The sequence below is a fragment of the Anabrus simplex genome, chromosome 2 (genome assembly GCF_040414725.1).
Source record: "Anabrus simplex isolate iqAnaSimp1 chromosome 2, ASM4041472v1, whole genome shotgun sequence".
NCBI classification, from domain to species: Eukaryota; Metazoa; Arthropoda; class Insecta; order Orthoptera; family Tettigoniidae; genus Anabrus; species Anabrus simplex.
Window position 1 is genome coordinate 846,671,931 of NC_090266.1, and position 72,089 is coordinate 846,744,019.

At 41.6% G+C, this 72,089-nt stretch overlaps 1 protein-coding gene across 1 annotated transcript; it reads right to left on the reverse strand.

Moving 5' to 3' along the window:
• Window positions 1–768: 768 nt before the first annotated feature.
• Window positions 769–45,742, reverse strand: LOC136863134 (uncharacterized). The gene is made up of 8 exons (XM_067139478.2): window positions 45,702–45,742; window positions 22,092–22,210; window positions 17,574–17,753; window positions 16,377–17,460; window positions 14,202–14,404; window positions 11,128–11,313; window positions 5,844–5,985; window positions 769–1,574 (listed from the first exon to the last, which is right to left on the reverse strand). The coding sequence occupies exons 1-8, from the start codon at window positions 45,715–45,717 to the stop codon at window positions 1,432–1,434; spliced, it is 2,073 nt and encodes a 690-aa protein (XP_066995579.2). The 5' UTR covers window positions 45,718–45,742; the 3' UTR covers window positions 769–1,431.
• Between the last annotated feature and the right edge of the window lie 26,347 nt (window positions 45,743–72,089).

The window sequence follows — 72,089 nt, forward strand, 5'->3', positions numbered from 1 at the left end:
GAATTCTGAGAATCAAGAGCTCCTGTCATGTACCGACTATTTCATTGACTTCTTATTCCTTCAGTTGACACTCCCCGGCGATATGAATATGTAATACTACATCAGTACAAGGGCCTCAAAGTTATGGACAAAATGCAAGCGATGTTGAACATATTAACTTATTCTTCGAGCTCAGTGTCCCAATCGGCTCGTCGTCATCCTTCTGTTCCCAAAAGAGTGGGTGCGATTCTGGCTGAGGTCATAGCATGTGAGAGGATTTAAATGCATGTTGCTGGATTCCGTCGCCTTAAACAAAGGCTGCATGACAAAATCACGACACCCTGGCGTCTCTTAAACTCTATAGCTGTTAACTAGAGGTTAAAGCAAATAGCAATATTATTATTAAAGACGTGTAACATTTAAAATGGATTAGGCTTCTGAAAGCAGAAGGTATGGTCTTGAGGAGGATATTTTGCTGACAAGGAATGGGAGAGTATGAAAAACGATTCGAAGGACGTCGGACTGTGGGATTCGAACACACTAGTTTCCATGGTTCATGGTTAGTTGCCTTCCCGGGTAGTGCTGTAACTATATGAGAAATCCAAGATCTATTATTCAAAGAGAATAATTGAACTTATAAACCGTTGACTACAGCTATGATGTTGTCATTTTAAGGGTCCATACACCGAGGTCATCACTGCAGGATTACAGCGTTTAGATGTCGCCCTCTGAGAAGATTAATGAGGTAATATAGTATAAAAAAGAATAACAGCATTTTAAAAGGTACAGAATTTTATTTTAAATAAATAATTGAACAATCAGTGAACAGTCTAAAAAATATACAAGATTCACTTCGACTCCTTTCATTAACTCGCGAGTTCCGGTGGTCTCGTGTTTTACGTTGAAAGAAGACGTAGACAATTATCTGATACGAGAACTACAAGTAACCATCGTGGAGCGTTTCTCATTCCCTCAGTTCCCCGACACAACTATAAAACAGTCACCTGCATGTCGCAATGTTACATAATTGCCTCTCCATTAAATAGGCAGGCCTTACGATGACAGATCTTCAGGATCTGGCATGAAGTGGAGATAATTAAACTATCCTATTTCCCAATGAAAGTACGTGCAACATATGCCTTGAAATAAAAATAACCGTTCCCTCTGCCCTTGTGCTTTATAGCTACAAATACGGATAAAATGAATTGTTCCAAAAGCCTGGCTGCATCCGAATTCTCTTTTACGTAACATTGCACCAAATGCAAGATGTTAAGGTTTTGGAAACTGAGAATGAAAAACCATTACTCATTCTTCGAAATTGCAGTTCTTACCTCGTTAACTGCCCAGAAATTTGAAGATAAAAGTTTATAGGCTCATACTGAACGGCAGTGGAAGTTTTCTTGTATTGAAGGATTACTTCAAATTACAGCGTAGCGAGGATGGTCAATTTAACTAAAGCGTGGCCATTTGTGTTGGGTCCATAATCTTCCCTGCTGCTACTATTAGATTATCCATGGTATCTCTCACGAAGTAGAGGAATGGTTGGTCAGCTACGAACTTCTTTTCGTCTTCACTTCTTGCCTCAAGCGATGAACCTGCACACACAGTGAACATAATTTGACATGACTGGGTAAATATAATTTAAGATCACAAAGTTCAGACTAATGCCCTAATCAGTGCACTTAATTCACAGAAATAGTTTATTTGTAAAATGCGATATACAACGGAATCTAACAACAACAACAACAACAACAACAACAACAACAACAACAACAAAAACAACAATAATAATAACAACAACCCCATATCAGTATTACATTATTCCAACAGCGGCATACCCATGAATGCTACCTCTACCTCGGAAATGATCTTCACGGGAAATATGTTTCCCGAATGGCTATAATATCAGTATTATTATCCAATAGAGGTTGTCACAATTTGCCTTTCTATTGCTTTCGATGTTTAGTTAGAGAAGTCGAACGGTTGGTCCAGTGTGTCTTCACTAGTTCTTTTTCTTTACGATATGGTTGACATGCCATTGTACGTAATTCATCAGGTGATCCTCTGGATAGACTGGCTGCCTGGGTCACTTCTGCCCATTTAACAACATCCGGGAGGCACATGTACAGGACAGCAGGCAGGCCATAACCCAAACAAAGCGATGCGCATAGCCACTGCCGTGAGTGATGGTGGGGAGACGGGATTAAGGTGACAGCCACGTGCGATCTGCGATTATAGTGCTGCCGGGAACTTAAAACACGCATCGTCCTTGCGCCTGCGAAATCCATTATGTGAAAAAGAAATCAGGTTAGTACTTTGGACGGTAAGGTTCTGTCATTTAAGGTTCGCTCTTGTTGTTGTGCTGCGGGTCAGTATTTCTTTCACAACATTAATACATAGCGGTTTTCGCAGACAGTATAGACTAAGTTTGGGGAGTCAGTTCAGCCCGTAACAAGCTGTCGAGCTGGTAACTTCTATCATAGTGTGTCAGCACTCTGTAAGTCCGGTTCCATGGCTAAATGGTTAGCATGCTGGCCTTTGGCCAGAGGGGTCCCGGGTTCGATTCCAGATAGGTTCGGGTTTAACCACCATGGTTTAATTTCGCTGGCACGGGGGCTGGGTGTCTGTGTCGTCTTCATCATCATTCCACCGTCATCACGACGCGTAGGACACCGCCCGATCTGCACCTGGCGAGCCAAATATGTCCTCGGACACTCCCGGCACTAAAAGCCAATAGCCGTTTCCATTTTTTGTACTCTCTAAAGTGAACACATAATTCCCCTCGTCTTGTTATGCCTCCTCGAGGAATTTTAATTATTTATGGAGTAGAATATTTAATATTAACATTCTATTATCAAACATGCGAACATAATGGCAATGTCCCAAGTTTTAATATTATTGATTGTTAATTCTGTGTTCTTTACGTGCTGACGAGTTTCCTCTGTGATATATTTTTGGGTCGCCTTTTATTTCGACTCACTGAATGTTTTAACACGCTGTATATATTATATATATTTACCTTTGACTAATTTCGTAATTATTACTAAATATTTTTCTTTACTTTTATGTTTATGTATTTTGTTGTATTTATGTTTTATTTCTACAATACTGTTATTTGGTGTGTGTCTGCTGGATATGATTATTGCGTGTTTTAAGTTCGATTAAGTTCCCCTGTACATAGAAGAAATGCAATAACACCAAACATATGTTCGCGAAGCGGGGGTTAAAAGGCCGAGAATGTTGTTTTATTTTCTCTCACCCTCTCTGTCAACACCTTGGTGTACCCCACTCTTCTTCTTCCCTGCTAGCTTAGCTCGCTTCACGCACATTTGTATACCACGAATTGCTGACTGCACTCTAAGAACTCTTTTTTACTGTCCCCTTTTCTCACCTGTTGCCATATAGCTTAGAAATGAAATGGCGTATGGCTTTTAGTGGCGGGAGTGTCCGAGGACATGTTCGGCTCGCCAGATGCAGGTCTTTTGATTTGACACCCGTAGGCGACCTGCGCGTCCTGATGAGGATGAAATGATGATGAAGACGGCACATACACCCATCCCCTGTGTCAGCGAAATTAACCAATGATGGTTAAAATTCCAGACCCTGCCGGGAATCGAACCCGGGACCTCTATGATCAAAGGCCAGCACGTTAACCATTTAGCCATGGAGCCGGACTATACAGCTTAGAGGATGCTACGGACGCGAATAATCCTGAGCTATCTGTGCATTGGGATCTGCCCACTCTTAACGCTAACAGTCTGAGGTCACACCACCCACGCTTTGTGATGCCACTGGCATGATTGCGACAGGTTTCACAAAGAGTGAAAATGCTGGTGGAAAGCAGCAACAGAGATGCTCTTCTCAGGTACTAAACTTGTAAGAGGATTCCAGTAGCAACGCCGGAACTGGATTGCCCTGAATAGAATAGGCCATAGCAAATACTGTATAAATGGAACAAGCTACCGACTCCCATGTGGGGTTATATGAATGATGTTAATCCACGAAATATCACTGTAATATTTGTCATAAATGGAAGATAGTAATTGATTTTACTCAAATAAAGTCTCAATTCGGAGGTTGGTTTAAAAATACCGTCGTTACTAGCGAGAAATACGTATTTACGGGCTGTAAAAGGGACTCCATTATGTTGCATTCCGCTGCTCGCGCCGTCTTTTGTTTCTTTCTTGAGGTCCAAGGCTGGCACCGATAAATGGGACTGCTATGTCTGTGAATTCTCATTTTTCCCATATGTCCAGCGCGGGTATTTTGTTGAAAGAAAAATAGCATGATCCCTGGACCAATACATATATATTTTTAAAAGGAAAATAGCGTGATCCCTGGACCAATAAATCGTTTAATGAATCAGTTAGGGCACATGAAGTGACAGCCCTTCAAATTACATCGAATGAGGTAAATCAATAAAACTACACCAAAGATCTTCAGTGAGCAAAGACATCACACACGACAGTGTTAGACAAACAAAACACTTACGGAAGCGCTGCGACGTAGCAGAAATAGTAGTTGTAAGGCAGTAAAGTATGTATTCTCTAAAATAAAATATTTCGGAATATTTCTTAATCAACCTCCAATTTGAGACTTATTTGAGTAAAAGCAATTTTTATCTTCCATTTGTGAAAAATATTGCAGTGATATATCGTGGATCAACATCATTCAGATAACCCCATGTACAAATGTGGAGATCTACGTGCGACCATTCATTACATTGTCAATGAATGTACTATCCGGGCATAACAAGATAGTCAAGAGTATTTTCTTATCGCGACTCCAGAAACATCACATTTAATATCTATACTGTTGCAAAAGCTGTCATTTATACTCCAAGTCATTCCAAGGATAATGAGCATGGCAGTTGGTGATTTGTCTGTACTGTAACTTACAGTGACCTCTGTGTAATGCCGCTGGCATGGTAAAATACGACGTGTCGATGTCCTGATGCTATTTGATAACAGACATACTGATGGACGCCATGTCGATGACATATGTGAGAGGTAAACTGGTTGAAAATATGCTGGATTAGATACACTTATACATTTGGGTTTATGAAGTTAAAATATTCCCTAGATGTCAAGTGCTTGACCAGCAACAAGGTAAGATGGATCATCAACTTTCGTTCTAAGTTATTTTACGCTCTATTCCACAGATTTAAACTGGAACGTCAAAGATATACTTTGCTGTGAGTTGTTCTCATACAAGCAGACGATCAGTTACTGTACGACACGAGGGTTCCAGGTCACAAGACCCCTGTTCAGCATAGCAGGCGAGGCCAACTGGGTGAGGTACTGGTCCTCCTTCTCAGTTGTATCCCCGACCAAATCCCCGACCTGCTCGTGAGGCGGTAGAGGTGGGATCCCTAGCTGAGTCTGAGGGAAGAACCAAGCCTACGCGGTAAAATGGATTAAATAAAAAAAATACAATCAACATATTATATGCGAAGCTGTGCAATGAACTGCGATGGCTACCAGTCTTAGGGAATGTCCATGCTCATGAGCGCTCTCAAATAAACAATATTTTAGTGCTGATTTTTTACCTTCGAAGTATATAGATATGCGTTTATGTCAACCTAGAATTTTAAACATCGAATGAAACGCAGACTACTTAGGAAATGGACACATGTTCGATAAGATACCATTTTACAACACTCCATAACCTCACAACTGATCAGGTTTAACTCTAACATGGTCTTGACAACGAAGATAAACAATCCAGAGGTGCATGAAAAATATTGTTCTTTACTGCAACACTAGCGATAGGTACCTGGCGAGTTCTTCTTCAATGTAGAAGTAAATGCATACCTTTGTAAACCTGTAAAGTAGAAAGAGTTGAATAGCTGTGAATATACTCACTGGTAATATCTTGTGTCTTTATGCTGGTTTCGTCCACTCGCACTGTAACGAGTTGAACCAGGTCTTGAACGTACAGTCCTGTATCTCGGGTGATGCCAGACAGCTCGGCGTCCTTTGAACTAAACACATCACTTACGCCAAACTGAAAAGTAAATGACAAAATCTTCATCATCAAATAATAATAATAATAATAATAATAATAATAATAATAATAATAATAATAATAATAATAATAATAATAATAATAATAATAATAATAATGCCGTGTAGGCTCCGAAGAGGCCTGGTGGAGGCTTTTCGAACTAACGCCGTATAGGCGACCTGCGCGTCTATGAGGATTAGGCCCTACCTGTGATGAATTTAAACGATGAAGACGGTACACACACCCAGGCCCCGAGCCATCGAAATTAACCAATGAGGGTTAAAATCTTCGACCCGTTCGAGAATCAAACCCGGGACCCTCTGTACCAAAGGCCAGCACGCTGACCCTTTAGCCATGCAACCAATAATAATAATAATCTGAGTCGAAGGCCCGAGATGCTGGCCATTTAGCTAAGTAGCTTCGTTATAGGCAAGAGCAGGAAGCTGATCGAAATTGCAGGAATTTAGTGTATAAATCCATCTCCTGAATTTTGCACACACAAACGTACTTGATAGCCAAAACTGAATGATTCGATTCTAGAATACGGCTGTTGTTTCTCCCCAGATTCAAAGCAAAGAAGTTCTACGTGAAATCATTCCTAGCATACCGCTACAGACATACAATGTTAGACGTGTTGACCCTTGTCGTATGACATATTGAAGACTACCATTAATTTGCCAAATGTTATGGTTTAATTTACCGCCCCATCGTCTACGTGTAGCTTATCTGCCTCTCACCCGGAAGCCCCAGGTTCTATCTGGACCTGAGGGCTGGTTCGAAGTCCACTCAACCTAAGTGATTACGAGTGAGGAGCTATCTGACGGTGAGAAGGCGACCCCGGTTCTAAAAGCTAATCATATCTGCCAAGAGGATTATTTGAGACCATGCGTTACCTCGTGATCTGCAGGCCTTCGGGCTGAGCAGTTGTCGCTTGGCAGGCCAAGGGCCGTTTAATTTTGTTTGTTTTGTGGCTTAATTGATTTGTTCAGCTCCTTGGCTGAATAATAAGTGTACAGACCTTCGGATCAGACTCTCGGCCTGGTCACAGATTTTAACTCAGTGTTGTTAATTTCTATGGTTCGACGAGTGGATTTTTGTGTTCGTCTTACTACACTTTTCTTCATCTACATACAACACATTAAACTACAAACAACCACACGAACAGACAATAGAGATTACATCCATCCCCAGAGGGCTTGCGTCAGGAAGGGCATCCCGTCGTAAAACGGAGCCACATTCCCATCTCGTGTCTACCAAATAAATTAGGAACAGAAATCCATGAAGAAGAAGGAGGTTGATTTGATTTGATTTGATTTGATTTGATTTGATTTGATTTGATTTGATTTGATTTGATTTGATTTGATTTGATTTGTCCATTTACATGCCTAACATAGACTATGAAGTTCCACAACTAGTTACAAATTCAGGATAGTCGAGGCGCTTAGTTAATTCACAGAGGCTTGCAGACTGAATGCTGAAAGGCGAAACAGTCTTTAATGACGATGTATAATTTCATTTCATTTAAGTTCACTTGTGAGGCGCACGTTGGGCGTCGTCTGCACAGCATACACGCTACCATTTTCATTTATAAATCTAAGCATTAACTATATGAATATTTCAGAATAAATAAGTAATAAGTGAACTGTTTATCAAAAGTAAAATATCTTCATCACATCATCATCAAATTCTTGTCGCTGCAGCCATAGGTTTCTGTCCGGAGCTAATCTTTTCAGCTCGGAGTAGGGTCTACATTTCGTTCCGTAGCATAAGTTGCTAAGAAAGCTTTCTCGAGGTCGTTCTCTTCCTCTCTTCTCAGCTACAATTCCCTCAGAGAGTCTCTGTGACTTACAATGTCACCAGTGCACTTTATTCTTCTTCTCCCTATTTCACTAATGAGGCTTCTTCATTCCCCTACTTCTTGCAGTACTTCATTTTTGCTTTCCTTTTCTCTCCAGCTTATGCGATTAATTATCCCCTGTATCCACATTTCTACTGCTTCTAGTCTACATTATTTTGTTTGATCAATGTCCAGCTTCCACTGCCACACAGAAGCATACTACAAACAAACGTTTCTGAGGTCTTCCGTGTTTCTATACTTATATGTTTGTTGGTCAGTAAATCCGTTTCTTAGCTATAATTATATTTCACGATTGAAAAAACCCTAAGGAGCATAAATATTATAATAATATTTATTTTAACTTCTGATATGCGGCTGCTCTCTTACGTGATCAGTTATTCCAAGGTAGCAAAACTGGTTTACTCGCTTAATTTTTTCTTTGCATATTCTGATATCTGATGCGTCTGTTTGACTGGGTATACATATGTCATAGTTTTAGTTTTCTTAGTATTAATTTTGGTTCCATTTGAGTATGTGTTTATCAAGTTAAGCATTTTTAATTGCTTTTGCTGTTTTTGCCATTATAGCAATGTCGTCGGCAAACTATACAGCGTACCTGCTTTCCATTAATTTCATTACTGTTACTCCTTCCTCTGTGAACATGATAGTTAACAGGCAAGTGGAGAGCAGACACCCCTGTCTGACTCATTTCGTCATTTTCTCTGCTTTCATTGATTTCAGTCCAGGTGTTGTGCAGTTTATGTACATTTAGTATAAGGCGCCTGCCTCTCCAGTTAGTACCTATCTTTTTCATTGTTCGGAAAAGCTGTTGGCAGCCTACATGGTGAAAAGCTTTTTACAAATCGATGAAGGACACATACGATTGTCTGTTAATTTCAAGTCTTCTTTCCAAAACTAGTGCCAGACTTGCTTTCCTGGTACTCTTACCCTAGCTAAATCCAAAATGATCATCAACATAACATTCTATTTTTTCTTTCAATCTGTTCTTGATGATGCTAAACAGTAATTTTGAAGAATGTGGTAGAAGAGGGGGAGTTACGTAATCAGAATAATCGGTAGCATTAGTTTTTTTAAAGGTGCAACAGTTCTGCTTTGGATCAAGTCAGGAGGAATTATGGGTTTCCCGTCCACATACCCCTTCATTTTCTACTAGGACCTTTCCATTCTTGTCCTTGGCAATTGTTTTCTTGGTTTTGGCAGACTTGATTGGTCCTATATTATGCTTTATCCAACCTCCCACCATTTTCAGGGACATTTAAAAGAAACCAAGATGGGACTTGTGGATGATCTGTATATAGTAGGCCATGTTTCACATACATGGATCTAATGAAAGGTTTTCAAGTGCAGAAACATATACGGGTCAGCAATGTCTGGTAGTGAATGAGAGGACGACAAAAGTAATGCATGTATCTAAAAGATGTAATATCGAGGAGAGTTTCATGAGTACAGAGACGTTTGAAAAGGTGGAAAATGTTTTGTATGAGGGCTCGGTGATTACCAGCAAAACAGACGAAGCTTCTGCCAGTAGAGTATATCTTTCTGATGATGATGATGTTTGTTGTCTTAAGGGGCCTAACATCGAAGGTCATCGGCCCAGTATATCTTTCAGTGAGTTATTTGCTGAAAGTTAAAAATTGGACTTAATTGACAAAAAAATGAAATGGCGTATGACTTTTAGTGCCGGGAGTGTCCGAGGATATGTTCGGCTCGCCAGGTGCAGGTCTTTTTGATTTGACTCCCGTAGGCGACCTGCGCGTCCTGATGAGGATGAAATGATGATGAAGACGACACGTACACCCAGCCCCTGTGCCAGCGAAATTAACCAATGACGGTTAAAATTCCCAACCCTGCCGGGAATCGAACCCGGGACCCCTGTGACCAGAGGCCAGCACGCTAACCATTTAGCCATAGAGACGGACTTAATTGACAAAATTGAGGATCTATAAAACTCACATACGACCAGTGGTGATATATGAACGTGATACCTGGGTTTTGAACAAGGAATCGTGCAACAAGTTATATGTTTTCGAAAGAAAAATTTTAAGTAGGATGCTTGGTTCAATTTAGGTGGATGGTGTTTGGAGACAAAGAACGAATAAGAAATTGAGTGTATTGTTTCGGAGTGAAAACTTTCAGTATATGCCAGATTAATGGAGATGAAGAAGATTGCACATACCAAAAGAATGGACACTAATCGAATGGTCAAATGAGTGTATGAATATATATATATATATCGCTCATGGTTTGCAATATTGGCACAGACCAAAAAAATCAAGTTATGAGATGAATGAGTACAAAATTTCCTTTAGTAGTGCAATACAGAAATCATACGATTACTCTACAGAAAACCGAGCTCGATAGCTGCAGTCGCTTAAGTGCGGCCAGTGTCCAGTAATCGGGAGATAGTGGGTTCGAATCCCACTGTCGGCAGCCCTGAAGATGGTTTTCCGTGGTTTCCCATTTTCACACCAGGCAAATGCTGGGGCTGTACCTTAATTAAGGCCACGGCCGCTTCCTTCCCATTCCTAGGCCTTTCCGGTCCCATCGTCGCCATAAGACCTGTCTGTGTCGGTGCGACGTAAAGCAAAATAGCAAAAAATCTACAGAAAAAAGAGCAAGCGATCCTAAATGGCTCGATAGGAGTTCATTTAATAAAATGTTACTTAAAAATTGCTCTTGTATTCTCCTTGCCGAAGCCATGACCCAGATGTTTCGAGGTGTGTCACTAAAGCTGCAATGTTCTTTTGTAGGCAATGCTGGACTATCTTAGGAGTTTGCGGCGTATAATAATGAAACAAATTTACCGACAATGCTAGATTCTGCAATAACTCCAATTTCGTATTTTTTGAGTTGTACCACAATTGCATCCCATGAGCTGTTTTTTTACAATTGGCTTTAAGTCGCACCGACACAGATATGTCTTATGGCGATGATGGGATAGGAAAGGGGTAGGAGTGGGAAGGAAGCGGCCGTGGCCTTAATTGCCTGATGTGAAAATGGGAAACCACTGAAAACCATCTTCAGGGCTGCCGGCAGTGGCGTTTGAACCCACTATCTGCCGGATTCAAGCTCACAGCTGCGCGGCCCTAACCGCACAGCCACCTCGCCCCGTCAGCCCATGAGCGATATAGGGATATAAGGCATAGGGGACGACCAAAGACAAGATGGAAGGGCAATGGAATGGAAGGGATGAAAAGGTTAGAAATGCGAAAATATGGAAAAGAAGTCCTTGTTCTTTAGTATTAGTAAATGTGAAAAGTTTCTAAAGTAGAAATTAGCCATACCTTGCTGAAAGCCTTAATGGGTTTCGTGATGGTCTCGACGTTAAAGCACGGCAGCAGGACTTCCACTTCCCTTTGCATCATATTTTTGTGCAAGTTCTTCAGTGAGTAGCCAGTGAGGGAAGCTACCAAGTCGCTGAGACCTTCCCGTGAGTTGGGCAACAGCACCAGCAGCGAGTAGCGCTCTCCCTGTAACAGATTCCGCAGATGTACTCACAATCAGAGTACAGCTCATTCCTTATCTCGTCTATCTGTCTGAGTAAGGAAAGTACATACACGCGTAATAAAACACACAACTTTCAAGAATACACTTTATGAAAATGTATGAGTTCGCATTAGTCGAAAAAACCCACGTACAGGACAGCCGGTGGAACACAATCCAAACCAAGCGATGGGAGAGAGAGGGTAAGGTGCTATGGTGGGTGCTCACCATCAGACTGAGAGGATTGCAAGTCTGGTTAGTAATAATATTGAAGCTGAACACACTGACTGGTGTTTCTTAAAGGCATACATTGATAGGAGTAGGAGAAAGCCAATGTGCGTCCACAGTGCTATCCTATTTGGACCCGCCACCATGGTTTCTTAAAGGCATACATTGGTAGGAGAAAGCCAATGTGCGTCCACAGTTCTGTCCCGTTTGGACCGGCCACCCTGGTTTCTTAAAGGCATACATTGGTAGGAGAAAGCCAATGTGCGTCCACAGTTCTGTCCCGTTTGGACCGGCCACCCTGGTTTCTTAAAGGCATACATTGGTAGGAGAAAGCCAATGTGCGTCCACAGTTCTGTCCCGTTTGGACCCGCCACCCTGGTTTCTTAAAGGCATACATTGGTAGGAGAAAGCCAATGTGCGTCCACAGTTCTGTCCCGTTTGGACCCGCCACCCTGGTTTCTTAAAGGCATACATTGGTAGGAGAAAGCCAATGTGCGTCCACAGTTCTGTCCCGTTTGGACCGGCCACCCTGGTTTCTTAAAGGCATACATTGGTAGGAGAAAGCCAATGTGCGTCCACAGTTCTGTCCCGTTTGGACCGGCCACCCTGGTTTCTTAAAGGCATACATTGGTAGGAGAAAGCCAATGTGCGTCCACAGTTCTGTCCCGTTTGGACCCGCCACCCTGGTTTCTTAAAGGCATACATTGGTAGGAGAAAGCCAATGTGCGTCCACAGTTCTGTCCCGTTTGGACCGGCCACCCTGGTAATGTGAGAGACAGTAAAGTTTGATTAGCGTATAAGAACTCTTCTTTACTGCCCGCTCTACCTGACGGTCAGTACATGGACATACGAGTTTTGTGGTGGTAGAGAAAAAGCCCCTTTCCTACAGTGCGTGTATTTGTGTTATGTCTCGTCTGCTGAACACTAACTGAGGTAACAGCAAGAACCTAAAGTACAGAAATTAGTTTTGCACGCTTTTACATTCTCACGATTAATGTGATTTATAAATTATACGTATACAACCCAGAATTAAAATGTTACGTTTGGAGAAAGACAAATGCTATAGTAATACTCTCGTCTTGGTTTGTAATAATCCATAGAAAAGTCACTTTTTGAGTTTCGAGTTGTAATGAATGAAAGTAGCATATTTCATACTTAAAACTCGCCACGCATTCTTGTATTCACTCTAAGGGAATATTTAGATCAATATAAACACAAAACAAAAAGGAAAACATGCGTTGAGTTATTTGCCCAAAGAGTTTCGCTAATTTTACATTTCCCCCGCTACTAGTATGCAGGTATGATCACAGTAATATAGCATGCTTACCAGCGATTAATGCGCAAGTAAAACAAAGAGATTGTCTTCAATATTAATAAGTACCGTACCAGCTATTCTACCCTACCCTTTGTTAGGAATAACTATACGATTTTTAATATTAGCTTTCATCAAGGAAATAGTGTATCTTATATGTAAAATGCACTGCATTTTTCAAACTTTCCTTTCAAAGGAATATTCTTCCCACACACAGAAAAAAGAAATGTGTTATGAGTCCTGTGTACAATTGAGTTGCAATAAAAGTTTGAATGGCACGCGCTAATTTAAAAATATCTCAAAGTCTTAGTTATTTTCATTGTAATAGTGAACGACAATATTTTCATAGTAATGTGCATAATAAGAATGATGGTAGCTGTTTGTCTATACTAAAAGCATACATTCAGAATACTTATAAATAACAGAAGACGATACAGGAGATGACTTTAAGAATACAAGGTTGTTTAGAAACTATTATTTTCTAGTGTTAACTGGCTAAAATTCAAATTAATTTTAACTTGTGAGGCAGGCAATATGTTAACTAAAATGCGAAGGTAATGGAGGAAATGAAAACATTGAATACAAATACTCACGTGAAATTAAAGAAACATAAGAAATGAAATCACTCATATAAGGTAGTGACTTGAAAGGAAGGTACTAAAAGATTAATTATGCACATTACTATGAAAATATTGTCGTCGACTATTACAATGAAAATAACTAGGACTTTGCGATATTTTAAAATTAGTGGGTGCTATTCAAGTAGGCAGAATTGCTCATGTGGACTCCCTTTGAGGCTAGCCCAGTGCGGAAGGGCTCGCTTGTCTGAAATACGGGTAGCTTACGTACCAAGCGTGAGTGTACTTGTACGTCACAGTTGGGCGAGAGAGCGAACACACTCCGCACGGGCCATAAGCAGTGATGTTCGATTGTGACTACAACGCTCTCCTCGCACCATTCAACAAAATGCTGAATTTTATTATTATTCATTATAATAAAATAACTACATCAGCACTGTTAATAAGAAATGGCTTTGATAGTTTATAATGAAAATGTTGAATGGAGTGCAGTATAGAAAAGACGCTATAATCGCACGGAAAAAATAATACTCGTAAGTTGATTTGATCTATAAATCTGATACTGTTAAGTTCGATAAGTTTTGGAGTAATGACTATATGAACAGATTTTTAAGGATAAGCACGAGTCAGATATTACAAGCAACTCTTAAGCTAAGAAAATGGAAATGCGGAGCTTACATTAAACTGAAAGTATCAAACCATATCTGTATTTACTTGTCATGCAAGTCATCAGAAGCACTACTTATTGGTTACTTACTTCATAGGGCAGCTCGATGGCTCTGGCGTCCAGTTCTGGGATGTCGCCAACATTGAACTTGCCCAGCGCACGCATCATAGATACCGCTTTCTTCTTAGAGGAGGACTGGTAGAATGTTTCAATGGAACTCTTCTTTTCGAAAGGAACAGCCCAGCTTCCTCTAAAGTACATCCCATTAAAGACGATCATCTGCGAAGTTGTTCCTGGAATATTAATAATAATAATAATAATAATAATAATAATAATAATAATAATAGTTTAACGTCCGTTTTAAATGCTACCGGCCTTAACAGGCGCTGAGATATCGGACTGTTGCCCAGAAGCAGTTCATTTACGCGTTGATACCCAGTGGTATGGAGTAGTTGCATTTAAACAGTCTTTAATGCCATCGAACTCAGCCAAGATCAGAACCCACAGTCTTTGGAACAGAAGGCCAAAGACTAGTCTACTTGTCGAGTTTTTTTTTTTGTGGGTAGGGGGTCAAAAATCTTGGCACTTCATGTTAATATCGCTGGCATGCTAACGATCTCTGGTGGCGCATTCATTGTCACCCATCAACGTTAAATTACCTGAACATAGGAAACGTGCCGTAGAATTCTGACTACACAGCAGCATCGTTGCAATATCGAAATTGGTAAGTAGGCAGATAATGCATGTGTCTTTTCCATATGACACCACTCTAGAAGATCTGCAACCCAGTAGCTAGGGTCATACGGTGATTGTTATTATCCTATATTGATATGGCGTATGTACAGTCAACGGAAGTAATACTATTCTAAAAATAGGTAATATAATAATATGAATAACCGTGCGAGTTGCCCCTGCGGTTTGGGGCGCGCAGCTGTAAGCTTGCATCCGGGGATAGAGGGTTCGAATCCTACTGTAGGCAGGCCTGAAGATGGTTTTCCAGGCAAATGTTGGAGCTGTACCTCAATTAAAGCCACGGCCGCTTCCTTCCCACTCATAGGCCTTTCCTATCCCACCGTCGCCATAAGACCTATGTGCGTCGGTGCGGCGTAAAACAGATTGTAAAAAACCGCTATTGTTTGACCCTGCAATGTCACCGGACATGAATTGCATTGAACATGCGTGGCACATACTGATGCTGCTATTGCTCACCCTCGCACCCTCCTATGACCTGACAAGGGGTCATCGAAGTCACCGCCGAAGAGTGGGATCCCTTCCCTCAAGATGGCCTGAGCAACTTGTCCTTGTTTAACAGGCCTAAGTTGTTTCTCTATTTCTGCTGTAATTCTTTTTTAAGATATTAATAAGTTACATTCCTAGGCCTTTCCTGTCCCATCGTCGCCATAAGACCTATCTGTGTCGGTGCGACGTAAAGCAAATAGCAAAAAATTAATAAGTTATTCGTCATATTCTTGAAAACGTAGTCTATTTTATAATAACCTGTCCCATAATCCCTAAACAGCTGCGCATCATGGCGAACAAAGACAGCTCCGTACAGGCCATGAAGGCCATTGGAGGGGTGGAAGGTGAAGGCTTCCACTATCCGTAAACTCGGCACTTGATTGGGTAGAGTGGTTAGCTCTACGCCCGGCCGCCTTTGCTCCCAGGGATTAACCTGGTATTCATTTTGGTGTAGGCTGAATGAACCTCAGGGCCATGTGCACTTCCGGAAGTGGAAATCTCGTTTCTTAAATTTTCGACTTTCTGGCGGGAATTCGAAACCACGTCCTTCCGGGCGAACCAAGCACGCCTTTACCGCCTCGGCCAGACAGACCATCAGGGCGAACAAGCATAGTGTAAACGTTTTTGGTGTGTAAATTATCTTTTAACATAAAGCAATGTGGAACCTTTATTGACCTTTATAGACCTGACTGATTTGCTTTTACAAGTTGCTTTACGTCGCACCAACACAGATAGGTCTTAAGCGACTATGGAATAAGAAAGGCTTACGAGTGGGAAGGAAGCCGTCGTAGCCTTAATTAAGGTATAGCCCCAGTATTTGCCTGGTGTGAAAAAGGGAAACCACGGAAAACCATCTTCAGGGCTGCCGACAGTGGGGTTCGAACTCACTATCTCCCGGATGCAAGCTCGCAACTGCGCGCCCCTGACCGCACGGCCAACTCATCCGGTGATGATTAAATAGTAAAGATATCATAGATGTCAAAGATGTGAATTGAAGTGTTGTTGGGAAATGTTTACAATACGTACCATTAGAAGCTTTGCTGACCAGATTGTGACCAGACAGTCCAGAGGTGATGTCTTGAGGTTTTAAAAGTGCTCGCCTCTGACCGTACTTGGTTTCTTCAGCAACCATACTTTCATGTTTTTCTCCAACCTTCTTGATTTTCTCTTCGCTCATAGGTTTATCTTGATTCATGGGCCTACTTTCTTTTTCCGCCATTTCTGCACCCATGGGTTTATTCTCCATTGGTTTATTCTGCATCATTTGCATATCTTCTGTTTGTTCGTTATTTTCTGTTAGTGAGCCTTCTTTCATCGTTTCCTCTTCTTCTGTGCGTTTGTCATCCTTATGACAATCTTCTTTCATCGGAGAATCTTCTTTCATCGGAGAATCTTCTTTCATGGGAGAATCTTCTTTTATCGGAGAATCTTCTTTCATCTGCGATTCCTCTTTCATCATTGATTCTTCTTTAATTTGAAATTCTTCTTTCATTGATGACTCTTCCTTCATAGGAGATCCTCCTTTCATTGGTGATTCCTCTTTCATTGTTGATTCCTCTTTCATTGTTGATTCCTCTTTCATTGGAGATTCCTCTTTCATCGGAGATTCTTCTGTCTTTACCATGTCTTCCTTCATCGATGAACTCTCAGATCCCGGTTTCTCCTCCATCATTGGTTTTTCTCCTTTCTGTGCTTCCATTGTAGACTCTGTTCGAGTAGAATCTTCTTGAACTGCCATTTCGATCAATGCTTCCTCTTTCATACCACCCAGAGACATCGCCTCCTCCAATATTGAACCTTGCTGCAAAGTTTTCGTGTTATCTTCTATTTTATCTTGGTTTGGTTTGGCGATGTCTTCCTCTTTCATTGGATCTTTCACATTTTCATTGCCACCTTTCTGCTTCTGAGGCATCTTATCGTTATCTTTCATGGGTTCAACCATGGAATCGTGGCTGAGCTGAAAGTCCATGTCACCTCCAGGCCTGTCCACAGTCTTTACTTCAGTCAAGTAATGCTCTCTAAGAATGTCTTGAAATTGTTGCTCAACAGAATTATTTTTGTAAACATAAAACCAATTGCGAAGCTCGGGTTTGTTAAGCATGTTCTTTTCCTGAAATGACAAAGATATCAAACATGGAATTAGAGTCAGAAGTTTGTCAGAATCTTCAATAATATATAATGGTAATTGTAGTAATGCTTCCTAGTATTAATTGTAGTAATTACCCTGAGGCGCTCCAGTACAGTTTGGTAGGCCCGCCGAATTTCATCTCGATCTTTGGGTAAGTGCAGAGCTGTCTCCAGCTGCTTGCGTGTCTCACCAGCCGCTCCTTCGGCTAGAATAGCTAACAATGTAGAGTAGCCCAGAGGGGAGAAGGCCAGATTCGATTCGGAATCCACGTAACCCTGTAAAAATCAATAAAATCACTTCAGACCTACATAGTAATGCAGAAACGTGATTTCAGAATACTGTTATCAAAATTATGAAGGACAATAAAAACAACTTCTTTAAGCCGACTAGATGACAAATAACCAAAAATCGGTCTTTTAGAGGAGTGGGCTTCTTAGAGGGAATATGAAACTATTTACTGCTACTACTACTACTACTACTACCGAGCGAGTTGCCCATGCATTTAGGGGCGTACAGCTGTGAGCTTAAATTCGGGAAACTCTGAGTTCGAACCCCACTGCCTGCAGCCCTGAAGATGGTTTTCCGCGGTTTCCCATTTTCACACCGGACAAATTCTGGGTCTGTACCTTAATTAAAGCCATGGACGCTTGCTTCCCACTCCTAGTTCTTTCCTATCCCATCGTCACCATAAGACTATCTGTATCGGTGCGACGTAAAACAACTTGTAAAATAAATTACTGCTACTACTTCTTCTACATTATACTTCGCAATATTTGGTAAAATGCTTGCAAGACGACATTGTGCTGGAGATGAAATCTGTCCAACCATCCGTTTCACGGAGATGTTGAATATTGCGATTTTATGTGGATAAGATATTGATGAGTATCACTTGCGCCTTTAATTATCTTGTTTTGACTCATTTTGAATATCCTGATTATATTTCAAAAACATATTGACTGTGTAGCATAGTTAATTAAGACGCTCACCTTCCATACTCAAGTTTTCGTGATCGAATCTTTGAACAGAATGACCTGTGTCGGTAGACTTACTGGCATCTTAAATAAGATTTTTATGGGTAAAATTTCGGCAATCCGGCATCTAGTGATCTATATGAATTGAATGGACGTAAACGCATGATTATTATTATTATTATTATTATTATTATTATTATTATTATTATTATTATTATTATTATTATTATTATTATTATTATTATTATTATTTGTATAACCAGAGACACGGTTTTACGGCGAGGGTCGTATAGCTGTAAGTCTGCATTTGATGGACTCCACGCCACAGACAATCCAATGAATTTGGGAAGGCCAAGGCATGTGGACAAAGTATAAATCCCCATGACTGTTTGTTATTCTTTACGATTTTCCTCTTTCCTTTTTGTGGGAGGAAGACAGGTTTATCTTCCAAATATTAACGTTCTCTCGTGTTACTTCCTCTGTACAATGGCCCAGGTAAGGCCTAAAACGAGCCTGCAGGCTATTGGGCATAAACACTTTCCCACTTCTTTTGTACGTCATTATAAAGACAGCCATAAGACGGCAACCACGTCGCCTGTAACGGCACTGAAGTTATTAAAGGAGGGAGTGGGATTCGAACTAGCGTCGTTCTAGATGAAAGACACACGCTCCAGACGCCTGAGCTACGGAGACACGTTAGACAAACATTAGCATATGTGCCCGCTCCCACACAAATACTAACCCATTGTATAACACGTATTATACGTTATTCGTGTTATTTTGAAGTATGTACACCAACACTGCCCGTAGAGGAAGTGTTGATTCACCCCGCAAACTTCCACATCACGGCTGTAACGCCTCGTGTAACATACCCTATGGGACTTCTGCAACTATAAGAGATGGGCCATTTGTCTACTAATTTCTAGTATTGTAAACGGTTCTTATTTTTATATACTTTAGCCGCATATAAAAGTAACATACGAAGCATCAATTAGCTTAATCAAGCAACATAAATAATATCGATCGTATGCAGCAGTCCCCACGTAATTCAAACTTTATGGTGCTCTTCTGTAAAGTACATAGTTTATAGTTTTTATAGTATAAGTACTCCTATTACCATTCTTGATGGATGTAGTATTTTTTATCTTTATTTTGACACAGGCCAGGGATAATGTAGCTTCCACCGAAGTCTCAGTCTCATTTGCGGCTGTGACAGTATGAAGCTCCTGAGGTATGAGTGGTGCCAAGCAATGACATTCGAAGCACGACCAGTGGGTCTGGATGTTAAAAAACGAGTTACTCGTAGGATCATCCGTGCTGCAGGAGTACTTTCTGCCCCAGTGAGAAAAGTAATGGCAAACTACCTCACCCCCTACCATGCTACAGCCATTGGTGGTGATATTTGAGAATCCAACCAGCCTTCGTGTGAGCATGGACAGTTAGTGTCGGGCGTGCCCTTCGTAGGGTTGCTGTTGTTGCTCTTTTATTAGCTAACTAGCAGTTACCCGCGGCTTCGCTCGCGTGGATTTCGTCAATTGATGAAAGTAATCGTTCCTCGGTACTGTACTAAAACATTATCTGAAAATCCCTAAAGTATAAAAACTCACCGAAAATATTATATTTACCCCAGATACTCTTTGTAAACCACCTTTGTGGTATTGCCTTTTGGGACTAAGATGTCCATGCGAAAAAGAACTGTACATGTGAGAAACAGTCTTCTCTCAAGTCGAAAAATATATTTCTTTATTTTTAAATGAGATTCCAAATACCAATTATCACGTCTGTAACATCTTCAGTTTTTGAGATGTAAATATCCTCATAGAAAGTAACTCAACTCTTTTTTTCACTTCTTTTCACCCCCGTGAAGTTCCTTTTCCGAAAAAAAGGCATGTTCCTGTATTTTTAAAGGACTTTCCAAATACCAAATTTCTTCTCTGTAACATGTTAAGTTTTTAACATATACTGTACGTAAACCGGTACTCATTTTTAAAAATTCACCCGCTTTTTAAATTATTTTCCCCTTAAGTGGATTTTCCGAAATAAAAACTACGTGTTTCTTTATTTTTAAAGGAGATTCCAAATACCAGTTATCACGTCTGTAACATCTTAAGTTTTTCAGACATAAGTATCCTTATAAACAGAATCAACTCCTTCTTTACTTATTTTCACCCCCACCCCTTAAGTTAATTTACCGAAAGCAAAAGAATACGTGTTTCTTTACTTTGATAGAAGATTCCAAATACAAATTTTCATATCTCTAACATCTTCAGCTTTTAAGATATAAGTACCCTCATAAAAATAATTCAAATCCTTTATTAAACCCCTCCCTCTACGTTAAGTTGACCCTCCCCCAAAAAATGCGTGTTTATTTATTTTTAAAGGAGACTCCAAATACCAATTTTCACATCTGTAACTTTGTGTTTGTGATGTAAGTATCCCCATAAAAAGAACTCAACTTTTTCACTTTCTTTCACCCTCCCCCCCTTAAGGGAATTTTCCGAAAACAAAAATGCGTGTTTCTTTATTTATAAAGGAGCTTCCAAATACTAACTATCCGACTGTCATATCTTCATTTTTGAGATTTTTGTATCCTCATAAGAAGAATTCAACCCCTTTTTCACCTCCCCCTTCCCCGCCTCCAAGTTGATTTTTCCCTAAAGTGCGCATTTCTTTATATTTAAAGGAGATTAAAAATACCAATTTTCACGTCTGTAACATCTTCAGTTTTTGAGATATCGTTATCCTAATAAAAGAATTCAATCCCCTTTTCATTCCCTTTTTACCCCCTCTTAAGTAATTTTTATGGAAACAAAATAAAACTTGTTTCTTGATATTTAAAGGAGATTAAAATACCAACGTTTACGTCTGTAACATGTTAAGTTTTGAGATATACTGTAGATATGCTCATTAAAAAATGCACCCCCTTTTTCAGTTCCCCTTAAGTGGATTTTCCAAAGACATTATCTATGTTTCTTTACTTTTACAGGAGATTCCAAATACTAATTTTCACATCTGTAATGTGTTACGTTTCTGACATATACTGTAGATATAGTCTTTCTTAAATTCACCACTATTGTCACTCCTGTTCACCCCATTAATTGTTTTTTCCAAAAACAAAAAATACGTATTTCTTTATTTTAAAAGGAGATTACAAATACCAATTTTCATGTCTGTAACATCTTTATTTTTGAGATGTAAATATTCTCATAAGAGGTATTGAACCCCTTTTCCACCGTTTTTTACCCCTCTGAATGTGATTTTTCGAAAACAAAATATACTTGTTTCTTTATTTATAAAGGAGATTCCAAATACCTATTTTTACCCCTGTAAACTTTAAAGTTTTGGGATATAGATATACTCATTCAAACAATTTACCCACCTTTTCACCCCCTTAGCGAGGGAATATCCAAACATCCTACTATAGTGATTACCCACACTCTAACATAAATGTATTCTCAAAATTTAATTTCCTTATGTCAGGCAGTTTTGGCTCGGCGATGATGTATCAGTCAGTCAGTCAGTCAGTCAGTCGTTCGGTCGGTCGGTCGGTCAGGACATGTTATTTTATATATACAGTGTGATAAGGTATTATACAGTCAAACAATTTTTTAGGAACGATGTTTGGTTAGCTTGTTGACTCACCTGCAGGATGGCAATAGCAAGATCATTCGTGCCCTCTCCCACGAAGTTGGTGACGGATCGCTCGTGATGTGGATGGGCTATGATGGAAGTGGTTATCGTCAGCAGAAAGACGAAGAGACCTGTTGAGAATCCAGTCACATTTATCATATATCACTTGCAACACGTCTGGTATTATTATTATTATTATTATTATTATTATTATTATTATTATTATTATTATTATTATTATTATTTCTTAATCTGTTTACCCTCCAGAGTTGGTTCTTTCCTCGGACTCACCGAGAGATCCTACCTCTACAGCCTTAAGGGCAGTGTCCTGGTGCGTGAGAATTTGGGTCGGGGAGAATAAAGCTGGGGAGGAGGACCAGTGCTTCACCCTGGTGACCTCACCTGCTATGCTGAACAGGGGCCTTGTGGGGGATAGGAAGATAGGGTAGATAAGGAAGAGGGAAGGAAGCGGCCGTGGCCTTTATTTAGACACCATCCCGGCATTTGCCTGGAGGAGTTCACCTCGGGTTCTCCTCGAGGATTACAGAAGTGGAACTCGAACCCCCCACCTCTACTCATTTGACCCCCCGAGGCTGAGGGGACCCCGTTCCAGTCCTCATACCACTTTTCAAATTTCATGGCAGAGCCGGAAATCGAACCCCGGCCTCCTGCGGTGGCAGCTAATTACACTGACCACTACACCACACAGGCGGATATTATTATTATTATTATTATTATTATTATTATTATTATTATTATTATTATTATTATTATTATTATTATTATTATTACAGATACACAACACTTCATGAGCCAATGTTAGAACTTTCAGTTTGCAGACTGGTTCGATAAAGTACTCACACCACCTTTATTATAAAATAACCACAGTAGCTATCATGCTGCTTTTGACAGGTCGGCCATGTAGGTTACTTGCAACTCAAATAAGATAATGACGTGAATATTCTCATCGGAGTACACCCAGGCTAATTCCAGCAAAAATAAGATTACGTCAGTATTTTGTCGGAATAGGCCATATACACAGTCATGCCAAAAGTCATAGGATAACAATATTTAAAGGTAATAGTTGGTGGGGTCACCGTGTTATGACGTCTTGGATGTGCCCAGACCTGTATCGGGTGTGATCGGATATCTCGTGTGTGGCTGTAAACACCGTCTGTGATTGTCGTAGCAAGGCGACGTGAATTATCGTCTTTCGAACGGGGCATGATAGGGGCGCAAGATGGATGGAACATTACATTGGCGGAATTGTAGGAACATTCCTCGATCGAAGGTATCACGTGCGTATGGGAATACCTCATGGAAGGCATTACCACCCTCACAGTGCAGTGACCGATCCACGGATGCTTAATGATTGCGATTAGCAGCGTCTGGCTAGAATTGTCCGTGGTAACAGACAAGCCACACTGGTTCTAATCACATCCACATTCAATGTAGGAGGTACTAGACGCATATCCAGCAGGTCAGTGCGGCGTTCTTTGACGCCAGTGGGATACGGGAGCAGAGCACCTACCAGAGTGCCCTTGTTAACACCATGACGTCCGGCTCCATGGATAAATGGTTAGCATGCTGGTCTTTGGTCCAGGTGGTCCCGGGTTCGATTCCCGGCGGGATCGAGGATTATAACTTTCGTAAGTTACTTCCTATGCCTCGGGTGCTGGGTGCTTGTGCCGTCTTCAATATTATAGTTCATCTTAGATTAGAGTCCCATTCTTACAGATACGCAGGTCGCCTATAATACGGCGTCTACTGGAAAGACCTGCACCAGGTCTGTCCGGAGGCCACGCGTCATTATAACACTGAAATACATATCTTTATCTCCACCATAGTACACACCATCGGTTAGGTGATAAAGATAACAAGCCACTAATTCCCCCTATGTCTAAATTTACAATCTATTAAATCTACTCTGTAACATCCCACACATGCGCGGATATCCAGCACCACATGTTAGATGCTACCTTAACTACAATCTACACTAACATCTAACTAGGTATTTTACTGCCTAAAACTAACCTAAAAGAACTGGCTGGTCGTGGTATCTCCCCTGGTAAGGAAATCTGCCCGTCCAACCCGAGACACCACTCCCAGTCCCGCCTCGTGTGGTCAGATATCGGACCCCACAGGCAACTAACTGACAATGTGTTTTCCTTCCATTCTTTGCGTGACAGATCACATGAGGCGGAAGCCAGTCCATCATGTGACCCGTCACATTCTTATCTTCTATCCAGCCTGTTGTATACGAGTCACCTTTCTTTCACATTGCCAGCACCCCATTATGTTATAACACCACGATACCGGGCACAGCGTCTCACAGGGGCGCGTGACGTTGCTTATTGGATCCTGGAGAACTGGCGACATGTAGCTTGGTTCGATGGGTCACTGTTCCAGTTGTTTCGAGCGGATGGTAAGTTTCGGATTTGGCGCAGGCCCCATGAAGCTCTGGACCCCAGTTGTCAACAAGGCACCATACAAGGCTGATGGTAGCTCCATACTAATGTGGGGTATGTTCACGTGGTTTGGGATGGATTGGCTGATCCACCCGAACAGGTCAGTGACTAGTAACTGCTACGTTGAACTGCTTGGTGGCCACTTGCAGCCCTTCATGGACTTTGCGTACCCCAACAACAATGATACATTCCAACAGGATAATGCACCGTGTCATCGGACCCAAGTTGCCAGAATTGGTTTTGGAGATTTCAAGGACTGCTGTAGCCACCTCGTTCACCTGATATGAACCCTGACAAGCATTCATGGGACGTGCTGGTGAGGTCCATTCACACCCAAGACCCTGCACCTATAAATAGTAGGAAGCTGTGGGTAGCTATCCAAACGGCATGGGTCAGAATCTCTCCACAGATATGTCTTCCACTTATGTAATCGTTGTCACCACGAGTTGCTGCACTTGGCTGAGCTAGAGGAGGGCCTACACGATACTAGATCCCTATCCCATGACTGTTGACATGTCAGTGTATTAACGAAGTATATAATGTTGCTGTTAAAGGCATTGGTATCATATCAAATGTTCGATCAAATGAAAAGCGACACAGATTCTCACAGACAATACATTCAAGTATCGGGACCGGTAACCTTTATACTACGATTAATAAAAAGCACGAGACACAGACGATCAGAACTTGCCATTCCTCTTCTACTTGTTACAGAGAATTATTCGGTCAGATAAATATTAACAACGGTAGGACAGAGGAAATATTTTCGTTATTATTCGTCGTATGATCAATTTGTACTGCACATAAGATCGGATTTTTTTATTTTCTACTCCTTTTCTTGACTAGTAACGATACGATCAGTATTAATTGAGATATTTGAGAGTTAAAATTTAGACCTTCCCTAAACTACTACAGTATTTCACCCAGCGTAAAAGGTTATTTATAGCCTACAGTAGATTGTAGTACCCTTTTTGCCCTGACATTAAATACCGATTTTCTTTAAACTGTGTCCGGCTATTTTCTCGTGATGCGCGTACATACATACATACATACAGTATGTGTCTCTGTTATTCGTACAGGCTTCAATTTCTTATCAAGTCTCGTATATTCACGTTGACGATTGAAATAGTGAAATAAAACGTACATTACGGGTAAAAACATGGTTTGTCAATGACAATTCGTTAGTGAAAACCATACTTATTTACATACAGGCAAGAAGATTCGATATTAATGTGCCAGCATCGACAAACGGGTGTACCAGTTGTATTCGTACACATGGACATGATGATGCCCACCGTTTGGTTGCGATGTACGGAATAGTCTCAGTGACGGCATACGACTGGTCAAGTGCGATAGTCTCCTTCCTAGTGTATCTGTGGTGGACATGGGTAGGTGTGCAGATTTAAGTACAGAGCTCAAAAACATTATACTTAAACTGACAGTTAAAGGACTTTCATTACGAAAGATTGAACAGCTGGTCAATAGAACACATTCTGCGGTGCAATATGTGGTTGATACATTTAAATACAAAGGCAGTATTAAGAACACGCCAAGGAAACCCAAGAGAAAGTGTTTAACTGAAAGGAAAGAACGGCTTGTTGTTCGGCTTATTAAGTCAGAATCCAAATTATGTGCACCAGTATTGAGGCAACTAATCGAGGAACGAACTGGAAAGAAGATCAGCAACTCCACCATCCGTCGGATCCTGTATCGGCATGGGTACAATGGAAAAATCCCTCGGAAAAGGCCATGTGTAAGTATAAAAAACAGACGGCTCATACTGACATTCGCTAAGGAGCATATAAATAAGGAGAAAGAATTCTGGAATGATGTTATCTGGTCTGATGAGACAAAAATAAACCTTTCTTGGGTCAGATAGCATGCACAGAATATGGAGAAAAATTGGTACGGACAATGATGTAGCGAATACATTCCCAACTGTAAAATACGGTGGTGAGTCTGTAATGCTTTGGGGCTGTATGTCAGCCAGAGGTATGCGTAACATATATTTCATCGACGGAATAATGAACAAGGAGGGCTATAATGCAATCCCATGGGCAAACGTGAAGCAGAGAGCCGAAAATATGGGGATGCCGCTTGTTTATATATTCCAGCATAATAATGAACCAAAACACACGGCTGATATTAATAAGACGTGGTTGATCTGGAACATTCCTCAGTAGCTTATAACACCTTCCCAGTCCCCGGATTAAAATCCCATCGAACATCTTTGGGCTACGTTGAAGAGGAATCTCCGTAGGCAACGTTTGCGTACGAAGTAGGAACTTATAAGTGTTGTTCTTCAGGAATGGCAGAAAATCAGCCCCGACATGCGCAAGAAATTAATCTATTCTATGCGGCGACGATGCCAGGCAATTAAAAAGTCGTGAGGACATTCCACTAGATACTAACATGTTACAGGAACCCTTTATTTTTTGTTTATTTCAAGTGTTCAGTTTGCTTGTACGAATAGGAATGATACAAAATTATGGGCGCGCTTTTGTTTATTAGAAGCTGTATGTTTGGATAACATGATTGTAGACACAGTAGATATACGTTTTCTGAAGGCTTTGTTGAATGTATGTTGAGTGAATAAAATCCTTTTCAGTTTATTATTTTCTTGCAGTGCGTTGAAGTACTAAAGCAAACAGCCCGTACGAATAGAATAGGTACATACTGTACATACATACATACATACATACATACATACATACATACATACCTGACAGAAATTTTAAAATATAATTTCTTTCCTCTTCTGGATATTGCTGACTTATAACTACCATTTTGTTAAACATTTTGACCGAAGTACGGACATAACTAACTCTTATTTCTATTTATATAGACTAACTGTTGTATCCGCCGTTGACGAGTCAGTATTTATAGAATTGTACAAAACGTATCTTTAAAATCACTTCGTAGAATGAGGATATTTCTCCAATGTTAACACAACAACATCCGGAACCAGGTAATATTATTGTGGAATTGCCCTGAAGCTCTCAGGAGAGGTTGGCGGCAGTTAACGCACTGCGAACATTGGCAGTATTGTCATCTAGCGGAGATGCGTGGCAGCAAAAGGGACAGAGCACATATTCCCCCTTAACTGTAGCCATACAGTTGTACATACAACACATCACACTACCAACCACCAGAGCACTAAAGGTTAGCATCTGACCATTAAACAGGACCAAGTCCATATGTGCGACACATTTGGCACCCACAAGCTCACTAGTGTGTTCGGATAAAAGCGGCAGAAGAATAATAATTAATAGCGTAATGTTACATAAATAAGTTTTAGGGAATTACAGCATTGCAGACTATCATTCTCGTGTAATTCAATGTTTCGAAACGTGTCTAATGTTAGGGTTGAGATTTGGGGAGATGTTCCGGGACTTACAGTAATGTATTGTCCCAGCAGATCTTTCCCGCAGAGCGCGGAAATCCTTGAGAGAAAATCTCAGTCACTAAAACATCTTACGAAGATTGTTATTTATTTATTTTTATCTTTTCAACATGAAAAATATCAGAAACGGTTTTCTGTAGGTATAATCAGTAATGGAGCCTCCGTGGCAAATGCGGCAGCGCGCCGGCCTCACACCGCTGGGTTCCGTGGTTCAAATACCGGTCGCTCCATGTGAAATATGTGCTGGAGAAAGAGGAGACGGGACAGGTTTCTCTCCGGGTACTCCGGTCTTTTCTGCGACCTTTCATTTCAGCAGCACTCTCCAGTAGCATTTCATTTCGTCTGTCAGTCGTTAATCGTTGCCCCATACGAGTACGACAGGTTTCGGCAGCCGGCCGCTAGGTGGGGCTTCATTCATTCCATTCCTGACTCGGTCATAATCAGTAACGGCTCGTCCTGCAGAAAATGTATGTATTTCTTCCTACAACTTTTGTTAAATGCGCTTTAAAAAATAATAAATCGTTAAGGACATGCATACAGTAGACACATACAGTAGGAGTACCTGGTAACACTCTTCCCTACCCTTCACCCACCCCCACCCTTCTATTTAGGAATATTGTCTTATATTGTAGCCTAGTTTTCTTTCCAGTATAATTTCTACTCAAATACTTTAATGTCAATCTGTACATCTCGTCTGATGTAAAGACGAAGTATTAGCCCAAAAATTCGATACGTTCATATAGAGAAGCAGTTACATATAGTTTCATTTCTATATAATAAATCAACGAGGGCACTGGCTAAGTGGTATGGGTCACGTAACTGTCAGCTTGTTTTCGGAAAATAATGGGTTCGAACCCCAATGTTTGTGGCCCTGGAGATGATTTTCCGTGGTTTCCCATCTTACACCTCAAGTAAGGCCATGGTCGCTTCTTTCCTATTCCTAACCCTTTCCTGTCCCATAGTCACCAAAAAATCTGCCTGTGCTCTTTAACAAATAGAAAACCTATAGAGTACATATAGGCCTGTATAACGAAACCGGAACTATTGCACTTTATGTTTTAGGCAGCCTATCAGACATTAACCAGGGACTTACTTTAAAACTGCGGGCTGCCTAATAGAGGTGGCCGGGCATTGATCTAACCCCTATATCCCATTTAGTGCCGAGGTTACAAATAGTGGAAGCCTTTACCATCCTTCCATTACTTCAACGGCCTTCAAGGCCCGTAACGGAAAATACTTTGCTTTTATACTTTGCTAATCCTGTCCTCCGCTAGAGCAAGATACGTTGTACCAACCTACTGAACCTCTTCTCTTAATTAGAAGCCAGCCTTAGGACACAGTCGATTAGTCGTTGGCCTTCTTTTCGCAGGATAGCGAGCTCTACCCCGATTGAAATTTGTGGCATTAAGTGTGTTTACATCGGACAGTACCGTATCCATTGGCTTCTGACACGTTAAAATATCCCTGTGGTACAAAATTCCTACAACTCGGGGTCTGTAAAGGCCATCAGCAGTTAGAATGGGCGTTAAACATATACTTGTTTTCTTCTTTCGATGATTATTATTAATAATTATCACTTGCTACTAGTGTTATTTTTCTCCCACAACCCCCTTTAAGTGTGCCCCAGTCAACCTGTCTAATTTTCATCACTGCTATAATACCGCGCTTTCAATGCTGTAATGTTCTGCTTTATCGATCACGTTAGGTTGTTTGAAAGTAATGGCCAGATTAATAATTATTACTCTAGTTATTCATAATACTACTGGTAGTTTAAAGGGACCATGCATTAGTCTTTACCCGGGATGAAAAGTGTAATAGACCGAGCAAGTGGTCGTGTGATTAGGATCGCGCAGCCGTGCGCTTGCATTCGGGTGATAGTGGGTTGGAACACCACTGTCGGCAGCCCTGAAGATGGTTTTCCGAGGTTTCCCATGTTCACACCAGGCAAATGCTGGGGCTATATCTTAAAATTAAGGCCACAGCTGCTTCCTTCCCATTCTTATCCCTTCCCTATCCCATCGTCGCCATAAGACTTATCTGTGTCGATGCGACGTAGAGCACATTGCAAAAGAGACACATAAGTTGAACTAAAATCAATATATCTTAATTCTTCTGTACACAATCGAATTGAAAAATAATCATAACTTTTAATGCGAAATATTTGAACATGCCGACCAATTTCACTCAGCACGTTGAAGTGAGGCGTCCAGTCCTCCAGAACTCGATGAACACATGTGTTTGGATTGCACAATTGGTCGTCCATGACATGTTTTTTTCCATCGTCTCCCACAGTAGTTCCAATTCTAGATGTGATTTCGAGACGGTAGAGTCGAGGAAAGTATTTCAACTTTTCCGCATCGTGTGCATGTTACTGACAGACAAGCGACACAGACGTGATCTTCTATCAAAAGTTAGATACTCGCCCTGCTACACAAAGAGAACAACATAAACTGTAGAATGGCGACTTCAGGATTGAGGAACTAATGTTTATATTAAATTTTCCGTACATTTCACGTCAAGTCGGACAAAAATGTGCAAAAATGAACTTGGGTCTCTTAAGAATTTCAAAAATTTTAACAAATATATTTTTATTTCGTGCGACTATTTCTAGCCGAGTGCAACCCTTGTAAGGCAGACCCTCCGATGAGGGTAGGTGGCATCTGCCATGTGTAGGTAACTGCGTGTTATTGTGGTGGAGGATAGTGATATGTGTGGTGTGCGAGTTACAGGGATGTTGGAAACAGCACAAACAGCCCGCCCCTGAGCCATTGCAATTAACCAATGAAGGTTAAAATCCCTAACCCGGCCGGGAATCGAACCCGGGACCCTCTGAACCGAAGGCCAGTACGCTGACCATTCAGCCAACGAATCGGACAAAACAAATATAGAAAAGCTTCAAAATCAAGATTATGTAAAACTGTAATAGCACTCACTGAAAAAAGTCATGAAAATTGTCGTATAATATAATTTTTCGTAATTTCCGAGACATATTTTAGTTATCGTTAGAGATGGGAAATTGAATTAGATTTTATTTTCACACACATAATGATGGCTTTTTGATGATATGTAAATCACGTGGATTGTTCACAATATTATTGATACAATCATTAAAATGTTAATTTTATTTTTATTCCAAGATTTAAAAAAATATGTAAAATACAGCAGTTCCAGCAGTTGAATAAATCTGAGTTGTCAAACTTAAGGGGCCGTGAATGATATACGAATATAAAGAATAAAGGAAATGCAATTGAGAGATTGCGCTAGTTGTAGGTCTGATGGTCATGAAAATGTTTGAAAATGTTTGAATTCTCTCGGAAGCAATAGTTTTTATTATGTTACTATAATTAATATGGTATGATTGAGCTCCCACAAGAAGCACGTAGCTACTCAGCGGCAACGCAGCGCGTGTTTAATTGAACTGTGTAGAGATTGCAATCTCTTGTTGACTCCTGTCAACCGGGCGAGTTGGCCGCGCGGTTAAGGGCGCGCAGCTTTGAGCTTGCATCCGGGAGATAGTGGGTTCGAAACCCACTATCGGCAGCCCTGAATATGGTTTTCCGTGGTTTCCCATTTTCACTCCAGCCAAATGCTGGGGCTGTACCTTAATTAAGGCCATGGCCGCTTCCTTCCCACTTCTATCCCATCGTCGCCAGTCTTCTACTTAGAAGAATAAACCGTTGACTATGCGAATAATATATTATTTTCAACTGTTGAACAGCGGGAGTTGATACTGAGCAGAAATGAGAATCTCGAAATGTTTTATTTTTCTAAGGCAATTCGAAATTTTTAAAAATGCTCATTTTTTTCCTGTCCGGTTGCACATGGAATGCCCATATGTGTAAAGTACAGTTCATAGCATTTCTTATTGTGTGACAGCAGGAAACGAAACAGGCACGAGCATTTATTTCTTATTAATAAATGTGTGCTGTCAGATTACAAAGAGCACATTCCCACGAAAACCTTAAACCATGTATTTATACTGACGATTAGAATTTTTTTTTTTTTTTTTTTTGCTTTACTAATGAACACGTGATAGCCAATTAACTTTTGTTTAAAAACAGTTTAAAAACAGAAAGCAAATATAATTTTCTGCTTTAAGTTAGCAAATGACGGTAATCACCGTCGAAGTAAATAGTCTTATCATGAGGAGTTCTTTAAAAAGAAAACCTAGGTGTCGTACGTAAGTAAGATAATGAAAGATAGATTTTTCTTCATTTCGAAAATTATTTTATTTTATTAACCTCATAATGCACATCATTTTCAAAATCACAAGGTACCTCGCAGGCAAGAAAGTTAAAAGATGCAACTTTTTCATAGAGCAGTAGAAACACGGCCTCACTCCAAGCTCGCCAAGGCAGGGAGGTGAGGGTCAGGATGGAACGCCCATGTCAAACGACCAGTAATCCCTGTACTGCGGAGAGGTGAGTGAGTTTTTCTTTGTCCGCGAATATACCTAATAACATTATTGGTTTTACGTCCCACTACCTAACTTCCTCTTCTTCTTTTCCTTCTTAATCTGTTTGCCCTCCAAGGTTGGTTTTTCCTTGGACTCAACGAGGGATCCCATCTCTACCGCTTCAAGGGCAGTGTCCTGGAGCGTGAAACATTGGGTCTGGGGATAACATTAGGAAGGAGGACCAGTACCTCGCCCAGGCGGCCTCACCTGCTATGCTGAAAAGGGGCCTTGTGTTGGGGGCGGGAAGATTGAAAGATTGGAAAGGATAGACTAGGAAGAGGGAAGCGGCCGAGGCCTTAAGTTAGGTACCATCACGGCATTTGCCTGGAGGAAAAGTGGGAAACCACGGAGAACAACTTCGAGGGTCGCTGAGGAGGGAATCGAAAACCCCTCTACTCAACTGACCTCCCGAGGCTGAATGGATCCCGTTCCAGCTCTCGTACCACTTATCAAATTTCGTGACCGAGCCGAGAATCGAACCCGGGCCTCCGGGGGTGGCAGATAATCACGCTAACCACTAAACCACAGAGGTGGACTCTAACGGACACTACAATCAGTAAATTATCACCCTATTGTGGTAACAAACCTCCGAACTACTCATGTAATCAGTAGTTCGCATTTATATTAAATGATAATAAGAAGAAGAAGAAGAAGAAGAAGAAGAAGAAGAATTTTATTGTCGTATACCCGTCTAACTACTTTTATGGTTTGCAGAGACGTTGAGGTGCCGGAATTTCGCACCGCGGGATTTGTTTTACGAGCTACTAAATCTATCGGCACGAGGCTGGTGTAGGCCTATATGAGCGCCTTCAAATGCCGGGGTTGAACCCGCCAACTTAGGCTCAAAATGCCCGCGTTTCTACCGTCTGAGCCACGAAGCGCGACATTTAGACGGTAACTCCATTCCTAACAAGTTCCTTGTTCCCGTTTTGCGTTAACCCAATTGAATGCTCTTACCGCTCATTGCGAAGGTGTTGCCGGTGTTGAGGCCTAGATTCGTTGGACAATGAGCAAGGGGGGAGGGGGGTGGGCGGCGCGCACAAATCCCATCGAATTGTTTTCTGTTATTCCCCTTTTCAGCTTCAGGTAAGTGGAGGGTTGTTACTTAACTAAGACTTTGAATACACTCTCCTAAATCCTAGTTCTATTTAAGTGATTACACATATTAATCGGAATACACATGACAGTAATATAGACTGCGAGACAGGATTCAAGAGGATGTTAACTACAATATGCCAAGCCCCCTGAAATGATTCTGTAAATAGTCCAGCTTCTTTGGCCGAATGGTCAGCGTTGAGGCCTTCGGTTCAGGGAGACACGAGTTCCTTCCCGGGCTGTCGGGAATTTTAGACACATTTGGTTAATTCCTCTGACTCGGGGACTACGGAGCTCGATAGCTGCAGTCGCTTAAGTGCGGCCAGTATCCAGTAATCGGGGGATAGTGGGTTCGAACCCCACTGTTGGCAGCCCTGAAGATGGTTTTCCGTGGTTTCCCATTTTCACACCAGGCAAATGCTGGGGCTGTACATTAATTAAGGCCACGGCCGCTTCCTTCCCATTCCTAGGCCTATCCTATCCCATCGTCGCCATAAGACCTATCTGTGTTGGTGCGACGTAAAACAAATAGCAAAAACTGACTCGGGGACTTGATATTTCCCAATGCACTTATCTTCGTATATAAACAACACACCACAGAAGCACCCAATAGTGAATATATCCCTCCACATAAGGTTGGAGTCAGTAAGAGTGCGGCCGTAGAATAGGGCCAAGTCCACATTTGCGACACAAAAGGAAAAGAAAAAGAAAACTATTGACCAGTGTAATCCATGGACCATTTTTACATATTTGTGCGCCCAGGCCAGGACGTAGCAATGGCCTAGGATAATGCCGTTGCTCGGACAACGTGGCTCAGATGGTAGAGTGCTGGCCTTGTTTTTTCATGTCAGCGGGTTCGATCCTGGCTCAGTCCGGTGGTATTTGAAGGTGCTTGAAGATTTACCGGCACGTAAAATACCTGCAGGTCAAAATTTCTGTCCCCGAAAACAGTTTTTTAGTTAGTGGGACCTAAAACTATTATTATAATTAAAGTTAAGTTATTATAGCAGATTATTTTAGGGCTAAGAAAGGGGTCGGTAACAGCATGTATTTAGATAATATACCGACCCAATAAGCCTGTAACACAAAAGTTGAACAAGCATTTTACGTAACTTTTAATCTCGTGAACACTGGCCACGGGAAGTCAGTTCTTCGTGGAATCCAAACTATAGCTACGCAATCTTTCATTTGAAAAGTCCTATGTGCCTTGGCTGGGATATGAGCCGCATCACCTTACCTCTATCATTCCTACTATTCTATCATGCCCCTACACAAAATAGAAAATCCTCGTACTTCATGATTGTTCTTTTGCGGTTTGGTATTTTCTCTACATGCAATAAGAGAATATTTTCCATTAGCTAGTGTCTGTGTTACAAGCATTTTTATCTAGGCCTACTTTTGAGTGTTGTCCTAGGTTCTTTGACTAGGGCTTCTAAGTGATAAACATCTCTAGCGCGTGGGTTCCGGCTTGTATACTGTGGAAAATTTGCCGAGGTTGTATTTCGAGCTTAATAAAATTGCGACGTCAATGCTAGGTAGCCTATATGCGGAGATCTCTAGGAGTAAAGCAAAGCAAAGCAAAGCAAACTCTTCTCCGTACAGGCCATGAAGGCCCTTGGAGGATTGGAAGGTAAAGGCTTCCACTGTCCGTAACCTCGGCACTTGATGGGGTAGAGAGGTTAGCTTTACGCCCGGCCGCCTTTGCCCCCAGGAATTAATCTGGTACTCATTTTTGGTGTAGGCTGAGTGAACCTCAGGGCCATATGCACCTCCGGAAGTGGAAACTTCGTTTCTTAAATGTTACGACTTCCTACCGGGGATTCGAACCCACGTCCTTCCGGGCGAACCGAGCACGCCTTTGCCGCCTCGGCCAGGCAGCCCCTAGGATTAAAATACATGTCATAATTCTAGACTGGAAATGAATAAGAGTAGATTTACACACCGTTAGCCGTTCTTGACACACATTATCATGTTCTATACTGTCTACGAGAAAAAGACCCGCACCAGGCCTCTCCGGAGGTCATACGCCATTATTATTATGTTCTATATTCCTTGAAATACTGTATCTGTAATTTAACTACGGGACAATTTCGCTCCTCCTCCTTATTCAACGTTTGTGATATCGATACTGCACAAGATTCCTATTTTGTTTCCGTTCAGACCTACCTTACTGACAGATATCATCTCTCATATAGGGGAGAATAGGCTACTGTAAGTATTAAAGGATATCTAATCAATCCTAAAGCCAATGGGTAATTACATTAATACCAACGTTCCGACAACACTGCATTAGGAGGTGATCTTTTTTTGTGAATCTTCTATTTATGTACTTACATCGAATTACTGTAGTTTACTGTTGGAAAAGTCCGAGCTCCAGTATGTGTGTGGTGCAATGCTTGTGTCCACTTACGGTATCAGTGGCTAATGAAAGCGTTCTTGGCTGCATTTTACCGTTGATTGTTGCTTTAAAGGGATATGAGACGTCGTAGTATCAGTTCCAGCTACTTCCTTAGCGTTAAAATTATCCGGTCATTGTTACCATGGCGTCTACAGTGGCTCACATGTTTATAATTCATTGAAATGAAGTGAAATGGAGTATGGCTTTTAGTGCCGGGAGTGTCCGAGGACAAGTTCGGCTCGCCAGATGCAGGTCTTTTGATTTGACTCCCGTAGGTGACCTGCGCTTCGTGATGAGGATGAAATGATTATGAAGACGACAAATACACCCAGCCCCCATACCAGTGAAATTAACCAATTAGGGTTAAAATTACCGACCCTGACGGGAATCGAACCCAGGACCACTGTGACCAAAGGCCAGCATGCTAACCATTTAGCCATGTAGCCGGACTATAATTCATTGAAGGATTGCGAACAAAGTAATCGTGAGTTTAAGAAAGACTCCAGTAGGCCTTTCCCCTTGAATTGAAAAGATAAAATGAAGAAAAATCATTCCATGTATGATCGACGTTGGGAGTTGAGTTAAGATTTCCTCCAAACCTATAAGTAGTGGGCACCTTTGCGAACACTTTATCCCGCTTAGCTATTCGGGTCCACATTAATATTAGTGAAACGAGAAAATAAGCCATTTTTGAGCGCAAAACTGAATCGAGGCTGGAGGTCCTGACCCCTCCTGATTATCAACTAAACTTATTCTAGATATTTCTTGATTAGGGGAAACAGGACGAGACAATCTCAAATGACTGCAAGTTACGCGTTAGCTCATGCATCAAGGGAGAACTCGATGAGCATCCTACTCTCATTTCTTTGCAAATACTACACAGAAATAATTAAAGCTGATGCTTTAGAATAGCCAGTATAACAACATCGGAATTTTTTCGTAATTAAGTACTTGGACCTGATCATAGATGAAACAGTGATACTACAGGGTTATTCGCCTAATATGTTACAAGGAAATACGTCCAAACCATTAAAGATATCGGTATTCTGTTTTCATATTCGTAAATGATACCCAGGGGCTTGTAAAATAACGTGCTACTTATTCTCATGGGGTGATTAATAACCGAGATATTAATACTAACTCCATATTTTTAAATAAAACGGCACGAATACATACAGTTGGCCTAAAAGTTCAACTGCGTGCACGTTCAAATATGTAAGTATTTTCAAAATCGGACAGTTACTTTTTGATATATGAATAAAAACTGCATTTTGACTTTTGCGTGCCGCATCAGACAGCGTACGTTCGGCCAAGAATGTATTGGCACTCAAGCTGTTTCCTGGCATTGATTCCTGCCACAGAACGGATACCAGGCATGTACTGTAAACTATCGTACACAAAATGTCATGTACCGTAACATTCCCTGGGTGTGCAACGTTATTGTATGACTGGCAAACACACAACGGGGAAGGGAGATTACAGTTGTTGTTTGTTTGGTTTGAAATCCATGTGTAACAGGTTGCGCTCAGTTTGTCGTCTTTCCCCACGGATGGAAATGGCAAGGATTTGGAAAGGACGTCGGCCGTGGCCTATCTCAAATATCATCATCATCATCATCATCATCTGTTTACCCTCCAGGGTCGGCTTTTCCCTCGGACACAGCGAGGGATCCCACCTCTACCGCCTCAAGGGCAGTGTCCTGGAGCTTCAGACTCTTGGTCGGGGATACAACTGGGGAGAGTGACCAGTACCTCGCCCAGGCGGCCTCACCTGCTATGCTGAACAGGGGCCTTGTGGAGGGATGGGAAGATTGGAAGGGATAGGCAAGGAAGAGGGAAGGAAGCGGCCGTGGCCTTATGGTAGGTACCATCCCGGCTTCGCCTGGAGGAGAAGTGGGAAACCACGGAAAACCACTTCCAGGATGGCTGAGGTGGGAATCGAACCCACCTCTACTCAGTTGACCTCCTGAGGCTGAGTGGACCCCGTTCCAGCCCTCATACCACTTTTCAAATTTCGTGGCAGAGCCGGGAATCGAACCCGGGCCTCCGGGGGGGGGGGCAGCTAATCACGCTAACCACTACACCATAGAGGCGGACCCTATCTCAAATATACCAAGTCAAATAATTATTTTATTCCTTTTAAAAACATTAACCCTCTCTGTCCTGTCGTGAGTTCGCCTGTCATACACACTTTGCAAACCTATCACGGGTACGATGCGCATTGGTATCACCCAAATATCACTGTAAAATTTGTCACAAATGGAACATAATAATTGCTTTTACACATATCAAGTGAAAAATCCCTGGCAAATTAAGAAATACCGTTGTTATTTGAGAAATATGAAAACATACTTAAGGCTTGTAGACGGGACTGGTATATGACGTACTGCGCTGCTGGTGCCGTCTTTTGTTACTTTCTTCAGGTCCGGGGCTAGCACCGTGGAATGGGAGTGCTATGTCTGTAGATTCTCATTATCTTTGTCCATATGACTAGAGCGGCTAGTTCAGGCCAGTTCAAACAGCAAAATGGAGGTCAACAGAAAAATAGCATGATCCCTAGACCTATAAATATTTTTATTTCTGTTCGAACGAAAGTAGCTCGATCCCTGGACCAATAAATCACTAGTCCTCTGAATTTTTCTTATGTACATTGGCCATACCATTTTGTCGCCTATTAAATATTGCATATCGCGATACAAGTCATGAACTGATGATGTTTGACAAGTGAAGCAATGAAACGAAAGCAAAGAAAAAGCAAAGAACTTCAGTGAATACAGATATCACACACGAAATCGTTGAAAGTGTAAGATAAAAGACATACGTGTGTCACTGTGAGCGCAACACCAAATGTACTTGTAAAGTGGTAAAGTACGTATACATAATATTCTCCAAACATCAAATATTTCTTAATTTGCCAGGGATTTTTCACTTGATATGTGTAAAAGCAATTTATTTTATTTATTTCGTATGGCATGAGGATACATTGTTACAATTTGGTTATTAACTATATTTATACATTTGAGCTCATCAATATCTGCATTGCTGCTAAAGCTGAATGTCCAGTTTTGTTAGCCAACTCACAGCTTCATCACTGGCCTCGTGGATATCCTTTATTGTCCCACTGAATCTTCGGAGTGGGCACTCTGTGACGATATGTTGAACGGTCTGAGGCACATCAGAGCAGTCGCAATAAGGATCGCTGGTAATCTTCCACTTGTGTTTCCAGAAGTTGCATCTGCCATGTTGAGTTCTGATCCGATTAAGTGATGACCAGATTTTTCTGGGTAAGTTGAAACCAGGAGGTTGCATAACTGGATCCGAAATTAGACCTAATCTGTCAGGGTTTGAAGCTGCCCACCCATAGCGCCAGGCAGTGTTAGTATGAAATTCATCTTGGACTAGCCTCTTTCCTAGTAACCAAGAAGGTTTCCTAGATTTCAGCCTGAGATCTTCACGTAGGCAGTCTTGATGTATTGGTAGAAGAGGATTGTCACAACATTTAACCCATTCTTTCTTCAGTGCCATTTGTCTTCGGAGATGAGGAGGTGGAATATTTGAAAGAACTGGTAACCACTCCAAAGGTGTGGATTGGATGGTTCCTGATATAGCCCTCATTGTATCGTTTAACTGAGTGAAAGCAATTATTATGTTCCATTTGTGACAAATTTTATAGTGATATTTGGGTGATACCAATGCGCACTATACCCCCTATCACATGTGTACGATATGCCCTAGCCTTGTATGAATATACCAAACTGTGCCCTTGTTTTGTCATATTACATTACAGTTGATACAATATATTGCAGGCATAGGGATTGAATTACCGGTATGAAATTGAGAAAGATTAATTAATACTTGATACGATATGAAACGCGTGGATAACCCGAGGAAGAAACATTATTCTATGAAACAGTATCCAATAATTCTATGAAACAGTATCCAATAATTTCTGTGGCTGCAATCACACCCAGGAAACTACCTGTGTGTCAATATGTCCTTGTCCGACTGCACGCCGTCTAATGCGGCATACAAAACCGCGACTGTTGTCCTTATTGATATCTCAGAAAGTAACTGTCCGATTTTGAAAAACTTACATATTTGAACTTGTACGCAGTTGAACTTTTAGGCCAGCTGCACGGATTTGTAGGGGCTACCTGGCCGAGGACGTGGGTTCAAATCCCCGTCAGGAAGTCGTAAAATTTAAGAAACCAGATTTCCACTTCCGGAGGTGCATATGACCCTGAGGTTCACTCAGCCTACACCAAAAATTCCTGAGGGCAAAGGCGGCCGGGCATAGAGCTAACCACTCTACCCCATCACGTGCCGAGGTTAACAAAGGCAGAAGCCTTTACATTCCACTCCTCCAAGGGCATTCGTGGCCTGTGCGGAGGTGACTTTGCTTTTTTTTTTTTTGCTTTGCACGAATTTGTGCCGTTCCATTTTAAAATATGGAGTTAGTATTAATATCACGGTTATTCATAACCCCATGAGAATACGTAGCACTTTTTTTACAAGTTCCTGGGTATCATTTACGAATATGAAAACAGAATACCGATATCTTTAATGGTTTAGACCTTATGTCCGTGTAACACCTGAGGTGAATAACCCTGTATAATGTTTCTTTTACGCTGATCGATAACTAACGCAGGTCTAATGAGGTTTCCCTCAGACAAAATCTCAAGGCAGGTTACGGAATTGCTTTCATATCTACTGTGAAGCGTAATTCTATTAACTTGATTCATTTAAGGATAAATAAGTTCCGAACGAGACGCAAGACATGATAAAAATACTCCTTTAATATCCGAAAATCTCTATGAATATACCAAACTGTGCCCTTGTTTTGTCATATTACATTACAGTTGATACAATATATTGCAGGCATAGGGATTGAATTACCGGTATGAAATTGAGAAAGATTAATTAATACTTGATACGATATGAAACGCGTGGATAACCCGAGGAAGAAACATTATTCTATGAAACAGTATCCAATAATTTTACGATAGAGAGACATGATTTCACTTGTAATAAATTCACAATATCACAGAGCAGCATGTGTTCGCATACAGCCTACAATGAAACCTGACAAAACCAGCCACCATTCGTTCTTCCGAAAAACAAAAGGCCATTAGAACAGGTGGCCACTAAATTAAGGTTACGAAATTTTGGAATCGGGGAAGAGGTCTATTTCATCACATGATTAGCTACAGCAGTACCTGCAGTGTTTTAAAACTATCATATATATATGTAAAACAATCAGTAGATCTATAACGAACAGTGCGACTACGGTACTTCGTATATAGAGAAGCCATTTTAAACGGACTGTACAGTGGCATTTTCTTTATTCGCTTGATTTACAATAAAATCCTTCAGCGTGGCATATTTTATAGTATTTCCACATCCCCTTTTACGTGGCACACGTTTCAAAAGATTCTAAAAGTTTATTCAAATTCGAGATTGCATTCTCGTCGTACACTTTACCTAACACTGTATGTCGCGTTATTCGCTTGTGTCCTGGTTCGGCAAGTTTCATTGCAAAAAATTATTTCTCGTTTCCAAGAATCACTTCTATTCTCCCCTCCAGTGTAAAACAACCCTTGTTTTTTCCGCACATTGTACCTTAATTATTCACTGACTGAATACAGCAGGCCTACAACAACCGAAATCAATCACCAAACTGCCAATAAGGGCAACATTAGTACACCCTATTCAGACATTATTCCAACCTAAAGCATTTTTAAATGAGTTCGCATACTGTCGGCTTGTTCAATCACATCGCCACATTCACTGTCGCGGATAATTTACAACTTCGTTTACAGGTAGACTACGGAGAAGATAAGGTGAGGAAGGGGGTCGGTATGTATTGTACCCCATAAAATAGAAACTACAGTATTAAAAAAGAATACTCTTTCGATGGACCGATATTCGTTTGTATTACAGTGTGTCTATATCAGGGGTGAGCACAGTATTCGGAGCGGTTATGACCATTCAGGTCATTTTGTGAAATACGTCGGCCTGGTGACTGCTTAAAGGAGGGGATATTAACACAGGCTTTAAGAGAAAATTAATAGGTACCCTGTTTACTGATCTCACTGCTAAGTAAAGGTGGCCGTTTAGGCAGGTTTGACTGTAATGCCCTCGCGTATGTCTTCAGAAATTATATATGAGACGCTGTGAACATAAAAGACAAACTCAACATGGCACGACATTGTTCTTATTCAATTCTTTCTTTTTTTAATTATTTTTATTTTTAATTTTTTGAATTCACACTCTTTTCCTTTACATAATTAGTAGACTATTGAATAAACCCGAATAAAGATTTCGAGCGATCTGGCAGCGAGTAAGAAGGGAGAAGTCAACATCTCTCCTTGTTTACGTAAGCGTAAAAGGAGAGGTCAAATATTAAGACTCTCACAAATTCTGTCCTTGCAAATGACAATAATCTGAAAAAAAATGAATGACTGTCTAATCGCCATACCTCCAGTAAAACTAAACTCAGGTAACACAGGAACAAGGACAAGAGAATGACAACAGTGATGACGATACGATTGACTAGGGGTAACTGACATAATTTGATTATTTGTAATAGAAGAAGATTTGGCTTGCTTACAATATTGCCAGCCATATACACGAGGCCACAAAGCTAGATGGCAATAGAGGATTGTGGAAGCGTTTTGTTAATTAGCAGAGGCTTGCAGACTGAACGCTGAAAGGCATAATAGACTATATTGAAGATATATGTATGTATGTATGTATGTATGTATGTATGTATGTATGTATGTATGTATGTATGTATGTATGTATGATGATACGGTTGGAGAAAAACCTGTGTTGCAAACTTCCTAATTTATTCATTAGGGGTACCAGTCCTTGAAAACATTAAAAATATGGAATACAGAAAATATAAAAATGAATCACTTACACGTTTTCTGAGAAAATAAATGTATATGAGGAAAGTACAAAACATTAATGTAATTTCAAAACATGCGCTTGCTGAGGTCGCCTTTTGCATTGACAACTAGTGATGTCACAAAACAGCATGTTCGTATATAGCCTATACTGAAACCTGCCTAAACCAGCCACCATTCCATTATTTTGGGATAACCTAACTGCGACCCCCATCGAACTTGTTAGTCATTACTTACTAAACACTTCCCTGGTCTCGAAAGCCCAGAATAACGGCCGAGAGGATGCGTCGTGCTGACCACACGGCCTCTCGTAATCTGCAGGCCTTCGGACTGAGCAGCGGTCGCTGGGCAGGCCAAAGCCCTTTCAAGGGCGTTAAGGGCCGTGGGGTTTCGTTTGGTTTTTACTAAACACTTCATCTAAGACCTGAAGATGTGAAGACATCGCCTGGTACCACGAAGGGTTTGTTAAGGGTGCCGGTGGATCTAATATTCAGGTGTCTCATATTTTACCAACTTTAATCCTTTGCTTTCCCAGTTCTTTTTACAATTTCGTAAGAAATGGCTGCAGTTGAACTTAATTTATGCCATAATTTTATAAAACTACATACAATATTACCTTCCAAACTAAATTTTCCTGGACCTCGCAAAACTTCTAATGGCTTGTATTTAACTTATTTGTGTTCTCAGAAATATTCTCTGTCTTTCTTTTGCATTTTAGGTGCTGCCTGGCTGAGGCGGTAAAGGCGTACTCGGTTTGCCCGGAAGGACGTGGGTTCGAATCCCCGTCAGAAAGTCGAACAATTTAAGAAACGAGATTTCCACTTCCGGAGGTCCACATGGTCCTCGGATTCACTCAGCTTGCACCAAACATGATTACCAGGTTAATTCCTTAGGGAAAAGGCGGCCGGGCGTAGAGCTAACCACTCTACCCAACGAAGTGCCGAGTATACGGATAGTGGAAGCCTTTACATTCCACCCCTTCCAGGGCCTTCATGGCCTGTACGGAGATGACTTTGCTTAGTTTTCTTTTTCATTTGAAAAACAAATTAAATAATAAAGACAGAATATTTGTAAGAATATCGCCAATAAGTGAAATACAAGCCCGTTTTCCATTCAAAATGATGTCCACCTCGTTAGTGTAAAGGTTAGTACTATTAACTGCCGTCCTAAGGGGTTTGGGTTCGATTCCCAAAATTTGATATTTGCAAGAGGGCTGGTATATAGTTAAGAAGGTTCATGCAGCTCAATTTCATTCGGGGAGTAGGGGGAGGGGGTGCCTAAAAAGAGCTGCCCCACATCGGGACGAATATACGAATTTACATTTTACATTTTAAATAATATTAGTATAGCTGTCACAATCAATTTCCTCCATCCGGTAGGCGGAGGTGATAGAATATATTCACGGTATCTGCTGACCGTCGTAATAGGCGACTAAAAGGGTAAGCCAATGGGCTCTGAACTAGGAGTGTAGATTGATGAGCACGAATCCTCTAGCTGAGTTTAGCATTTCTTCCAGTTACTTTCATTACTCCTCATTGTCATCTTTCGTATACAACCTCCCTTGGTCAACTCTTATCCTCTCCCAACCACGATGGTATTAGGTTTTCAAGGACTAGGATTTCTTTCATTTTCACTCTCTTCGTGGCGCTTCTCTTTCTTTTGCCTTTACCCTAACTCAGTAATCACTACCAGAAAGAAGCCTATGAATAAAGGGTTCACAAATTGGCCAGAGATAATAACAAATAGCAAAAATAAATGATGTCGACGTAGGCTACTGAAATGGGACCCGCAGCAACAACAGTGCGAACTTGAGAGTGTGAAGAGTTATCTGTCAACACAACCCTAGGAGATGTGTAACGAAACAAGTATCACGTGGCTACAACCTAGATACACACTTTTCTTTCCGACTGAAAACCACGGAATATTATTTTCAGTGTTCTTTCTTTCTCCTCGCTCTTTACTTCTTCTTCTTCTTCTACCTGTCCTTTATCTCAACAAGCTGTGGTTAGGAATAATCTTTATTAAGCCCAGTTTTACGCCCGGATCTCATTCCTCATTCCTGACGCAAATCCTGTGTGTTCCTGTTGCAGTTCGTAGTGTGATGTGCTGTATGTAAATTAGTATGTGTCTTATGACGATCATAAGTACCCAGCCCACGAGCTAGAGGAATTAACCAGACGCAGCTAAAATCCCGGCCCGGCTGAGAATTGATCCCGGGGCCCTACGAACCGAAGGCTACTACACTCAGCTAATGAGACGGATTCTATTCACTTCTTACTTCAACTAGGAATTGCTAAAGGGATCAGTGATTGCCTGGTGTTTTTCTAACTTTTAAACCATAAAGTGCTAATTATAAGGTGTACTGAATATATGTCCTTTTCCCTACTTTGCGTCAGAGTAAATAAATACACGAACAATATCGGCTGTTATACGGCACAAAATCTGTACAGCAACATCCACCTGACTTGGCTGGGAGGCTAGACATAATGATCTCTCCTAAGCCAACAGTTTTTTGTGTCATCCCAGTACCAAAATATCCTTTTGCCGCTATCATCGACGTTATCAAAGAAGTAAATCTTTAGAATGTCAATAGGATATTGCTACCGAAGTTTCGGAAATTACACCAAGTGAGAATGATTTAAAGTATTCTAAACCTTGTCCTTTTTCCCTACGTAAGCTTAAGAAGAGGTCTGGTTGCTAATGATGAACATTCCAGCAATGTTTAATTCTGTCTTCATTCATATCCTTGTCCAATGGCAATGTCATGGACTAAGTGTCTAAGGGAATAAGATAAAATTTTCTTTCAGAGTGGAACGAAACCGTGTTGCGTACCCAGTCCGTTTGCAGTGAAATGTCTTAAGATTAGCAAAGGCATACAAAGCTGGAGATACTGACCTGTTAGTGTTCCCATATTGACTGTTTACCTTCCAGTAGGCGAGCCAGGCGCAGAATGTCCGGAGCAGGCCCCTCGGAGCACGTTATATGCTGAATCAGGCTGGCCGTTCGTTCACCTGCCGCCTAGTTCTTCCGCGTACACCTTGGCCATGACCGGGGCTTGCGGGGCGACCATCACAACGGATGTCGTGCAGAGTGAGGAGATAATTGAGATGCTGGGCAGGTTTCCACTGGCCTACATGGCCAGGATAAACAGTGCAATCAGCTGAATTTGCCAACTTGTAGCCTAACTGTATACAGCGTTAATCAGCATGGCCATTGGCGATGCTGGGAGATGTTAGGAGGGAGGTCAGTTCTTTACCCTTCAGGCACGGTTACTTTCGTGTTATTCTAATTCGATTAATGTTATATTTATAGATCCAGTCAGGGAAAGGAGTATCGTGCCCAGCAGCAATTCTCTCCCAAATTTGTAAATATATATGGTTGTCTTTCATTATAGTCAGGAATATATAACTTATTGAAATTCTGAAAGAAAAATGTTTGTACTAATTAATATGTGTATAATAACTACCCAGAAATGTACTACTTTCTGGCAGGCACGGCCGTGAGAGAGTGAGCTGTCACTCGTTCAAAACTGTCCCTCACCTCACGAAACAGCATATTTAAAATACTGTTATTGATTGGCTTAAGGGCTGGGACATCTTTGAACATTAGTCCAGTGTAAGTAAAAATCTAATAATAATAATAATAATAATAATAATAATAATAATAATAATAATAATAATAATAATAATAATAATAATAATAATAATAATAATAATAATAATAATAATAATAATAATAATAATGATGATTTTACCGAGCTCGATAGCTGCAGTCGCTTAAGTGCGGCCAGTATCCACTATTCGGGAGATAGTATGTTCGAACCCCACTGTCGGCAGCCCTGAAAATGGTTTACCGTGTTTTCCCATTTTCACACCAGGCAAATGCTGGGACGTTACCTTAATTAAGGCCACGGCCACTTCCTTCCCACTCCTAGCCCTTCCTTGTCCCATCGTCGCCATAAGACCTACCTGTGTCGGTGCTACGTAAAGCAACTAGCAAAAAAATAATGATTTTACGTCCCAATAGCTACTTTTAACGTTTTTCGGAGACGCTGAGGTGGAGGAATTTTGTCCCGCAGGAGTTACTTTATGTGTCTGTAAATCCGACACGAGGGTGACGTACTTGAGCACATTCAAATACCATCGGACTCAGCCAGGATCAAACCTGACGAGTTGGAGTCAGAAGGCCAGAGCCTCAATCGTCTGAGCCATTCAGCCCGGCAAGTAAAAGTCTGTCACTATAAAATAAATTATGGTGAATGGATGTGTCAATTATTTTGGCCTAGGATTGGAGGCACGACCCTATCTTTTCGGAATTTTCCTGAAGTGAATGTTAAGTATCGCAGGTATACGTCTCTCAGGATAGCTGCTGTTTTCGCCTGCACTCGAACTTCTTTTACTTGTGGTTTAAAGTCACACTAATTCAGAAAGACCTTTTAGCGACAGTGGGCTGGGGAATGACTGGGATTGGAAAGACAGTGACCGCGGTACACACCAGGCGAGTTGGCCGTGCGGTTAGGGACGCGCAGCTGTGATCTTGCACCCGGGAGATAGTGGGTTCGAATCCCACTGTCGGCAGCCCTCAAGATGATTTTCTGTGGTTTCCTCAGCTTCATATCAGGCAAATGCTGGGGCTGTACCTTAATTAAGGCCACGGCTACTTCCTTCCCACTCCTAGCCCTTCCTTGTCCCATCGTCACCATAAGACCTACCTGCGCCGGTGCGACGTAAAGCCACCAGCAGAAATAAATTAAGGTACAACCCTAGAATTTGCCTGGTGGCAAACTGGGAAACCACGGAAAACCATGAAAAGCGCTGCCGATATTAGGGTTCAAACCCACCGTTTCCTGAACGCATTTTTTTTTACAAGTTGCTTTACGTCGCACCGACACAGATAGGTCTTATGGCGACGATGGGACAGGAAGGGGCTAGGAGTGGGAAGGAAGTGGCCGTGGCCTTAATTAAGGTACAGCCCCAGCATTTGCCTGGTGTGAAAATGGGAAACCACGGAAAACCATCTTCAGGGCTGCCGACAGTGGGGTTCGAACCCACTATCTTCCGAATACTGGATACTGGCCGCACTTAAGCGACTGCAGCTATTGAGCTCGGTTTTCCTGAACGCAAACGAACAGCTACACGGCCCGAACAGCACAACCAAGTCGCTTGGTTGCACTCGAACTTGGGATTTACTGTATGGACGGTCCGGCTCCATGGCTAAATGGTTAGCGTGCTGGCCTTTGGCCACAGGGGTCCCGGGTTCGATTCCCTGCAGGGTCGGGAATTTTAACCTTAATTGGTTAATTTCGCTGGCCCGGGGGCTGGGTGTATATGTTGTCTTCATCATCATCTCATCCTCATCATGACGCGCTGGTCGCCTACGGGAGTCAAATCAAAGGACCTGCATCTGGCGAGCCGAACTTGTCGTCCTCGGACACTCCCGGCACTAAAAGCCATACGCCATTTCATTTCATTTTCACCGTATGGACGGTTCAGCTTCCCGTGCCTGTCATGGAGAATGACTTTGTGCTCTTAGCTATGAAAGTGTAAACACAATATTTCTTAATAGAATTCTCCTATAGAGGTTTGGAAGGTAACGCAAGCTCGTCGCCAAGTGGGACAGAATGGTTAGGCTTTGCCCGGCTGTCTTTGCCCTCCCGGACTTGATCTGGTGCTGATTGTAGTAACTCCAGGACATATGTTTCACCAGAAGTTCAAGCCTTCCAAATTGTTTGACCTCCTGAAAGGAAATCGAACCTACAGCCTTTCTCGTGAACCAGCTACTGCTTCAGCTAGGCCACCCCCCTTAATTTGGATCTACGAAAGCAAAATTTCAGCAAAAATAATAAAAAAACTGTAAATAGTACTTACTACACCTCCCAAAAGCACAAGGACGGGGGACTACTGGTTGCTCCCAACGGGAGACATGTACTTGGTGAATACGGGGATCCGAGCTGGGTCAGGTATCTTTTCCCTGATTTTTTTCGCGTACATATTTTTATCTATACTGTTAAACCTCCCCTGAATAGCACTTCATTATATTCCGAATTGTATGTATTATATTACTTAGAGGCACATTTTGCCTTTCCATGACCCTTCCGTACTCAGATTTCTTCTTGTTTCTTTTTCCGGCTGTGGGTAAGGAGTTAGAACAGCCCCGTGTTATACGGACAGTAACGTAGTGAGGATGGGCCGATAGGGGGGGGGGGGTTATAGTTACAAAATGATGATAGAACACAATGGAGGTCAATATAAGGACCCTGATACAAGTGAATTATGTTGATATTCAGATTGCAGTACCGATACACTAAAAGATCTTACATTAAAATACAGAAAAAGAACAATACGATGAAGGTCAACAGTTTTACAGTAAATGATATGTTCAGTTTACGATCTAAAATCCAACTTTCGAGGCTGCTTAGAAAATAGATCTGTTGGTTGTACAATTACGTATGTCTCTGAATGTTTATTTAGTTTATTGTCAGTTTTTGTTTATTTTCTTTTTGTAAAAATTCCATGGGTTTTCTAAACCCCAGTAACCCCCCCCCCCTCCTCCGCTAGCTACGCCCCTGTATACGAATAGTGTGTCGGTTTCTTACCCGGAAGCCTGAGGTCTGTTTCCTGGCTCGTCCAAGTATTTTAATCTTGGATGGATTCCTGGAACGTGGTTCGTTCAATCTCGTGAGACCAACCGAAATTCCATCTAATACGACAGACAGCGGACCCGGTCAAGAAAGCCGTGCGGTACCTCTGAGGATGTCGTCAAGTTGACCACGCTGATATCTGTTCCCTTCCTGACTAGGCAACGATCGTCTTGGCAGGTCAAGGAATTCTTAACCCTTAATTGCTCAATTTATTTTTTCTTCCGAATATTATTTCTTCATTCCAAAAGTAATCCGTACTCATCAGAAAAATATTTGTCAATTCAAAGTCACAGCTTCATGAGTTCGAATGTTTTGCACTACAGCATGCAAAATTGTGCAGTATTAGCTACAGAGGCTACTACCACACTTCATTCTTAGCGAAGTTCATGTTTATGAATGCTCTGAGATAAACGACATTTTGCCTTCATTATTTAGGTACATGAGGATTCCGTGGTTCAAATTCCGGTCACTCCATGTGAGATTTGTGCTGGACAAAGCGGAGGCGGGACAGGGTTTTCTCCGGGTACTCCGGTTTTCCCTGTCATAAATCATTCCAGCAACACTCTCCAGTATCATTTCATTTCATCTGTCATTTATTAATCATTGCCCCAGAGGAGTGCCACAGGCTTCGGCAGCCGGCACAATTCCTATCCTCGCCACTAGATGGGGGCTTCATTCATTCCATTCCTGACCCGGTGGAATGACTGGAAACAGGGTGTGGATTTTCATTTTCATTTAGGTACATGAATATACGGTTATGTCAACACAGAACTTTTAAATATCGAAAATAATATTTGGAAGACATACTAAATTGTGCAATAATAATAATAATAATAATAATAATAATAATAATAATAATAATAATAATAATAATAATTTCATGTGGCTATTTCTATCCGGGTGCAGCCCTTGTAAGGCAGACCCTCCGATGAGGGTGGGCGGCATCTGCCATGTGTAGGTAACTGCGTGTTATTGTGGTGGAGGATAGTGTTATGTGTGGTGTGTGAGTTGCAGGGATGTTGGGGACAGCACAAACACCCAGCCCCCGAGCCATTGGAATTAACCAATGAAGGTTAAAATCCCCGACCCGGCCGGAAATCGAACCCGGGACCCTCTGAACCGAAGGCCAGTACCCTGACCATTCAGCCAACGAGTCACCTTCCTAACATAATAGAACTATGGAATCATTGCCAAAGTGCGTATTGAGCAAATGTATATTAAAAAGTAGGTAAGAGAGACCATAACGAGAGACCATAGCGCGGAAGCCTGGTTGATTGGCTCGGATGGTAGAGAGTTGGCTTTCCTAGCCCAGGTTGGCGGGTTCGATCCCGGCTCAGTTCAATAGTTCAGTGGTATTTTAGGGTGTTCAAATACACCGACTTCGTGTCGGCAGATTTACTGGCATGTAAAATAACCTCTACGGGACAAAATTTCGGCACTTCGGTGTCATCACGAAGCTGAGTTAGTGGGGCTTAAAAACAACATTATTATTATTAGCAGTAGTAGTAGTAGTAGTAGTAGTAGTAGTATCTGAAGGTGTGTAACTTTGTGGTTATCGATTCTTTCAAAGAGGGTTTTTCTTCTTGGCGAGTACGTCCAACTTGTGTAAATATGCAGGGCTGATGTGAATGTACAGTCGCTCAAAAAAAAGCGCATGTACAAATTCTTTGCAGCTACAATTTTCTCAGAATCAAATGAACCTATAGATAAAACGTTCGTTGTGGATCTTGATAGGATTTGTATATACAGGTATATGTGAGGTGAATTATATTTGATAATAATTAAAATTAAGTTTGATGAAATATTGAATGCGAGGAACAAACAATGCCATGTGTTCATTTTCTTCTGAGCGACTATAGGCTACGTTAAGTGTTAGTTCGTGATATTCGTAATGAAGAAGACTGATAGGCAACATTCTTCTGTTGATTTTTTTCCAAGTGGTTTAAAGTCATACCAACTCTGGTGGTTTTTCGGGGACGATAGGATAGAAATAAGCTTGCACTGGGAAGGAAGTCCCCGTGGCCTTAATTAAGATACAGGCCCAGCATTTTTCTGTTGTGGAAATGGAAAACTACGGTAAACCATCCTCAGGACTGCCGACAGTGGAGTTCCAACCCATGATCTCCCGAATGCAAGCTTACAGCTACGTAGCCCGCAGCAGACAACTCGCTCTGTCGCAAGGTTGTTAATTGGCTTTTACGTCCCACTAACTACTGTTACAGCTTTCGGAGTCGCAAGGTTGTAAGAGACCTGTTAAACTGATGGTCACTCTGTGGTTAAAAAAATAATTTAAACATCGTATTTGCATTTTCTACATGTAATATTTTGACAGGTTTGGTACTTTACTTACTTCATGGCTTTTAGTGTCGGGAGGGTCCGAGGACGTGTTCGACTCGCCAGGTTTATAGCCTCTTGGCCGGTACACCCCAAGGGGTGAGCTACATATACCGCTGTGCGGGGGTGTTGTCTGTGGATGTAGGTGTAATTGGACGGACTAGAAACGGAAAGGAAGTGGTCGTGGCCTTTATAAAGGTACCATTCCGGTATATGTCTGGAGTTGAAATGTGAAACCACAGAAAACCTATCTGCCTCCCGAGTTCAGAACTAGCGCCATAACTCGCCGTGCCGCTACGTGTTAAGCTAACTTGTTCGGTAGGTTTGGTTCTCGTATGAGGTTTTATGTAGCCAATACGTACAATCTAATAGTTATAGAACTTGTGTACCGTTACATTATCTGATCGTTCTCTCCATGGGAGATCTGAACTTGGGGTCAAATCTCCAATTACGGACTCACGTTAAGGTAGGCCGGCAAACTTAACTCAATGAGACAATAATAATAATATTAATATTAATAATAATAATAATAATAATAATAATAATAATAATAATAATCGCTGGATTCCATGGTTCGAATCCCGGTCACATCATGTGAGATTTCTGCTGGACAAAGTGGAGGTTGGGCAGGTTTTTCTCCGGGTACTCCGGTCTTCCCTGTCATATTTCATTCCGGCGACACTCTCCAATATAATTTCATTTTTTTTCATCTGTCAGTCAATAATCATTGCCCCAGACGAGTGCGACAGGCTTCGGCAGCAGGCACAGTTCATATACTCGCCACTGGATGGGTGCTTCATTCAGTCCATTCCTGACCCGGTCGAATGACTGGAAACAGGTTGAGAGTGTACGTATTGGCTACATAAGACCTCATACTAGTACCAAACCTACCGAACAAAGACACCTCCGTACAGGCTATGAAGGCCCTTGGAGGAGTGGAAGGTAAAGGCTTCCACCATTGTTAACCGCGGCACGTGATGGGGTAGAGTGGTTAGCTCTACGCCCGGCCGTCTTTGCCCCCAGGAATTAACCTGGTACTCATTTTTGGTGTAGACTGAGTGAACCTCAGAGCCATATGCACCTCCGGAAGTGGAAATCTAATTTCTTAAATTGTACGAATTTCTGACGGGGATTCGAACCCACGTCCTTCCGGGCGAACTGAGCACGCCTTTACCGCCTCGGCCAGGCAGCCCCTAATAATAATAATAATAATAATAATAATAATAATAATAATAATAATAATAATAATAATAGGTTCTGTTTTTATCTATTTTTATCTGATGCTATCTAGGCTGCCAGCGCTTCAGTTTCGACATTCCGTCTCACTCTACGTGATAGCAGAAAAATGCTCTTGGACGATCTGTGGCTGAGATTGAATTAATTTTTTCGGGGAAAAACCAAATGTGTCACCAAGATATTCTATATGCCGATATCGTTCTACGTGGATTGTGGAAATGATATCTCCGACTACTACTAGCGGGCTTGAACCCACGATTTACCGAGCTCGATAGCTGCAGTCGCTTAAGTGCGGCCAGTATCCAGTATTCGGGAGATAGTAGGTTCGAACCCCACTGTCGGCAGCCCTGAAAATGGTTTTCCGTGGTTTCCCATTTTCACACCAGGCAAATGCTGGGGCTGTACCTTAATTAAGGCCACGGCCGTTACCTTCCCACTCCTAGCCCTTTCCTGTCCCATCGTCGCCGTAAGACCTATCTGTGTCGGTGCGACGTAAAAAAAAAAAAAAATAGAACCCACGATTTCAAGTTTAGGAGTCCGACACTCTACCACTGATTCACGGAGGGAGCAATTGGGATGTACTTTTTATACCTCTAGCTAATCCTGAATTCGTTACTGTGTTCAAGCCGTGGGGATTTTTATATGGCATTCAAGGGTTTACTGGACTTCCGTGCTAGTATGGGATTAGCAGATAAGAATTTGTACGGTTCCATAGTGAAATGGTCAGCGTAGTTCTCTTCGGGTCAAATGGTCTTGGGTTAGATTCCCGGCCGGGTCGGAGATTTTAATCTAAAATGGTTAATTTCCTTGGCACGGGAACTGGGTGTTTGTACTGTCCCCAACATCCCTACAACTCACGCACCACACATAACACTATCCTCCACCTCAGGTAACATACACGGCAGATGTGCCCACCTTCGTCGGAGGGTTTGTCTTACTCGGCTAGAAATCGCCATACGAAGTTAAATTAAATAGTTATGAATATATTCTTCAAGCATAAGGCTATTCACCGCTACATATAGGAGTGTAGGGGCACCAGATCCATAAGAGACTATAGCAGATAAGAATTTGTACAGTTCCATAGTTAAATGGTCAGCGTAGTTCTCTTCGGGTCAAATGGTCTTGGGTTAGATTCCCGGCCGGGTCGGAGATTTTAATCTAAAATGGTTAATTTCCTTGGCACGGGAACTGGGTGTTTGTACTGTTCCCAACATCCCTGCAACTCACGCACCACACATAACACTATCCTCCACCTCAGGTAACATACACGGGAGATGTGCCCACCCTCGTCGGAGGGTTTGTCTTACTCGGCTAGAAATCGCCATACGAAGTTAAATTAAATAGTTATGAATATATTCTTCAAGCATAAGGCTATTCACCGCTACATATAGGAGTGTAGGGGCACCAGATCCATAAGAGACTATAGCAGATAAGAATTTGTACAGTTCCATAGTTAAATGGTCAGCGTAGTTCTCTTCGGGTCAAATGGTCTTGGGTTAGATTCCCGGCCGGGTCGGAGATTTTAATCTAAAATGGTTAATTTCCTTGGCACGGGAACTGGGTGTTTGTACTGTCCCCAACATCCCTGCAACTCACGCACCACACATAACACTATCCTCCACCTCAGGTAACATACACGGCAGATGTGCCCACCCTCGTCGGAGGGTTTGTCTTACTCGGCTAGAAATCGCCATACGAAGTTAAATTAAATAGTTATGAATATATTCTTCAAGCATAAGGCTATTCACCGCTACATATAGGAGTGTAGAGGCACCAGATCCATAAGAGACTATATCATAAACGACTTCGAATTCAGGAAATATGTTAGGAATGTGCGGGTATTCCGGTATTTTTCAATAATACAGACCGGTATATAATCTGTAGTGAGCGCTAAGTATCTGTAGGCCTAGGATAGAGAAAGTGAAATCTGTCTGCAGAGGAATAAGGGTAGAGAATCTCCAGGATGAGGAAATTAGATAGATGTTCATGAACATAGTTAGTGAAAAATTCCAAAGAATAGACAGTAAGCAGGTTCGGGATATAGAAAGAGAATGGATAGCATATAGGAGTGCTGTAGCAGAAACAGCAAGGGAATGCCTAGAAACGACTGTGTGTAAAGATGAAAAACAAAGCGAACATCTTGGTAGGGTGATTACGTAAGAGCAGCTTGTAAGGGACGAAAAGGCGCATCAGAAATGACTCCAAAGAAGGACTGATGCAGACAGGGAATTGTACGTAAATGAAGTAAACAGAGCGAAAAAAAAATAATTGTTGAATCCTAGAAGTCATGGGAACATTTCTTAAGTAACCTGCAAAGACTTGTTCAAGCGGCAGGGAATCTTTCTGGATAGTAATAAAGAATCATAGAAAAGCAGAGAAAGAATACATGAGTAGTGTTTTAGGTAAATTCCAGGGAATCACTGGACTGGTGCAAGGAATATTTTGGAAATATTCTCAATATAAAAGGAAATCTTTCTGTTGATGTCGCGAACAGTCGAGCTCATGGTCAGTGAAATTTCGCTTGAGGAAGTCGAATGGATGATAAATATTTCATTGTCATAAAGCACTAAGGACAAATGAAATTAGACCTGAAATGGTGAAATATATTGGGAAGACGGGGGTGAAATAATGGCTTCCCAGAGTATTAAGATTTGCATGAAATTAAAAGGTACCTTCTAATTGGACGAAAGCGGTAGCTGTATCTATCTGTGAGCAAGGGAACAGGAAGGATTGCAAAAACTGTCCAGGTATTTCATTGATCAGTATACCAGGCAAGGTGTTCACTGACATTTTGAAAGAGAAGGTGCGATCAATGATCGAGAATAAACTCGATGAGTAGCAGTGTGGCTTCAGACCACAGACAAGCTGTCAGAATGCGCCTGGAAACTGGAAAAAAGATGCTACGATAGGAATAAAAAAACCACGGCGCAACAGCCCCGAAGGGCCTTGGCCCATCAAGCGACCGCTACTCAGCCCGAACGCCCGCAGATTATGAGGTGTCCTGTGGTCAGCACGACGAATACTTTCGACCGTTATCCTTTGTTTTCTAAACCGGGGCCGCCCTCTCACAGTCAGATAGTTATAATCCCATAGGCTGAGTAGACCTCGTACCAGCCGTCAGATCCAGGTAAAAATCCCTGACCTGGCCGGGAATTGAACTTGGGGTCTCCAGGTAAGAAGCAGGCATGCTACCCCTACACCACGGGACCAGCCTATGACAGCAATGCATAGTTATATTTACGTTTCGTAGGTCAAGAGAAGGCATATGACAGAGTACTGAGGAAAAACTCACTGCTCTGGTTAAAGGATTTGTTATCAAACCGACAACAGTATGTTCAGATTGGCATGAATAAAAGTAAACTACAAAAGATCTCCTTTGGTGTAGCACAAGGTTCCATATTGGGTCCAATTTTGTTTCTCATATATATATTAATGACATAGCCCTGTGCTCTTTTAAGGGTAAAATATCACTTGTGGCAGATGGTACTTCACTGTTCTATTCATCAAATTCTGAAGATGAAATAGTTGCATAGATGAATGGCTGAGAAAAAATCTAACAGCCATGTTCGTTTGATGGTACTGGAAGTCTTCTTGATCTCCTCAACAGAGATCATAACATCTCCTTCAAAATACATCTCCGAGAAGCTAATTTATTTGTTACAATATAGAAATTCAAAGTAATCCTTAATAAATAATTCTTGACAATACTGTTGCCAATTTTGAAGATATTTGAAAGTAGCTTCTCTCTATTCTCATGATTTCCAAAGTTCTCCACTCTTCTGTTGATCGACTGTAGCCTACACTTCGATAACTTTGTCGGCATTTGTTTGCACATACATAATTTTTTAGTGTTTGCGGCCTGTTCGATTTTTTTACACAACATCACGTGTAGAACTTTCTGCTGGGACTGAACCTAGCCTTCTGCTATCCCATAGTCGCCTTAAGACCTATCTGTGTCGGTGCGACGTAAAGCAACTGTAAAAAAAAATAAGAAGCTTTCTGCCTTCATTATCTTTAGATATTAACTATCGATGACACGCACTTTTCTCTCTTACCAACTCCTCGACTTCCTAGTTCCACTAATAATTCTTGTTGTATTTCAAGTTACCCAAATGTATTTCTCACAAGCTTCAAATGCTACTTTACTTACCATTTACAAAATATATTGTTTCTTCTCACATCTAATGGCTAGTATGCTTATGGAACTATGTTATTCAGTAGAAATGTGCAAGTAATATACCACCCGTGTCAGCGATATTAACCTTGAAGGATTATCCTGGCCACTGTCTGATGAGTTTTAAGAACCGTTACAACGGCATTCGAAATTATGAGCTAGCAACATTGATTGGCAGTGTGGAAACCAACAAAGAATAAGTTAGGAGTTAATTGCCTCAGTGTGCCAATATAGAATGGAGAGAATGTTATTACCGCTGTGTGTGGTAGAGAGTAATTACTACTTAATGAAGATGAGACTTCTAAGAAGTACACCAGCTACAAACAATTAAAGATAAAAATGCAATTAGGAAGTGAGGAAGCTACTCCTGCTATTTAAGAATTAGAAGAAAAACTTAATGAACTCTTGGTATCTTTAGGAAAGAGCGTAATGACGGTGGGAAGTGTAGGGTTACGAAGTTCCTTTGCTATTTCATACTCAAAATGAAAAGAAGCATTTGGAAAGAATCCGACCGATAAGAAACTAATTTCATTCACAATAATTAATACTGTGTGTCTTGCTGACATGCTGAAAGTTTACTTTGCCTTGGAGCTGTGTGATACTGAAGAACTATATATTTTGAATGTGTATTGGTCAAGCATTGAAAGGGAATACATGATATAAGTAGTGGAAACGGAATGTAGCGTCTTGGACTTGGTAATAAGTTCAGAGGAAGAATTTCCTCCCGTTCAGCGAGCAACACCCGAAGCCCGGGGAGATTCATATAACTACCGAATAGGGCCTACCTACATCATGTTGAACAGGTAGAAGAAGGATGTGATGATATACAACTAGAAGATTAATGAGAGATTTTTGAGTAAAATAAGATGAAGAGACGATCTTAGGGAGTATTTTGAATGATTTAAAAGAGACATTACACTAGTGGTCCAGCTCCTGGGATAAATTGTCAGCTTAACCCGTTTTGCACAATTTAGGTTATTCCGTGATTCCTGTTGATGATACAGAATAATATTACTGATTTTGCACCATACTAACTATTTTCACGGTTTTCGGGGACGCCAAGATGCCGGAATTCTGTATCGATGGAGATATTTCACGTACCTGGAGTATTTAGGCACTCTCAAATACCATCTAACCGGATCGGCATCGAACCTGCCAAGATCTGTGATTTATCATCACAAATGTCTTTGGAGCGTTGTTATCCAAGGCGTCATCCTCGGCCCTTCTGTTCATGAAGGATCCTTTCTCTGGAACGAATTTATCCAACCACCGACGAACAGTACTGTTGCCAACTGAACCTGGGGGAAGGAATTAAATGGACTAGAGATGTATTGGCAATATATTTTAAAAGAAAACGACGATGAATTCATAAGCGTAATTTTTAATTACTCTAGCTCTTCTTTATCCTTTTTTGTTTAACGTATCACTAACATATCGAAGGTTTTCGGCGACGCAAGGATGGAAAAGAAATAGGATTGGGGAGGTGGTGGCCGTGGCCTCAATTAAGCTACAACCCCAGCATTTGCCTTGTGTGAAAATAGGAAAAAGCGGAAAACCATCTTCAGGGCTGCCGGTGGTGTGATTCAAGCCCACTATCTCCCGAATGCAAGTTCTCGGCTACGCGACTCTAACCGCACGGCCAGCTCGCTCGTTTATTACGCTAATGAAACAGACTGACATTATAACGGTCAAGGGATAAATGAACGAAAAACTCTCTAATTTACACGCATAAAAACACACAAAGGAAATCTATCCATAGCAAAGCAAAGCTATCTCCGTACAGACCACGAAGGTCCTTGGAGGCGTGGAAGGTAGAGCCTTCTACTACACGTAATCTCGCCTCTAACGAGAGAAGTAATTGTGGTCGAACGCTCCGAATTGTATGCAAATTTGTAGGAAAGTTCAAATATGATCACTGAAAACGGCTGAAAGGTTATTTTCCGTGTAAAGTGACGCATTTTATCAGGACGCATAACTTCAAGTGCTTGCGGTTAGTAACATTATCCTATGACGTTTGATTGGTATAACGATTAGTGTAAAAAGAGAAAAAGGAAAAAAATCCGATGTGATAAGGGTACCAAAAACTTAAAGAAATGAAGGATCACAACAGTTAAAGATACAATTTTGCAGGTAAAGGAAAGAGTTTTATTACTCATAGTTATAGAATATAATGAACACAAACACAAACAATGCGCGGATCCCTGTAGTTTTTATCAGGTGGCTGCCATATTTTACTGTATTCTGCACATTTTTCACTTTATACTGTACATTATTGGTAAGAATAATAAAACCGCTTTTGATAATACATTTTAAAAATATTATTGAAAGAAGAAAATTAACTAGGGAAGTAATAATCGTTAAAAATATAATAAAGAGCAAACGTTATAATAATTAAAGTCAAAAACGTTCGTGGGCAGCTAGTTTCGAAACCGGGTCCGTAAACATTTGATGCCTGTGCCTTAGTACTGACCTGCTGAAAGACACAGGCATACCGTTTCATGTTAGCTATTTGACATGTCATCATTTTCAATATCCATGAAATCTCTAAATCGAGGGGTTATTGGCCCCATAGCCATTACGTTATGACAACCTATCTAACATGATATCGAGCCATCTATTCCCGCAGAACCGGCTAAGCATCGATTCAGCGAGGTAGCGAAAAGTATCCTACGGGTATTTGGTGCCAAAAGCGCAACAGCAAGTCCTCTATTTGGCGTACACTGCTGGGGGTGGTGATGTAGAACGAACTCGCTTCCCCAAGTCGAACCGCAAATGTTCAGTGGGGTTTATATCGGAGCTATTTGGGGGCCACGGTATTAAAACAAATTTACTGCCATGTTCGTCGAACGAGTCCTTCAAAATCCTGACAGTGTGGCATGGCGCACTGTCCTATTGTTATTAGCTGTCACCATCAGGGAACACTGTTGACATGAACGAATAGACTACGTTCCCAATAATGTCCAGATACCGGATAGCTCTTAGGGGTCGGTGTACCGGAATAATGGTCCCTAGTGTGTCCCATGAAACATCGTACATATCATCACACATCCTCTTCCAGCCTGTGTCCACCCGAACGTGCAACTACGTGCTATAGCCTCCGATGGATATTGGCGTACACGTTCACGGCCGTCGACGTGATGAACTAGGAATCTGGATTCATCAGATCAGGCGACCATTTTCCTACGGCAATGCTGCTCAAAAGCGGCGCATGAGGTGGGCATAAAATCATTACCGCTGGACTAGGTCTTTGACTCCGCAGTCCAATGCGCAGCAGTTTTTGATGATCCGTGTGCTGGGAAACATTGGCCTGGTCAATATCGTTGTACCTGTTGGCGATTTCTCGAACTGCGACCCCGCGATCACACCGAACAACGCGAGACAGCCTTTGCTGGCCTCTGGCATCAATGAACCGTTGTTAATACATTGCTGGATGACGCAAAGTTGTTTGCCCATCGTTGCACCACTTTCGATACATGCTCATAACAGAGACAATCCGCGCTGTTTTAGAGATGCTGGTACTAAGGCCGGAATAATGGTCCCTAGTGTGTCCCATGAAACATCGTACATATCATCACACATCCTCTTCCAGCCTGTGTCCACCCGAATGTGCAACTACGTGCTATAGCCTCCGATGGATATTGGCGTACACGTTCACGGCCGTCGACGTGATGAACTAGGAATCTGGATTCATCAGATCAGGCGACCATTTTCCTACGGCAATGCTGCTCAAAAGCGGCGCATGAGGTTGACCAAACGCGGAGAGATCGGCCGCTTTTCCCATTCTGGCGCCGGAGACACTACTAACAGCAAGCCCTGTCCTATATATACCATGCTACCAGAATGTCACATTGTTACTCTCCCCGCTCCAAGCGCACTAAATTTTTACTGGCCAGGGATGATCATAATGCGATGGTTCATCACTTTAAACCGTTTGAAGTGTTCTTTAATCTCTCCAAAGCGCAAATAAATCGGTGAAATACAGATTGTGATGCCTCCGTGTGTCTATTTTAGGCCATTCTTTGTTTTTTTTTACACCGAGCGATTTGGGCGTGCGGTTAGGGGCACGTAGCTGTGGGCTTGCATTCGGGAGATAGTGGTTTCGAATCCCACCGTCGTCATCCCTGAAGATGGTTTTCCGTGGTTTTCCATTTTCACACCAGGAAAATGCTGGGGCTGTACCTTAGTTACGGCCACAGCCACTTCCTTCCCACTCCTAGCCCTTTCTTATCCCATCGTCGGCATAAGACCTGTCTGTGTCGGGGGGACGTAAAGCAACATGTAAAAAAGATCTTGTTTTATCACGTCGGTATATTAAACTGGAGCAATATACCCCTCTTGATTACAGCCTCACAAGGTCGACCGCTAATGGAATAGTGAGAAAGCTGCACTGTCATCTGGTAGGGTTGGTTGGGGGCGTCTTACGGGCCCCACGGATAGGGCCGGTCGTGTCATCACGGGAGGGCGGTCTTTTTCTCACCAGGGATGATGACATGGCCGGACAGCAGCAGTTTTTTATATTTTAATTATTTTTTATCCAGCGGGGTCAATGGACGTGGCATGTAGGGACTGAGGATGACTGCCGTGGTGATCCTCTCTAGGGAGTGTCACGTTTCCGGAGTATCTGATGAACCTCATGACATGCCCTAAGAGTCTCGTGTTGTTGTTTTTTCTTTGTTCCTTTTTCCTGTTTTTGTAAGTTGTTTTTTATTGTTAACATGTATTTGGGGCTGAACGCCTGTTATGTTCAAGAATAAATACAATTCAATATCCGCCTGTTCTTCATGCAGGACAAATGGGGAAGCTTCACTCCATACTGAGGAAAAACGAACTAAGTTGACATAGAACTCTGATACTTGCAGGTGTCGATTACTAAAGTGAACTTTGTACTCGTGGCTGATTGACGTGGAGTTATTTAATGTGCCACTTCCTAAGGTCTTCGATATCGACCTGCAAATAGAACATGATTTACGTACTATTACTATTTGATTAAGTGACTGATTAATAAACAAACTAATAGCGTGCTTACATATGCTATTTTGCCCACACATATGTTGCAAATTTGTACTAAATCCGTACAAAATGCCCACTCCAGGTAACTGCGAATAAGCTAGGAAAGAACACTGAACACTGCTACCGAGGGGAGAAAAGAAAAGAATTGTCAATTGTTTAAAATGCTATTTCTAAAATCTTTCTCCTTAATATTTCATTTGAAATTGTTGGTCATCTTCACAGAGGAAGATAACTGACGTGGATGAAACGAGAAAGACACAATGAGACGTACTTTCGCAGAAATAGTATTTTCATTCCCCTGAAAAGAGAGAAAAAGTAATTAGGATCCTAACTCCGTCATTTACCGCGCTTTCTCACTAGGAGATGGGGCTTTGAACATACGCTTTCTCTCTCTCTCTTTTTTTCCTCTTGCCAATTTTGATGAACCGGAGACGAGCCTACCTATTGTCATTTCATTTTGCAACGCCACAATGTGTGTCCTGTTGCTACTTCAATTACACATTCATTATAATTCACAGTGGTTACTTGTATGTTGTCATATCACCCTAGACACTGATGCTCTCAATTATTTCTTAAAATGCCTCTAAGTGTACAATTTATCGATATTCCATTTGATCATTTGGATCCGCCCCTGCCGTCGTAGGTCGAGGTCGAATCTTTCCACTTCTACAAACTGATCTTATAATGATACCTCACTATAATGAAAGTAGGCATTATCAAAGACAACGGTTGTCAGGGAGACGTTTACGTAAGTTATCGAGTGCTGGAGCTGGAGGTACGGGTGATGCGGTTCTTGTCACTGATAAACCAACGTCTACTTCTAGGAGTCTCTCATCAGAGAAAACACCGTCTGTTTCCATTGCGGCAGCTGGCTGAGTTGAGTTGAATTTTTCTTGGAGGAAGAGAACTTGATAGAATAGGGGCTGCCTGGCCGAGGCGGTAAAGGCGTGCTCGGTTCGCCCGGAAGGACGTGGGTTCGAATCCCCGTCAGGAAGTCATAAAATTTTAGAAATGATATTTCCACTTCCGGAGGTGCATATGGCCCTGAGATTCACTCAGCCTACACCAAAAATGAGTACCAGGTTAATTCCTGGGGGCAAAGGCGGCCGGGCGTAGAGCTAACCACTCTACCCCATCAAGTGCCGAGGTTACGGATAGTGGAAGCCTTTACCTTCCACCCCTCCAAGGGCCTTCATGGCCTGTACGGAGAAGACTTTGCTTTGCTTTGAACTTCATAGAATACTTGATGTGATCAAGGATTGCAGAGTAGCCCTTCCATTTCGGAGCTGTAATAAATCTACATTCAGACTCCCACGCTTCCAATCTGTAACGACGTGGTCGTCTCTTTTTCCCCTGAGTTTATTTCTGTAGCAATGTTTATCGAGGCTGACTCCACAGGGCGGTGGACTGGATGGTTCAGGTCAATTGCATTAACAAGCTGCAGTACTTAGGAGCTATGCGCTTGCGGAAGAGCAGCATCGATTCTTCGCTTGGCTGCGAAATTATAGCGGCTCTTTATCTCCTCCAGGTAAATAGCTACAGTGGTCAGACAAGTCATAGCCACAGGGGATTACTGTCCATTTCAGCTAAATAATGTGTTTCGTGCCTAGACCCTTAATAACTCGAGCGTCTCTAGTAGAGGAAGTGGGAACGAGAACAAGAAAAGGAAATTGACCAACGGTTCGTGGTCGCAGGCGATAAATCATCAAAGTACAAAGTAATCCTGGAAGTATGGATTGAACATTTCAACTTAAAATGATGTTACGTTTTCAAGCTTCAGTTACCACTCTCTTTCTTTGTCTCACGTGTATCCATATAGGCACTACTATGATATCAAGCACTCGCAACAGACATACAATATTGTTAGTCGAACATATCATTTTTATAGAGTGTGTTGAGGGTACCAATGAAGGCCCGGTATTCCCTAATAGAGTTAAGAGAAGGTGACCTGCAATCATATTAGCGGCTAGACGAACAGCTAACGTCCCCGAACGAATGATATTTATAATTGTTTCAATACAAACTATAAAAGGTATGAGGAGAGGAGGTGTTCCTTGTGGAACTATATGAGCGAACATATGAGTTGTACGGTTGATTCATCCGTATAATATGAAAGATAATCACAAGGGCAGAGCTAATGCGAGTGTTAGTACCAAATGTCTGGAGCTTGTGAAAATATAAGGAAATAATCCTAAAAAAATATTAAATAAAATAAGTGAGAATAGTGAGATGAACATGAAAGTTCTTCCGTTATGACTAGTTGGTCTAATAGGAGTTTTAAATTCATTATGGAGGGTGTGTGTAATTGAAAATCAGGTGATAGTAATACGTGACGGGATTAATCAGTAAAGGAGGGGAAGTATTAGAAGTCCAAGGAATGTTCTTAATCAATTGAGTGATGAGTTTATAATACTAGATGTAGTATCAAAAATTGAGAAGAGGTTATTTATCATTTTCAAATCATGGAGTTTGAAGTTAATGAAGTTTTATGGGTTGATATGGGAATATTGTATGTAAAATATAATAGTTTATAATGGCAAATAAAATAAGGGTGGCTGAGAATATAAAAAATAAAATTATTCAATTTATAGGTATTATCTGAGGAATAAAGAAATATTAACATTTTTAATTATTTTAGTATGACATACTAATGTTATGAATTAACTAATTTATTCATCAGAAGTAGGTGTTAATTATTATAAAATGGTTTAAGAGACCGGTACTTACTTTCAGTCATCTGATGATGAATTTATTATACTATTAATACATTTAATAAATGAGTTAATATTAATTCTTTCAATTACGATAGGTATGAATCTATGATTGGGTCCACATATTTCAGAACATTGACCATAGAATAAACCAGGCCGATTTATAAAAAAAACATGTTTGATTTAATCGACCTGGAGTGGCATCAACTTTTACCCCTAAGGCTGGAACAGTTCAAGAGTGGAGAACATCAGCAGCAGTAACCGGTATTCGAATAGGTGTATTTATAGGGAGGACAGTTCGGTTATCTACATCTAATAATCGAAAACCGCCCACAGGTATTTCGTTATAAGGGAGTATATTGAGTCAAATTCACAGGGACTGGTAAAGTCTGTATATTCATAACTTCAATATCACTGATGTCCGACAGTTTTTACTGTGATGAGTGGATCTATAGATTCATTAAGAAGATAAAGAAGTCGGAGAGATGGTAAAGCGATAAAAATGAGTGTAATTGCAGGGAGGATTGTTCAAATTACTTCAATTGTTTGTCCTTCCAGTAAATAGCGATGCGTAAATTTATTAAATAATAGGCTTCCTATAATGTAGGCTACTAGAATAGTAATTATTAATAAAGTAAAGAGTGTATGATCATGAAAAAAATTATTGTAGTAGTAAAGGGGAGACACTATTTTGTAGATTTAAATTCGATCAGGTTGCCATGTTCTAATAAAAGGGTGAACTTTATATGTAGAGCTTAAATCTACCGCACTATTCTGCCACATTAAAAGTTAGTTGATATAGGCAATTCAGAGTATGAATGTTCAGCTGGTGGATAGGATTGATATCATTCTAATGAACTTACTATATTTATAGGGAATAATACAGTTCGATTTGAAATTATACTTTCTCAGATAATGAAAATAAGGAAGATAATACCAATAAATGAGATAGTTGATCCTAGTCTTGAAACAACATTTCAAGACGTATAACTATCTGGGTAGTCGGAATAGCAACGTGGCATATCTGCTAATCCCAAGAAGTGCTGGGGGAAGAATGTTAAGTTTACTCCTACAAATATAGTTGTAAATTGAATTTTTAATCACTTAGGGTTTAGGGTTAATCCTGTAAATAAAGGGTATCATTGAATAAATCCAGCTATGATTGCGAATACTGCCCCTATGGATAGAACATAATGGAAGTGGGCAACAACGTAATATGTGTCATGTAAAATAATGTCAATTGAGGAAATGGCTAATACAACTCCTGTTAATCCACCAATAGTGAAGAGGAAGACAAACCCTAGTACTCAAAGCAAGGCTGGGCTATAAGTTAATTGAGTTCCGTGGAGAGTGGCAAGTCAACTAAAATGTTTAATTCCTGTAGGGACAGCAATCATTATAGTAGCAGAAGTAAAATAAGCCCGTGTGTCTACATCTATTCCTACAGTAAATACACTGACTGACAGAGCAAATGCAACACCAAGAAGGAGTGGTCAGAACTTTATGCCAATTGCAGGGTAGACTGACGTCACTGAGGTATGCTCATGATGTGAAATGCGCCGCTGTGCTGCGCACGTAGCGAACGATAAATGGGACACGGCGTTGGCGAATGGCCCACTTCGTACCGTGATTTCTCAGCCGACAGTCATTGTAGAACGTGTTGTCGTGTGCCACAGGACACGTGTATAGCTAAGAATGCCAGGCCGCCGTCAACGGAGGCATTTCCAGCAGACAGACGACTTTACGAGGGGTATGGTGATCGGGCTGAGAAGGGCAGGTTGGTCGCTTCGTCAAATCGCAGCCGATACCCATAGGGATGTGTCCACGGTGCAGCGCCTGTGGCGAAGATTGTTGGCGCAGGGACATGTGGCACGTGCGAGGGGTCCAGGCGCAGCCCGAGTGACGTCAGCACGCGAGGATCGGCGCATCCACCGCCAAGCGGTGGCAGCCCCGCACGCCACGTCAACCGCCATTCTTCAGCATGTGCAAGACACCCTGGCTGTTCCAATATCGACCAGAACAATTTCCCGTCGATTGGTTGAAGGAGGCCTGCACTCCCGGCGTCCGCTCAGAAGACTACCATTGACTCCACAGCATAGACGTGCACGCCTGGCATGGTGCCGGGCTAGAGCGACTTGGATGAGGGAATGGCGGAACGTCGTGTTCTCCGATGAGTCACGCTTCTGTTCTGTCAGTGATAGTCACCGCAGACGAGTGTGGCGTCGGCGTGGAGAAAGGTCAAATCCGGCAGTAAATGTGGAGCGCCCTACCGCTAGACAACGCGGCATCATGGTTTGGGGCGCTATTGCGTATGATTCCACGTCACCTCTAGTGCGTATTCAAGGCACGTTAAATGCCCACCGCTACGTGCAGCATGTGCTGCGGCCGGTGGCACTCCCGTACCTTCAGGGGCTGCCCAATGCTCTGTTTCAGCAGGATAATGCCCGCCCACACACTGCTCGCATCTCCCAACAGGCTCTACGAGGTGTACAGATGCTTCCGTGGCCAGCGTACTCTCCGGATCTCTCACCAATGGAACACGTGTGGGATCTTATTGGACGCCGTTTGCAAACTCTGCCCCAGCCTCGTACGGACGACCAACTGTGGCAAATGGTTGACAGAGAATGGAGAACCATCCCTCAGGACACCATCCGCACTCTTATTGACTCTGTACCTCGACGTGTTTCTGCGTGCATCGCCGCTCGCGGTGGTCCTACATCCTACTGAGTCGATGCCATGCGCATTGTGTAACCTGCATATCGGTTTGAAATAAACATCAATTATTCATCCGTGCCGTCTCTGTTTTTTCCCCAACTTTCATCCCTTTCCAACCACTCCTCCTTGGTGTTGCATTGTTACTGTCAGTCAGTGTATATGGTGTGCCCATACAACAAATCCTAAAAGATCAATTGCTATTATTGAGTAAATTATACCTAAAGTACCGAAGGCTTCCTTTTTTCTAGCAAAGGTCGGTGGATGCAGAGTGGGTATATGCCCACAAGTGGCCATGGTTGGTCCGTGGTCCAACAGCTCTGCACTCCGACCGGCCAACCGAGCAGAGAAGGGGTGGCCACGGCTCTACGCCTCTGCATTTGGGAGATCGGACAGGGCTGGCCTCGCGGCTGGCCCCAACCGTCGGCTGTCCTGAGAATGGTTTTCCATGGTTTTCCATTCTACTTCACTAAGGCGAATGCCGAGACAGTTCCTAGTATAGGCCACGGCCGCCAACCCCCTCGCCTTCTCCATGTATATCGTTCACCGTAACACGTCTCCCGGCCTGAGAGACAGCGTTACCGTCTAAGAGGCCCACCTCCCTCTTCAGGGAAGGAATGAAAACGTTTTAGTAGTAGTAGTGACAAAAAACATTCTAGATAAGCCATTCATAACAATAGCAAATATATGACGAAATGGAAACCTGTCATCCTTGTTCTGTATGAAATGCTGTATTACAATGATCTCATCAACACTATTACCTGGTTCATCGAACACAACAAAACTCTTAATCGAAATCAAAGGAGAGGTGAAATACATCAAAATGAAGAATTAATCTTATATCTAGAGGCACTTATTCAAAGGATCCCATTAATTTCGCATTAAAATATAATAATAATAATAATAATAATAATAATAATAATAATAATAATAATAATAATAATAATAATAATATAATAATAAATAATAATAATAATAATAATAATAATAATAATAATAATAATAATAATAATAATAATAATAATAATAATAATAATAAAAGTATGGCCTCAGCTGCCATGAGCAGGCATTTTAATCTGACGCCGTCTGGCAGCCTACTGGTCAATTGTAGGTTTCTGTTTCACTCTAGACTTACTAGAAGGCAAAGTAAATCGAATCTCTCTTGGGCGTTTGTGACGGAGTTTTAATGCATTTTGTCGGGTGAACACCAAATGTATCACCAGAGATCTGTTACATGCCGACAACGTACGGCCATGGACTGTCGAATGGACTTTTCTCCGCCCTTCAAAAATCCGACTACCGGTACCCCTGCCGGGTTTCACCCCGCTGTTCCAAAAGCCAACACACTACCACTGATCAATCAACCAATACTAACCTGCATTTAGGGCAGTCGCCCACGTGGCAGATTCCCTATCTGTTGTTTTCCTAGCCTTTTCTTAAATGATTTCAATGACATTGGAAATTTATTGAACATCTCCCTTGGTAAGTTAATCCAATCCCTAACTCCTCTTCCTATAAATGAATATTTTCCCCAATTTGTCCTCTTGTATTCCAACTTTATCTTCATATTGTGCCCGTATGCTGGTCTCCGCTAGTTAAATATGGGCCAGTGTGTCACTGGGCTAGCTTTGTCGGCATGGCGCGTGTGTCCTTGAGCCAGGTGGTGACCTGTTTCTAACCTGAAGGGGGAGCTTAGCTGACTCGGAAAAAAAAAAAGTGGGTGACAGATGAAAATAGCTAGAATATGTTCGTCTGCAGTCACACTGAATTTATAGCAAAGGAAATATTTATAATATCTTCGATGGCGTGATATGCCTAACTAAGAAGGTGTACAATAATGATACTTGACTGGACGGTGTTAATGATATCACGTGTGAATTGTAAAAATTACTACACACATACTTACATTATCATTATAGACTGTTGTGCCTTTCAGCGTTCAGTCTGCAAGCCTCTGTGAATTTACTAAACGTCGCCACAATCATCGATTTGCAACTAGTGTTCTGGCCTCATTTAGTTCTATACCTCTTATCTTTAAATCGTTAGAAACCGAGTCCAACCATCGTCGTCTTGGTATCCCACTATTTCTCTTACCCTCCATAGCAGAGTCCATTATTCTCCTAGAAAACTTATCCTCCGCCATTCGCCTCACATGACCCCACCACCGAAGCCGGTTTATGCGCACAGCTTCATCCATCGAGTTCATTCCTAAATTAGCCTTTATCTCCTCATTCCGTGTACCCTCCTGCCATTGTTCCCACCTGTTTGTACCAGCAATCATTCTTGGTACTTTCATGTCTGTTACTTCTAACTTATGAATAAGATATCCTGATTCCATCCAGCTTTCGCTCCCGTAAAGCTAAGTTGGTCTGAAAACAGACCGATGTAAAGATAGTTTCGTCTGGGAGCTGACTTCCTTCTTACAGAATACTGCTGATCGCAACTGCGAGCTCACTGCATTAGCTTTACGACACCTTGATTCAATCTCACTTACTATACTACCATCCTGGGAGAACACACAACATAAATACTTGAAATTATCGACCTGTTCTAGCTTTGTATCACCAATCTGACATTCAATTCTGTTGAATTTCTTACCCACTGACATCAATTAAGTCTTCGGGAGGCTAATTTTCATACCATACTCACTGCACCTATTTTCAAGTTCCAAGATATTCAGGCTTTCGGCACAATCTGCCATTAAGACAAAGTCGTCAAGATAGGCCAGACTGCTTATTACATTTCCACCTAACTCAATCCCTCCTTGCCAATTTGTACATTTCAGCAGATGATTCATGTAAACTACGAACAGCAAAGGTGAAAGATTACAGCCTTGTCTAACCCCTGTAAGTACCCTGAACCAAGAACTCATTCTACCATCAATTCTCACTGACGCCCAATTGTCAACATAAATACCTTTGATTGATTTTAATAATCTACCTTTAATTCGATAGTCCCCCAGTATAGCGAACATCTTTTCCCTCGGTACCCTGTCATATGCTTTCTCTAGATCTACGAAACATAAACACAACTGCCTATTCCTCTCGTAGCATTTTTCAATTACCTGGCGCATACTGAAGATCTGTTCCTGACAGCCTCTCTGTGGTCTGAAACCACACTGGGTTTCATCCAACTACCTCTCAACGACTGATCGCACCCTCCCTTCCTAGATGCCAGTGAATACTTTGCCCGGTATACTAATCAATGAGATACCTCGATAGTTGTTGCAATCATTCCTGTTCCCTTGCTTATAGATAGGTGCAATTACTGCTTTTGTCCAATCTGAAGGTACCTTACCAACACTCCATGCTAATTTTACTACTCTGTGAAGCCATTTCATCCCTGCCTTCCCACTGTACTTCACCATTTCAGGTCTAATTTCATCTATTCCTGCTGCTTTATGACAATGGAGTTTATTTACCATCCTTTCCGCTTCCTCAAGCATAATTTCACCAACGTCATTTTTCCTCCTCCCCATGAGCTTGGCTGTTCGCAACACCAGCACGATGATTTCCTTTTACATTGAGAAGATGTTCAAAATATTCCCTCGAGCTCTCCAGTGATTCCCTGGGATCTATTATGAGTTCACCTGAATTACTCAAAACACTGTTCATTTTCTTTTTCCCTCCCCTCCTAAGATTCTTTATTACTGTCCAGAAAGGTTTCCCTGCTGCTTGACCTAGCCTTTCCAGGTTGTTACCAAAATCTTCCCATGACTTCTTTTTGGATACAACAACTATTTGTTTTGCTCTGTTTCTTTCAACTACGTACAAATCCCTGTCTGCCTCGCCCCTTGTTTGGAGCCATTTCTGAAAAGCCTTCTTTTTACGTTTACAAGCTGCTCTCACTTCATCATTCCACCAAGATGTTCGCCTTTTCCCATCTTTACACACAGTTGTTCCTAGGCATTCCCTTGCTGTTTCTACTGCAGCATTCCTGTATGCCACCCATTCACTTTCTATATCCTGAATCTGCTTACTGTCTACTGTTTGAAACTTTTCACTAATCATATCCATATACTTCTGTCTAATATCCTCGTCCTGGAGATTTTCTACTCTTATTCGTTTGCAGACAGATTTCACTTTCTCTACCCTAGGCCTAGAGATACTTAGTTCACTACAGATCAGATAGTGGTTTGTATCATCGAAAAATCTGCGGAAAACTCGTACATTCCTGACAGATTTTCTGAATTTGAAGTCTGTTAAGATATGGTCTATTATGGATCTGGTACCCCTAGCCTCCCATGTGTAGCGGTGAATAACCTTATGCTTGAAGAATGTATTCGTAACAGCTAAACCCGTACTAGCACAGAAGTCTAGCAAACGCTTCCCATTCCCATTAGCTTCAATATCTTCCCCACATTTACCAATCACCCTTTCGTATCCTTCAGTTCTATTCCCAACTCTAGCATTGAAATCGCCCATTAGTACTTGCTGTTGACCCTGACCACGATGTCACACAATGCT

Bases quoted from the DNA above. Each gene is read 5' to 3' on its own strand.
- LOC136863134 (XM_067139478.2), bottom strand. The intron at 17,754-22,091 runs GTGAGTCAACAA...TGATTTTTACAG, and splicing joins TTGCTATTGCCATCCTGCAG to GGTTACGTGGATTCCGAATC. The intron at 17,461-17,573 runs GTAATTACTACA...TTGTCATTTCAG, and splicing joins CTGTACTGGAGCGCCTCAGG to GAAAAGAACATGCTTAACAA.